The following is a 72,089-nucleotide window of genomic DNA, read 5'->3' as shown; positions in this document are numbered from 1 at the left end:
CTTATCTCTTTTGTGTCATCATCAAAACAAAGTGATTAACTTTTGAATATTATCATTGGATTATCAACCAACATTCTCCTCTTTTTTGATGATGACAAACATATGAGTAAATGTTTACTTATGTAAGCCGACATAAGTGTTAACATCACTTACCATACACTTTCTCCCCCTTTTGTCGAAGCAAAAAGGTTAGCTCCCCTGGAACTAAGCTCGCCCTAGAGTAATGCTCCCCCTTAAATCTTACATAGCGGTAGATGATATAGCTCCCCCTTGAAATGTGCAATATAAGACTCATAGAAAAAAGGATTAGTCCACACATAAGTCATAATATCAAGTAAGGAGTGATATGAACTCAACGAGCTGGATAAACCTTTAATCAAGGGTTAGTGCACACACATAATCATATATAGCAAGCATAAGACTCATTGTGTGTCATTGATAACAAAGATAGTGGAGTGAGGACTTTGACCAATATATGTGATCATTAGAGAGCATGTAAGATCAAAAGCGCGTATGAACCACCACATATCAAGGTTAATTAATAGTATAACATGAATGTGCGATATAACAGGTAGTGAGCAGAAGCCTTAGTGTATCATGCAACATTATCATTAAGTACCAACATTACCTCACTAGTTCTACCAATTTCAGGCATGTATAGAAGCAAGTAGGTTTAAGCAAGCATGTAGAACCATATAGCATAGCATGGTATACATATTGCACATAGCACAATGTGGAAACATACATGAGATCAATTGTCAAACAAAAAAATCATGCATAACAATCATATTCATAAGCTTAGATGCTAGAGCATGTATGAAAGAAGGTAGGTTCAAACAAGCATGTTAAAACACAAGAATAATATAGCATGACAAACAAGTAAGAGTAGCACACGTAATCATATCATGCAACACTATAAATATTATCATATTAGTTTCAAACAAGCATGTAAGGACACAAGCATGTCATACATATGACACATATCATAAGCATAGCATGTTAAGCATATTGCACATAATATAAGCATAACATGTTGAATACATATTGTATGAATACAAGTAAGAGTAGCATGATGAAGCTAATATATGCATAACGATCTAACTTATATATAAGCTCAAATGCATGAGGCACATCTATTTAACATTATGAGCATATTAGTTGAAGCATGTCAAGAAATGGTAATCAATAGGGCCGATATGATAATTCAAAACATTATCCACATGATAAGTCATCATTTAAAAATCATTCACTAAGTGTCAGGTTATTCAACTAAGAGCATATCTCTTTGTATACTTAGTGATGAACATATGTATAACCTAAACATATAGACCATGTTAATATTTCACTTATCATGTAATGATCAAAGCTAAATGATGTTCAAATAATCACTTATTAGGTTGACTAGTCCAATTTTAGCACGAGAATGTACACATATATAAGTTTCGGAAGAAGTGGTACCTTAATCGAGAAAAGTTTGTTTCATCCATAAGCCTTAAGCACATGATCTTTTAAATGCTATATACTCAACTTTGGTAGTAGAGAGAGAGCTACAAAGTGTTTGTTCCTTTGAGAGCCAAGAGGTTATGCATAAACCAACCAATGCACATATAACACTCTTCTAAATAGTAGCTATCCATAATTATCCAAATCTCTAAAGCACATGATATTCATGATGCATAGAACCCTTTAAATTTCCCTAAAGATCCTTTTAATGGCTTGAAAGTGTAACATATTTGGACTTTCCTTTGCTTGGGTGATGAACATAATAGTGCGTTTGAAGTCTCACAAGCATTGTTAGAAATATATGCATAGAACTCAAGAATAATTATAGTAAGAATATATCACATCAAAACAAGCAATCATGCATAATAAGCTCAATTAGAATTCACACTACAAGTAACAATCATGCATAACATGCAAGTAATCATGATAATCAAATAGAGGCATGTCCCATAGCATGAATTTTGATGAGCATATTCATAACCTAAATAACTAGACCGGGAAGGCATTTAACTCGCAATTCATATCAAAATATGATATACGTTAAATCACTACTTATTTAGTTATCTTTTCAAATATAGCTCAAGATTGCACTTAAATGATATAGCGTAACAAGCAATCACATAACTCATGGTAAGCTAGCTAATATCAAAGTATTATTTAGCACTCAACAAATATGATGTAGAGACATGTTAACTTGACTACGTATAATGTTAACTAGTTAAAATTTTCGATGTATCATAGTTAACAATTTAGAGTGTTATATTGGATCGTGAGTATAAAAACATCCATGCATAATTTTTCAACATGTTAATAGATCATAAGCATGTAAGCACATAAGCATGATGAAAAATATAAGGCATGTTAAATGTAGAAAATATTAAGCACAATGCCCTTACAAATAAGATTCAATTAGCAAGTTAATGAGCTTAAAGTGTGTAGTATAAAAACTAACAAGGTGATTACAACCAACATTGGTTATGAAGAGAGAACTCAAGTATGAAGATCATATGAGCATGCGAGAGTATGACAAGTATATTTGCACATACTATCATACAAGTATGACAAGTAGATGTTTCACACATAATCATGCAAGCAATGAAAACATATATGGCATATGTGAGAGATAAAACAAAGTTTACGCAATTTACATAATGAGCGGAAGCCTAGAGTGAATCCTAGAGTGTAAAGCATACAATAAGGCATTTTATCAAGCAACCATTCTAGTTTCAGATCATGTATATTTCAAACTTATCATTCATGAGTTCAAATAACCCATTACAAGGAAAATGGTTAATTATATCAACGACCATTTTATGCTAATAATGTATTGCCAACTTTTGCCATTTATCATGCATGATTAAGAAAGTATGTCCTAATTCTATCAAGACTTTCAAGGCACAAAGATATAGCCTTTTTATGTATGTTCAATTATTCCTTAAGGCTACTCGGACGTCTAATTAAACCTAGTTAGGTTTTGTTTTCTAATTAGTGTCCTAGAGACGTACCTACATCTTAGAGTCACACATTCACCCTTAAGTGATTATTTATCATTAATTTCCATATGTATGTCTAGCACTTATCATACCAAAATATCAAGTGTAATCTTTTAGGTTGATTTAAGAGTACTATCTTAGAGTCACTTTGATTCATGAGTTAAGTAAGATTTTGAGAACACTCGTAATCTCATTACGTGTAAGTATAGGACTCAAGACAAAGAGTTTGAATAAACATTTGTGTGGTTTAAAATTATCTAACTCTTTGACGTATAATGGATTAGTGAAACTTTTCATTTCATTCGTTTGTTCTAGGTGTTCGTTTGATGTAAACCTAATCCTAGTTTAGAAATTAAGAGCATGAATTATTCTTAAAGTTTTCTAACCTCAAAGATTAATAATTGTTTGTTCTAATATGTCCAAGTGTGTTTTAGACATTTCAACAACTTAACAAACGCTTATGCGTTTAACTAGCAATGACCTCTTTTAGTGATAATCTAGTTCTTACACCAACTTGTTAGAGTATCCAAGGCTTTTTCTTTAAGAGTTTACTTTTTACATTCTTTTGAATTAATTTGATATTTAGCATAAATTACGTAAACTTCTAATGACTATTACTCTAGCAATTTTAGACAAAAATAATATCATTTAAGTATAAGCCTGGCATAAGTTCTATCATCACAAATGTATCTTATTAAGCATAGATGATAGGAATCATATACAACCCCTTTAGTAAAACTTACAAAGTAGAACTTTGGAAATCCACACTACACTTAGGAAACGGAGAACTTAGACTACACACTTAAGATCTAATTTATCTCCTATTGATGTCTCCTAAGATTTGTTTGTTATGATTCTTTTTGTGATCTTGTCATTTATCCTCTCTTAATGCTAGCACCGTTTCTTAAGTAATTGCATTGTTGAATCAAATAATGAGATTAATATTGTTAACACTTTTAACTCATTTATGTATTCACTCGGTGACCATCAATTTTATTTTTAGGTGGATTTCTATCAATTAGTTTCATGTTCGTGTGATTTAATCTTTTATGCCATCAACTTGAAACATGTATCGACGCAATGCATATATTGACATGTTTTTATCATTTTACTAATTTCATTTGCAAGCATAAAAGACATTCCACCTAATTGTAAACATAACATGATTTCTACTTTCAAATGAATTTTGACCTAACTTAGCATGTTAATATATTTGCATGTTAAATACTTAGCATGTTAAAACTAATGTAGCATATTTTAAGAGTAATTCATTTGTAAGTAAAGTTACCTCGACCGGTGAATATTCATTAAATATGTCCATCCAATATTACGTCACCATCATCATGTTCTTTGTGCTTCGTGTGACGTATTTATCAAGGACATGAGCTTTTTGCACTTGTGATTATTTCGTCTTCCACCACACTTGTTAGCAAACCTACAACTTATTGATACAAGGCTTGGTACCCAATGTTTGTTGGGTCCGAGATTGTTAACATTGAACACTCTCATCCTAATCCATTTTAGTACCTTTCTCAAACAATAGATTTTATCCTTTAGACATGTTTATATTTTAAGATTTGATAAACCAAGTCCATGTCTTGAGAATAATTGATTTTGTACACTTTTAGTTGTTTGAAAATAATTTACACTTACATGTTAAAAACTTGACATTTAAACAAGTGTCGTTTAATGACAATAACTAGCTTCACATTGGTAAATGTTTAATTATTTCCGATAAACGATGTAAAACGATTGTTTTAACCATTTTTTAAAAAGATTTAACGTCTAAAAGTGTCACACCATGGCCGATCTTAAAATTGCGAAAGCAATTTTGATCAGGGCCTATGCGGTCGATCCAGGGTCAATCGTAGACTCGACCGCCATTCGATTTGGCATTATATTGAGTCTTATAAAGTGTGTTTCTGGAAAATCTCGTGGTAGGTCTACTCAATGTGTATTTTAAAGCCAAGTGTTTAATTTATCATTTGATATCTTTGACTTTTAAAAATACTTCTTTTTCTTGTCCAAAAATAATCACAAGTTAGTGACCTTATTTACAAATTATTATTACCACTAAGTAATCTTTTGTTTGATTTTATAGATTTGTAAGACCTAAATATTTATTGTACATAATGTATTTATCGTGTATGATGCGTGTATGAAGTGTACGAAGCACGTACGTGTTGCTTGCTCGAACGTCGAAGGATACTGGACGTTGTCTGAAGTGATAAGGTGTGTACGTATCTTTTAAACCCCAAATAAATTTGAGTTGATGTTTCAAAGCCTTACCATTGGAAAGAAAATCTTATTACGTTTCCAACGATATTTGATTCATCGAAAACGGAGCTACGGTCAAAAAGTTATGGCCAAAACAAGAAACTAAAAACTGACCTGAAGGTTGGAGCGGTGCTCCACCTTATGGAGAGGCGCTCTGATCCCGTCTGATGCAATTTTTAGCTTTTTTAAAAGGTTTAAATGAGGGGTACTTTGGTCTTTTCATTTAGGGTCGGTTTAGGGTCACCAAAACTGATCTAGAACTCCATTGGAGCTCATTTCTCACCCACACAAACACTCTCATCCATATCTAGAGAGAGAGGAAGAGTTCTAGAGTGAGAGAGCTTGAATTGGAGAAGAAGGAGTTGGATTCTCACCAAAGCTCGGGTTTTAAAGTTGTTCTACTCGTCAACGGCATCATTTTGGTGGTATTGGTAAGTTCAAACTCTGAATTACATTTGTTAGATTTGATATTCAAGTTAGGGTTTGAGTTTGATTTGTTGTGAAACCCTCTTAAATGATGAAATAGGTTTATGGTGACTAGTTATTCTTGTCACTTGGCGGGTTTTGGGTTGGTTGATGATTTGGCCTTGATTAGGCTTTAATCTTGAGTTTAATCACTAGGTTTAGTGATTATGGAAGTATTGGAACCACTTTAGGTGAATTTGGGTTGACTAATTTTGACTAGAGTCAAAATTAGGGTTTGGTGATGATTATGACCCAATTTTCGATCTAATAAGGTTTATAAACTTAAAATGGATTAAGTTGAAGTATAAAACCGAGTTAAAAATGTTTTGGTGTCAAAACTCGCTAACGGCGCGATGTTGACTCCTTTGGGTCAAAATTAGGGTTTAAGTGTCATTATGGGCAAGATAGGTGTTTAACACCTATGATTGGGTTTAATTGGCGTATTAGGACTATTCTCACTTGTGTTAGTGATTATTGGTTAATTTGGGCGCGATTGGTGCTTGGAAGTGCATTTGGGTCGAAATTACACTAGTTGTCAATTTGGGTTGATTTGTATATCCACCCTAATTGTGTTACTTGTTATGTGATAAATGGAATAGGTACATTCCATCGGCGATTGCGGATTATTCGGTGGAATTTTTCAAGGCGACAAGGTAAGTGTTAATATCCTATGTGCATATGTATGTGTAGGATGGGTGCGGGTCGGGTGAAGTGGTTCTCGGTCATAGAGCTCACTTCACATATAGGTGGATTGATGGACTTGTGTATAGGTCCAATTGGCACAGTTGTGCGTTTTGGTTGACCACCTTTGACGAGGTGCACACTTTGTGTGTACATTATCACATGGGCGGGTGATGTGAATTATATAACCCCAATGGCGAAGAGTTAACATTGTGAGTGGAATAATTATGCGTTCATGTTTGTGGATGTTATGGTAGCATTGAGTGTGAACCACGAGCCGGCAGCACTATAAAAATATATGTGAACCACGAGCCGGTAGCATCGAGTGTGAACCACGAGCCGGTAGCACTATAAAAATAGATGTGAACCACGAGCCGGTAGCATCGAGTGTGAACCACGAGCCGGTAGCACTATAAAAATAGATGTGAACCACGAGCCGGTAGCATCGAGTGTGAACCACGGGCCGGTAGCACTACAAAACGAGGTGTGAACCACGAGCTGGTAGTGACGAAGTGTGAACCACGAGCCGGTAGCACTATAAAAGAGTATGACTCAAATACGTATGGTGTGAACCACGAGCCGGTAGCACCATAGCGTTATGGTTAACCATATTGTGTTTGTGATTGTTTAGCATGTTAAATATTGTATACGTATAATGTTGTATTGTAGTGATGTAGCTAACCCTCCGGGTGTAGCTTATTGGCATTTGTTCACATTGTCGTTGGTGAACTTACTCATTATTGATGTTGTTAGCTTGTTGCTTAGTGATCGTAAGGTATGCTTAGATTAGCTTGCCTTTATGCTTGGATGCTTCAGTATGCGGTATTTGTTTATTTATGTGGCGTGTCCATTTTATGCATATATATGTATGTAGTATATTCTCACTCACTAAGCGTTAGCTTACCCTCTCGTTGTTGACATTTTTATAGATTGCATGGACGCGGCGGCTCGGGTAAGTGCGGGGACTAGTGGACTTGCGTAGTTGCTTTAGAGGAATGCTTTTGGATTCGATTAGGATTGGGTAGCGTATCCCCAATCGCCATGCTCGGCTTTATTTTGTATTAAAAATCATGTGGTTGAAAACTTGTATTTTGTACGAAAGTCGTAAAACGGTCGATGTGGGCCCGGTCTCGTAAATCTTATTTTATGAATGGAACGTGTTAGTTTTTCATATATGAATATATTGTGAAAAGCGTTTTGTCTAAATACGTCGGGAAGTGGTCAAACATTTTCATGTTTTTGACTTTTTGGGACAGCAGCCTGTCCAGGCCTTTTTGCGCGCCGCGCAGAAGGTTGGCGCGCCACGCCAATAGCTGTGCAACAAAAATAAATTTTTTTTTGTGATACTTTAAGCGGGTTCGAACGTGGTTTGGTTTGGGTTGTTACAAGAATACTTAATGAGATGCTTAGAGTCTACTCTTAGATATTATGTCTATCATTTAAGGCTCTAAGATGTGTGACAACTTATGTATTCTAGCATGTAAGATCAATTAATCAAGCACACATTAAACAATAACTCATGTCATTTTTCATGCAAGGATTTTCCTAAGTTTCATGTCAAGTTTCAAGGTGCTTCTATTGTGTACACTATAGTTGTGATTTTGACCCAACCCCACATTTTTCTTTACATCCTTTTATTTTTCAAAAATTAACTTTGTTTATTCAAAGAATTTTTCTTTGTTTAAGTTTTTCATTTTAATCAAGGTTTTGTTAATTATCACAACATTTAGAGTACACAAGCTTTATAATATTAAATAAACCTATTAATTTATATATTTTTGCTAGAAGGAAGCAAACTTACCTCACCATGTAAATGGTGGTATTTTTCCTCAATGTAGTGGATGTAAGTTTGAGCATTCGGGTTCGATCCTTGACTTCCACATCCCTTGAGTGTCTTGAAGTTGCTTCTTATATGAAAACTTTCATCGTGATTCAAGACTAACTCTTCCAAACTCTTTTGCGTTCTTCAACCAAGTAGAGCTTAGTTATAAGATCTTTGACTCGGGTTTTTGCACAAAGTAGTTTTAGTCACAAAAACGTTTTTTGGAGCAAAGATTCGAGTAACCGCTCTGAAACCAATTGTAAGTAACTAGAGGGGGTGAATAGTTACTTAGTAGTTTCTTAAAACTTTTTCGGAATCTTTAACAATCAAAACATAAGTTTTAAGTGTAGAAGCGTTTGTGTTTGTTAAAGCAAGTATGTAAAGATTGTAAGTGCACAAACACAAGAATTTATAGTGGTTCGGGAGGATGTTAACTAATCCACCTTAATCCACTCCCCAATTCTAGGAATTGAGACTTTTCTTCACTATGATACCCCAAACCCAGTGGAGTGTCCGGATACGACACTAGCTCCTCGATAAGCCGCTACTCATGAACCCTTACGTCCCTTTGAAGAATTCACAAACACCAAATGCTCTTACCACAAGATCCTAATGCTCTAACCTAGTAAAATCACAACTACCTTCTAGATCCCTTTAAGAAGATAGTTTACAAGTAAACTTATAGCTAAGCTTACAATCACTCATAGTTCTTCAATAGGTTACACCAACTTAATTCCCAATGGAATTGATCAACTTACTAGATCCCTTTAAGGAAGTTGAATCATTAAGCAAGATGGTGTTTCCTATCATAAGAACTATCTAGCTTCCTTGACCCCCTAAGGAAGTGTCTTACAAAGTAAACTTAAAGACACAAATGATAAGTACAAAGTTTACATTTCAATTCTACTTAGTGTAAGTAGAATCTCTCTTTCTCTCTTATAATCTCTCTATTGATATGTGTTTGAGGCTTGGGAGATCAGTAGATATGACTTTGAAAGAATGTTTGAAAGAGGTGGTCTTCTAGTTTGGCAAAGTGGTGTATTTATATTTTAAGAAAATATTGACAGAAAAAACTGCGGTCGAAGTACGGTCATCCGTGTACTCAGCCTTACAACTTCTGTCAGCATTTCAACATATCCGTTGGAGCTCCTTTTTCTTTGAATTTTTGGCTTCTTTACCTAATATAGAGCCTTCAAAATATGCTTAATACACCTAGAAGTTAACTCCATTACCCATTTGATCTTGGACATATGCATGGAGGTTGACATGTGCTAGCTAAAGAGGAAAGTCCAATGCCCTTGACCATTGTCATTGATTTTCTAAAAAGGTAAATGCTGAAATCTTGTCCCTTGACAACCCACAAAGCTCCAAACACAATAACTCAAGAATCTTACACTTTGTCAATACTTGGATGGAAGTATCATACTTCATTGGTTGCTTGCAACAAGTTAATTTTGACTAGTTTGATTATAATGAAGAATCCTTTAACTAGTTGCTTTAATCATCATTTGACAAACCACAAGCCTCCAAAACTACACTAGCCCATTTTAATAGCTTGTCATCTTCTTAATGGAAGAGTCTTGCTCTTTAGAACATACTTACATCTTGATTGAACTAGTATGATTCTAGTTGGAGTTTAAATGAACCTTGTTACAACCTTGACTAGCTTGAATATAATTAAAACTTACATACATACAAATGGTACTTAAAAGTAATGGGAGAGCACCTCTTTAATTGGGACTTTGATGACCATTATTAGTATGTATTTAAATGACATTTTGTAACACTTGAAAAGTAAAACACTTCTGTGTTTAATCTTATTTGAGCTTTAAATGTCATTAAGATGTCGTTAGGTATGATTAGTAAAAATTAACATCTTTTGGTTCAAAAGTATTTTGAAATCAAAGAAGGCAACTATTATAAGTATGTTAAAAAAGGTTTTGTACATTATAGATGTCTCAAAGTGGTTTATCTTAAAGTTGATGAATTTGGTTACAGAGAAAACAGCGGTCGAACTGCGGTCGACCGTGAGGTTAGCCGTAGATTGATAGTTTAGAAAAAGGTGCAACCGTTGGAACATGACATCCACTGTCAGACTCATGGTCGACCGTGGTGCAGCCGCATAGCAATTTTACCAAGTTAATTATTTATGTATTGGTCTTTTGCTAGAGATAGTGTAGGCTTATGAACTCATGTCGTCTTACATATGCTTAAGCACTTATCGCTTTTGTGTCATCATCAAAACAAAGTGATTAACTTTTGAATATTATCATTGGATTATCAACCAACAATCCCGATGTAGTTGGATTGGTATTGAGTTACGGTCGAGTAACCCCGATGATGTGGGTTTTGATGAAGTAGTGAATCTCGGGTAGTGCGGATTCATGATGAATCGGGTTGTTCGGTCATCTCATTGATGAGGTAGTGAATCTCGGGTAGTGCAAATTCACTAAGACACGGGTAGTTCGGCCAACCTCGGTTGTTGGAGTGGTGAAGGAAGTGAACCTCGGGTTGTGCGAATTCACTAAGGCTCGGGTTGTTCGGCCAACCTTCTAGGGTTTAAGGTTAAAGGGTTAACCTTGTTGTATTATCGGATGTATTTTGTATATGCGTATATATACTTATTGTATGTTGTATCTAATCTTACAGATTTGGCTTGGTGGTACGTTATGTATAACATTGCTTAGTTATGCTCGGATTGCGGTATGTGTTTACTGTTTGTGTGTTGGCGATGCGTATTCATCTTATGCATATATATGTATGTAGTATATTCTCACTCACTAAGCGTTAGCTTACCCTCTCGTTGTTTACATTTTTATAGATTTGCATGGATGAGGTAGCTCGGGTAATCGTGGGAACTAGTGGACTCGCGTAGTTGTTTAGAAGACGTGCTTTTGGATTTGATTAGGATTGGGTAGCGTATCCCCAATTACCATGCTTGGTCTTTATTTTTTTGTTTAAACTCACGTGGTCATAAACTTGTATTTTGTACGAAAGTCGTAAAACGGACGATGTGTGCCCGGTGTCGTAAAACTCGTTTTATTAGTGGAACGTGTTAGTTTTACCTAATATTATTTGATGTGAAAAGCATTTCTTCTAAAAGTGTCAGGAAGTGGGAGATCTTTAAACAAAAAAATGGAAATTTCGGACAGAAGCTGACCAGGCTTGTGCGCGCCGCGTACAAGCAGTGGAGCGCGTCGCGCACCCTTCTGTCTTGTAAAAAAAAAATTTGCTGCGTATTCAGTTGGATAATGGGTTGGGTCGTTACAAGTGATATCAGAGCATGGTCTAAGGGATTTAGGTGACTTGAGATAGGTGTCTAGACTTAGAATTTTGTATATGCTTAATTGTTGCGGGACTTGTAGGAGTACGGGTCAGAATGGGAACTTGGTTAGTGCCATAGCGTGTAGGTGAACTATCTAGGATTGTGACTTGTGTTGTGATGTAATTCTTGCGAGTGTTTATATCGCGTTGAATTTTTATTGTGTTGGTTTATATCATCGAGCGAGGCGGTCGTTGTATTAATGAGTTGATACAGTGTGTGTGCGTAATAAGGACTTGCAAACCTTATTACGGGTGCAAACCGTGTCCAACAAGTGATGTACAACGGGTGTTTAGCAAGATGGGGCGGTGTTGTGCGTCTGGTTTTATATGTTCGTGGACTAATCGTTTTGCATTCTTTAGAATGATGACGAGAAACGGGATTGAGGCGAGCGACAATGGGTTTAATGCTAGAGTTGTGGCCGCCGTTGCGGAGCAAATGAGTGCGTTTTGAGAAGAAATGGATATGAAGTATTCCGAAATTCGAAGTAGTGGTGAAATGGAGCGTTGTTATAAGAGCTTCATGAGGACTAAACCTCCGATGTATGACGAGAAACCGGATCCTTTGATAAGCATAACATGGATCTCGAATATCGAAAGGTGTTTTCGCACTATTGAATGCCCTCTCGAGAAGAGGACAAGACTCGCTACTAGCTTGTTGCGGGGCAGGGTGAAAGATTGGTTGGATGATAAAATTGATATTGTTGGTAGTGAAGCGTTTATGGCGTTATCGTGGGACGATTTTAAGAAGGAATTCTTCGAGGAGTTCCGGACTCGAGCCGATTTGTCAGAAATGCGTAATGAGTTGCGAAATTTACAACAAAGATCTATGGACTTGAATACTCTCAAGATGATTTTTATGGTGAAGGCTCGTTTTTGCTCGGAGTATACTGGGAATGATCGTATGTTGATGGAAGATTTCTATCGAACTTTGAATGATGACTTGCAGAGAAAAATTAGCATTGGTCAAGTGAAATTGTTTGCGGAGTTATTCGCCATGGCTAGGGGTTTCGAATCGTATTCGCGATCGAAGGTTAGTGAACCTTCATGTAAGAGAATGGTTGATTCATATGGTGCTCCAAGTAAGAAAACTAAGAGAGCAAGTGCGAGTATGGGTAATGTGGAGAAAGGCACGACGAGTTCTCGTGCACCTAGATGTTTCAATTGTGGTGTCAGGGGCCACAAGTTATGGGAGTGCACAATCCCAAGAAGTGATGACGGAATGTGCTACTATTCTCATAAAGAAGGACATTGTCCCAAGTTGGCGGCGGCGAATGCCGCAACGAGACGTTAAGGTACATTTCGTTTTAATAGATATGTTCTTTGAATATTTATTATGTGTCGATCTGTACGAATTTGTTGAATGCCTTGTGTTGTGCATATTATTGTTGTGGGTGACATCCCTAATAGGATTACCCTACGGTGGCGTTTGGATTGACGGACGAAGGGCGTAAGACTTGGTGCAACCAAGCATTCCTTAGTGTTTGGGAAACGTTTCTACCAAGCCATGGGAATGGGCTTTGGTGTTCGGTTGTGAGCACGTGTTCGCTTTTCTGTTAAAGATGGTGAACCATGAGGTTCGTCGGGTGGATAGAACCCTTGAGATCGAGTCTTTGATCTCGATGTATGTTGGTAATGGAGTCTACGTGACCTGATGTTAGGTGCCTCTTTTATACCTACTAGCGTGGTGTTCGACTCCGATGGTGTTACGGTTACATTGTACTTAGGGTACCCTATAGAAACCCTTAGGTACATGAGTGATTAGGTGGAAATGTGACAAGCTATGGCAATCGGAGGATTGCAAGAATAAAGTTTGTGTAATTTGTGGAGAACGCTTCGTTTGAAGTGATGAAGGATAGGTTAAGATCCTTCGTATGCTCAAGGTTGGAGCAAGATGTGGTGATGGGTCGTGTGAACCTAATTGTTAGAAAAGTCTACCTTTCGGTAGCATTGTATGGTTGTACAAGGTGCGTGGTGTGTTGGTTTTGTGTCGTCGTTTAAATAAAGCCAACGGATGACGGTGAGCGTCAATTTCTAGTGCGCGAAATAAATTTCATGAAAATTCGAGTGTTATGACCGATGGAGAGATTGGCCACGTATATTGAAAAGTTGTAATTATCGCGGATGATGTTACCACGGCGATGCAGCTATGGAACGTAGTCCCAAGTGGGGGAGTTACACTCCCACACTAGGAGATTTTAGTGTGAGATTTCGGATAATGCTTTTCGTAGATATGGAATTTGTGTCGGGACCTAAATTGGTCGATTTGTGGTAGGTACAATTTCGGTTAAATTGTACTTATGGTTTTGGAATAAATTATCACTGAGGTGGTAATGTGGTGAATCTCATTGAGAGATAATGGACGTATTTGACGAGCAAGGTGAATTCCCTAGGTTAAGGGGTGTGCGTGTCGGATTCTCTTCTAGAGAATTATTGTTTTGTGCCTATCTACGATATAGGTGGTTCTTGCTCGATTGTGATGGCGTGGTGTATGCGTACGTGTGATGCGTGTATGTATATGATGTATTTACTTGTGTGGTGTGAAATGTGGATTTAGTTGAGGTGTTAAGACACCACATTTTACACGACGAGTGGGTTAGTCGCAATCTTAAGACACCACTCCGGAGTTAGTGATATGTGGGTTAGTCGCGGTGTTAAGACACCACATTGTCGTGATGGGTGGGTTAGTCACGGTGATAAGACACTACCTGGGAGCTAGTGTTACGCGGTGTTAAGTACACTAATGCATATTTGTGTTGGGAGTAGTGTTATATCGGTATGGTATAACGTTATCGGAATGGGACTACCATTCATGTGTTGTGTTGTGGGACGTGAATATCGGGTTGTTCGTATTCACAATATTTCGGGTAGTACGATTGTCCCTTTTGGTCGGACTCATAGCTTGAGGTAGTGAATGTCGGGTTGTTCGGATTCACTAAGGCTCGGTTTGCATGGCCATCCTCGGTTATACTATGTGGTGGAGGTAGTGAATATCGGTTTGCGCGTATTCACAATGACTCGGGTTGTGCAGTCATTTCGTTGTAGGAATATGGATTGGGTTGGTGAATTTCGGGTTGTTGCGAATTCACTAAGGTTCGGGTTGTTTAGACCATCCTCCATATACGTTTAGGCTCGGGTTGTTCCGGCCATCTTTGGTGTGATTAGTGATGCGATAGCCTTGTTTCACTCACACGTTGTTAAGGGTGTGACATTAGTTGATTTTGTACACCTTGGGTTTTGCGTTTCCCTAGTCATTTTGGGCACTAGCGGTTTTAGCCGTTGGCTTATGATGTTATGATAGTGGCGTATTAGTCATATTTGCGCACTACAAGGGATATTAAGTGGTAAGTGTTATCCGTAAGGATTCGCTTGGATTCGGTCTTCATCGGTTTGGTTGTTGACCTAAATTTTAGTATGCGGTTATTATTAGCATTGTACTTGATATGAGTACGCTAAGGGTTGATATCTCGGTACGAGATTGGCGGAGTTTTCCGATGTGAGGAATTGAGCAAATGTTAGTGCTCGGACTTGTGGATTTTAATGAATCGCGAGTGACGATTTTGTTGTTAAAGGTGACTCTTTGAGAAGAATTGCCTAGAGGAGTTAGAAGAATATGTGGCGATTTCGCTTACTCTAAGTGATCGTTATAGATTTCGGATGTTGTGTGCATTTCATGTCTCGAAATGTGTGCACGTGTAAAAATGGTAAATGGAATAATCTTCGAGTTTATAATAATTATGGTGGAAGTCGGTTTGGAACATATGTTTGAGGACCATAGAGTGTGGTCCGGTTGGTTAAGTGACGAGGATCACGAGGACGTGATCGATTCTAAGTGGGGGAGAGTTGTAAGATCCTAATATCTATGGTACATAGAGTTTAAATGATGTACGTATAGTGGGTGAAGCAGGAAATAAATTTAAAAGCTGACAGACTGTGCAAACCCTAGTGCGCGCCGCACAGGGTTAAGGGTGCGCGCCGCGCACCATGCCTGGCGACAGTTTCCTGTCTTTTTCTGATTTAAGTTAAATGAAGGGCATTTTGGTCATTTCACTTGAGGAAGGATCTCAGACCATATCAGCTGCTTTGGATCCAATTTTGGATCATTTTCACATCCACAAACACTCTCATCTATCTTAGAGAGAGAGAGAGATTTCTAGAGAGAGATTTGGGGTTTTGGAGAAGAAGAAGCTTGATTCGATCAAAAGCTCGAGTGTTAAAGTTGTTCACCTCATTCCTAGCTACGTTTTGGTTGTTGTGGTAAGTTCTAACTCCGAATTTCAATGTTTAATTTGATATTCAAAGTTAGGGTTTGAACTTGAATTGTAGAGAAACCCATTTAAACTCTTGAAGTGAGTTCATTGGTGCTAGTAATCGGGTTTATTGTTGTTGGTTTTGGGTTTTGGATTGGAAACCGACTTAGACATGATTTGGGACTTGTAATTGGGTTTAATCATTAGCCTTGGTGATTATGGAAGTGTTGGAACCCATTTTAGTGTATTTGAAAGACTAATTTTGAAATGAGTCAAAATTAGGGTTTATGGGTGATTTTGAGAATAGTAAGTGTTTAACACCTATGATTGGGTTAAATTGGCATATTAGGACCATTGTCACTAGTGTTGGTGATTATTGGTTAGTTTGGGTGCGGTTTGTGCTTGGGAGTGCAATTGGTCGAAATTTGCACTAAGTGTCGAATTGGGTTGGTTTGTAAATTCACCCTAATTGTGTTGCTTGATTTGTGATAATGGAATAGGTACTTTTCATTGACGTGTTGCGGATTTGTCCAGTTGTATTCATCAAGACGACAAGGTGAGTGTTAATATCCTATGTGCATATGTATGTGTAGGATGGGTGCGGGTCGGGTGAAGTGGTTCTCGGTTATAGAACTCACTTCACATATAGGTGGATTTGATGGGCTTGCGTAAAAATTCCAATTGGCACTGTTGTGCGTTTTGGTTGACCACCCTTGGCGAGGTGCACACTTCATGTGTTATCACATGGACTTGTGATATGGAGTTATATAATCCCGATGTAGTGGGATTGGCATTGTGTTACGGCTGAGTAACCCCGATGATGTGGGTTTTGATGAAGTAGCGAATGTAACACCCTGCTTTTTTTTTAAATCACAGCGGAAGTCTTAATTCACATAAATACCCTTAGTTAATTACGAACATGATTATCACAAATCATTAGCTAGTTACTTATTACAAACAACCGGTGTTACGTTAAACAACTAGTTACATATTTATAAAAGTTAAGACATCAGAGTTCGTCTTGTCAAACATATCGTCAACCCAACTCCCGTCCCTACCAGCACTAAGATCGAAAACCTGCAAGGGAGGAGGTGAGGGGGGTTAGCACGAGGCTAAGTGAATGGAATCATCTAACAGATGTAGCATACAGTACCAACTTGTACAACTACACCAACTACAACAATCCATAACAGGCAACTGACAACTAATAACTAGCAACTATCAACTGGCAACAATCAACTAGCAACTATACTCCAACTAGAGACTCGGCGGCTTGTACGAGCACACGATCACTAGCTGATCAGTCTAGCGTCTACCGAAAGTCCTTACTACTGAATCCCCAGTATAGTAAATCCACACGCAGGTGATGCGTCATTCAGCACTATACTCAACAAACAGTAGCCAACTGGACCCAACCACAACAAGGTTGACCTCTCTGAGCTGAACCTAACAACAATAGGTTCCAACAGGCAACTACAACTTGTGTACACAACTGTTAAGCAACTACCACTACGAACAACTGTTCCTACGACTAGCATGGCAACTCTACGATGATCATTATTACAACATATCTACTAAGAATAGCAACTATAACAGTATAACATAGTAGCACAACTTGCTACTCTATACTACACCCGGAGATAATCCCACTCACCGATTACCAGCTACAGCTCAGTTATCTTACTTCTTAGCTTCTTCCTTGTTCTTATCACCTGAGAACAACACAACGAAGTCAATATACATATCTTAATCAATAGTATAATCAAATCATACTATAAACTTGGTTATAACACCATATATTCATAATTTTATGAGTCTACATCATGACTCCATTCAATAATGGCATACAGGTGCGTGCAAAACACAACATACACACTAAAACTCCTTTTCTGACCCAAAAACAGTTTGATCTAGTTTCTTAAAAGTTCACCATTAGAAAGTATTCTTTATTACGATTCTAACGATAGTTTATTCATCAAAAACGAAGTTACGTTTTGAAAGTTACGCCCGTTTCAATTTCATAAAAGGTACTGTAGCAAATAGTGACACTGTAGCAAATACCGACACTGTAGCAACTCGGTACTGTAGCAACTCGAGTACTGTAGCAACTCGGCACTGTAGCAATACTGGCACTGTAGCAAATAGTGACACTGTAGTAAATAGTGACACTGTAGCAAATAGTGACACTGTAGAAATTCGGTACTGTAGCAACTCGGGGGTACTGTAGCAACTCGGGTACTGTAGCAAACTGGGTTTCGAAGCAATTTCGCTGATTTTGTGATTTCTTCCCCAAAAACTCGATTTCTAATTGTTTTTGACCAAATTTTAAGCACAAGAAAGTTACTAAACATATATACAACCTATTTCTAACATCAATTAAGCATAATAAACATATTTCATGAAGATTCAAGCTCATATTCACACTTTTTATTCAAGAACACAAAAACCCAATTTCTAACAATCAAAGCATGGATTCAACAAGACAAACCTGAGATGATGCTCACAATGATGCTAGAAATCAGTCTCTAAAGTCTCTTAATCCAATTTCAAGTTTAGATCAATTAGGATTTCAAGAGTGAAGGAGTTAGGTACGGGAGTAATATTTCTAATTTGGGGAAAATGATGGAATAATCCAGATTCAAGCTATTTATATTGGGTTATAAAACCATACCCCATAACACACGGGTATTTACCAGTTATCTGATATCTTTCGTACTTAATTTGACTGCCCTAACGGAGTCTAAATTAAACAAACGAACCTATTCTGTTACCCTTGTCACACACTGGTCTCAACTAAACAACCAAATAATTATAAACATATAATTATAAAAATCACTAATTACGCCATTTCCCAGGGTACAATGGTCATTTCATCTAGACCCAAAACACGGGTGTTACAAATCTACCCTCCTTAAAAGAGATTCCGTCCTCGGAATCGGGTCAACTATGGTCAACAAAGCCAAAAATTGTTACTCGCACCGCCAAAACACACGGTTAACTTTATCGATCTTATCCCCGATATCGACAATATCCACCACAATTGCATAGGAAATGAGATTCCTGACATCAATACACTCCCGATACCAAATAACTTGTCACAATCTTCATCGATCAACGTCCGTTAATCCACTTAAGCCCACAAATTACACTATCAAGTCAAATAATCAGAGTCAAATTCGTGTTTCTTCGCCATTCCGTATCATAAATTTCAAGATCTGTCATCCAATTCAACTCTTTATACAGTCCACTTTTCCCAATTATCCAAAGCTTAGGCAATAGAATTAGTCATCATGCTAAAATCTATACCTAGGTCCACGAAATTGTCTCGTAAGTCAACAGAACTTCACAGGTTATTCGTCTCATATCCAGTCACATCACAATCCAATATAGCACAGGCCGCCTAATTTTCCTTCAGCTTCCCAGAAATTCCGTATGATTTATCACAATATACTTCTGTTGGCCAGACACAAGCGTATTATCCTAAATCATACCTTCATTCTGAGTTGCTCGTAACGGAAAAATTCTACTTGTCTCATTCACTAACTTATGTCCAATCAATTTCCTCAGTAAGCATCGGTAATTAATTTAACTACTTTATGACTAATCAATCACAACATCTGTCCAATCATAGTTACTCAAACCTTGTCTATCAATCATCCAAATATAATCTATCAACCAGATCATACATCCAAAAAGCTTAGGAAATACCGTCATAACAATCATACTCATGCCACTATCCAACAACTTCATGTCGTCCAAAAGTCCACTACACAAACATAATCAACGCATCTCTATCCAAGTCACGATTCTCAATCCGAAAAAGTCAACCTAAGGGTTACCCTTACCCCACATGGCACAGAAGGGTCGCAACCAAAACATAAACAACATAATGCAACAAAATAAATCTTACACTACTATCAAGATCTACTAATCTACCACACATATATATACACCCAATCATATACATGTATATAACTAAACAATACGAGGATTTTGAAGCATACCTGTATTCACATCATATTCAACATCTGCATCTGCAACCATCTGATAAGCTCTTGCTGTTTCTGTAGGAGGATTCTTTCTTTTCTGCCCAACTAGAGAACCAGAAGATCCACCTACTGATCCCGACTGCGCTCCTGGCCCCGCCCCAGAACTTGATCCTCTTACATACGGACACTGAGCTGACCTATGCCCCACTTGATGACATCTCCAACATACATCCTCTTGGAACGAACACATCCGAATCTCGTGTCCCACAATACCACATCTCAAACATCTTTTGGTTGAATCCGAACAAGGACCACTATGAGATGATCTGCAACTATAACACCAAGAATTCTGACTTGATGCTGACCCACTCTGTTCTGACCCACTCTTATGTTTCAACTTAACAGACTTCTTTGACCTAGAGTCCGAATGACTCATCACCTGATCTTGTTGTGACATCTCATAACCTACTATTCTATTCCTTGCTGCTCTGACATCATCCTCTACCATCTTAGCCATAACAAATGCTTGCAATAACGTCGTCGCCATCCTAACCATTGTTCTGTACTCTGGTAAAATTATGTTAACAAAGTGCTGAATTCTGGACTGCTCATCTGGAACCCACTGTTGTACAAACCTTAATTTATCCATATACTGCTCAATCACCTCATCTATCGTCATCTGAGGTGTCATTTTCATCGCCAGAAATTCCGTCTTAGTTCGATTGAGGTCATAAGACGAACAATAATGCTCACAAACTTTACTAAAAAATTGTTCCCAAGTAATCATGTTCACTTGCTCTTTTGGTATACTAGAAATAACCGTATCCCACCAAACCATTGCCCTATTCTTCAGCATACGACTAGCATAAATAACCTGCAATTCTGGTTCACACTGACATGCCTCAAAAACCTTTTCTATCTCTCTTAACCAGTTAAGTGTTATCGTTGGGTTAGAACTTCCTGAGTACTCTGGTGGATTACAATTCAGAAACTGTTTGAAGGTACATTTCTTTGGTTGTTGAAACATCGGCGTCTGATACAGACCCCACATCTGATTTGGGAACTGTTGATTAAACTGAGGTGACATCTGATACTGTTGAGGAAACTGATATTGAGGTGGTAACCATTGCTGTTGTTGGAAAGCACTTCCAATTTGCTGATAATTATTTGACTGCACCGGATACCCACTAATCGTCTGATTCGGTACACTACCACTTGGATTCATGGTTACCTAACGTTGTTCTAATTCCCTTATTCGATCACGTGCTTCCTTTAACTTACTTTGCAAATCTAAAATTTGTTCCTGCGGATCCTCTTCTGACACATATCCGTCTTCATCTGGGGCTCTGAATGTTCCGGGGGCTGACGGACCAGTTGCGTTTCCTGTATTATCTGCCATATCTGCACTACCACAACATCTCACACAAACTCTTAGTGGAAAACAGGTTAGTACCTATCAACTAACACATGTAATCCCTACATTCACTTAACCCGTTCCCACATATATGTTTGACACAACACAAGGTTTGGGAACATGACATTCAACACAATGTACATGCGGTCAAACCTATGCTCTGATACCAAGTTGTAACACCCTACTTTTTTTTAAATCACAGCGGAAGTCTTAATTCACATAAATACCCTTAGTTAATTACGAACATGATTATCACAAATCATTAGCTAGTTACTTATTACAAACAACCGGTGTTACGTTAAACAACTAGTTACATATTTATAAAAGTTAAGACATCAGAGTTCGTCTTGTCAAACATATCGTCAACCCAACTCCCGTCCCTACCAGCACTAAGATCGAAAACCTGCAAGGGAGGAGGTGAGGGGGGTTAGCACGAGGCTAAGTGAATGGAATCATCTAACAGATCTAGCATACAGTACCAACTTGTACAACTACAGCAACTACAACAATCCATAACAGGCAACTGACAACTAATAACTAGCAACTATCAACTGGCAACAATCAACTAGCAACTATGCTCTAACTAGAGACTCGGCAGCTTGTACGAGCACACGACCACTAGCTGATCAGTCTAGCATCTACCGAAAGTCCTTACTATTGAATCCCCAGTATAGTAAATCCACACGCAGGTGATGCGTCATTCAGCACTATACTCAACAACAGTAGCCAACTGGACCCAACCACAACAAGGTTGACCTCTCTGAGCTGAACCTAACAACAATAGGTTCCAACAGGCAACTACAACTTGTGCACACAACTGTTAAGCAACTACCACTACGAACAACTGTTCCTACGACTAGCATGGCAACTCTACGATGATCATTATTACAACATATCTACTAAGAATAGCAACTATAATAGTATAACATAGTAGCACAACTTGCTACTCTATACTACACCCGGAGATAATCCCACTCACCGATTACCAGCTACAGCTCAGTTATGTTACTTCTGAGCTTCTTCCTTGTTCTTATCACCTGAGAACAACACAACGAAGTCAATATACATATATCAATCAATAGTATAATCAAATCATACTATAAACTAGGTCATAACACCATATATTCATAATTTTATGAGTCTACATCATGACTCCATTCAATAATGGCATACAGGTGCGTGAAAATACGACATACACACTAAAACTCCTTTTTCGACCCAAAAACAGTTTGATCTAGTTTCTTAAAAGTTCACCATTGAAAAGTATTCTTTATTACGATTCTAACGATAGTTTATTCGTCAAAAACGGAGTTACGTTTTGAAAGTTACGCCCGTTTCAATTTCATAAAAGGCACTGTAGCAAATAGTGACACTGTAGCAAATAGCGACACTGTAGCAACTCGGGTACTGTAGCAACTCGGTACTGTAGCAACTCTGCACTGTAGCAAATAATGGCACTGTAGCAAATAGTGAAACTGTAGCAAATAGTGACACTGTAGCAAATAGTGACACTGTAGCAACTCGGTACTATAGCAACTCGGTGTACTGTAGCAACTCGGGTACTGTAGCAAACTGTGTTTCGAAGCAATTTCGCTGATTTTGTGATTTCTTCCCCAAAAACTCGATTTCTAAGTGTTTTTGACCAAATTTTAAGCACAAGAAAGTTACTAAACATATATACAACCTATTTCTAACATCAATTAAGCATAATAAACATATTTCATGAAGATTCAAGCTCATATTCACACTTTTTATTCAAGAACACAAAAACCCAATTTCTAACAATCAAAGCATGGATTCAACAAGACAAACCTGAGATGATGCTCACAATGATGCTAGAAATCAGTCTCTAAAGTCTCTTAATCCAATTTCAAGTTTAGATCAATTAGGATTTCAAGAGTGAAGGAGTTAGGTACGGGAGTAATATTTCTAATTTGGGGAAAATGATGGAATAATCCAGATTCAAGCTATTTATATTGGGTTATAAAACCATACCCCATAACACACGGGTATTACCAGTTATCTGATATCTTTCGTACTTAATTTGACCGCCCTAACGGAGTCCAAATTAAACAAACGAACCTATTCTGTTACCCTTGTCACAAACTGGTCTCAACTAAACAACAAATAATTATAAGCATATAATTATAAAAATCACTAATTATGCCATTTCCCAGGGTACAATGGTCATTTCATCTAGACCCAAAACGCGGGTGTTACAGCGAATCTCGAGTAGTGCGAATTCATGATGACTCGGGTTGTTCGGTCATCTCATTGATGAGGTAGTGAATCTCGGGTAGTGCGAATTCACTAAGGCACGGGTAGTTCGGCCAACCTCGGTTGTTGAAGTGGTGAAGGAAGTGAACCTCGGGTTGTGCGAATTCACTAAGGCTCGGGTTGTTCGACCAACCTTCAGGGGTTTAAGGTTAAGGGGTTAACCTTGTTGTATTATCAGATGTATTTTGTATATGCGTATATATACTTATTGTATGTTGTATCTAATCTTACGGATTTGTCTTGGTGGTACGTTAGGTATAACATTGCTTAGTTATGCTCGGATTGCGGTATGTGTTTACTATTTGTGTGTTGGAGATGCGTATTCATCTTATGCATATATATGTATGTAGTATATTCTCACTCACTAAGCGTTAGCTTACCCTCTCGTTGTTTACATTTTTATAGATTTGCATGGATGAGGTGGCTCGGGAAAGCGTGGGAACTAGTGGACTCGCGTAGTTGTTTAGAAGACGTGCTTTTGGATTTGATTAGGATTGGGTAGCGTATCCCCAATCACCATGCTCGGTCTTTATTTTTGTGTTTAAACTCACGTGGTCATAAACTTGTATTTTGTACGAAAGTCGTAAAACGGGCGATGTGGGCCCGGTTGTGATGACCCGGGAATTTCCGACCAAATTTAAACTTGAATCTTATTTCGATACGATAAGCAAAGTCTGTATTATTGATTTCTCAAAAACTTTGAACTGCGTTCATGTAATCATTTAACCCTCGACTATTCTCGATGATTCACGAACAATTGTTGTAAATAAATATATGTATATATATATATATATATATATATATATATATATATATATATATATATATATATATATTTAAATATAAATAAAAGCATAAATAATAAGTTGAAATAATAAAATACAAATTAATAATTAGAATTAAATATGTAACATATAAATATGAAATTTGATAGGTATAAATTATTATATTATTATGAATATTATTATTATCATTAATAATATTAATATTAATATTATTATAATTAGCATTATCATAATTAGTATCATTATTATTAATAATATTATTGTTATACATATTATAGTAATTATTATAATCATCATTAATAATAATATTATTATTTTTATGAATTTGTATTATTATTATTATGTGTATTATTATTATATTTATATTTATATTTATATTTATCAATAAAGTTAATTATAATCTATAAATATAAATACTGATATAAGAACAGATATATGTACATATATATATACAGTTTATAAATAAATACTTTTACATATATCCAAATGCCCAATACGGATTTACATGTATAACTAAATATGTATGTATGTAGATATGATTTATACATAAATAAATAATTAGATAAAAGCGTATTCAATTGCCTATCATTGTCCGAGCTGTTCAATCTGTCTGTTAACTTTGAACAACTCGAATCAATTATCACCAACCAAGACAAAATCTGTTAGCAGTCTTTTCTTCTTTTATTTTTTTTTTCTTTTTGTATTCTTCTTCCTGATTAATATTCTGTCGACCATTTTCACTATAAAACAAATGATTATCTCGTTAGACATAAACCATTCAATTCTTTCACTTGCATATGAAATTGTAATTACAGATAGAAGCTACAATCCGATTGAATTAAGCAGGAAAAGTAAGAAACAGCTCAAAACCTCTATTCGTGTAACTTTTTAACTATAACCATCTTCATTCCAGTTTTCTTGTTCTTGGATAAACAACCAACAAGAATCAATCGAACACCATTACCATCTTCAACCTCTAGATCACCACGATATATATATACTCTTATCACCACTACTCTCTTCAACCCAAAACACCAACATGTATAACCACAATAAACGCCACTTGTTTTCTATCTCTAATATTTTAACCACCGTAGAACACCATCGAAAACCACTTTCATCAACCACAAGTCACCACCCTACCACCTCATTCATCAATCACTTTATATTTCTCTCTTTCCTTTCTCTTGCTCGACTCCACCACTTCAAACCAATATCCTCGCCACCCCAAACTACCAATCAACACCATCATCGTGAATTAATAATCGCCACTTTCTAACCCACATTTTCTTTATATTTTCTGTTTCTAGCGAGAACAAACATCACCACCTTCACCCCTCTCAAAAACACAATTATTGTTGTATATATTCCTATCCGTGACCCATGTCGTCACCACCATTAAAACCATCATCACACATCACCAACACCTGCTGCTGCACCTTCTTTTCTATTTCAAATCGATGAAACACCACCTACAACGAACCCAAGTTACTACTGCTACCCGTTATTTTTTTTTACAACCGACATCCACACTTTAGAGATAATGATAGAGAATAATGATAATAATAAACGATGATGCTTTTTGGGTATATACAAAAGCCATACGAGTCAAATATGGAATGTACATCATTTAAATTGCAAGTGGAATATCATTTTATATTTGCAAGTGGCACATCATTTTATATTTGCAAGTGGAACGTATACCATTTTCAAGTGGGACTAAGACTTGGAACTTAGATGGCCGACAAGATTTCAAAAGCTAAACACAATATATATTTTTTTAAGAAAACGCTGGATACCGATCGAATGCACCTTGGGCCACATTTCTGTTTAATATGAAATAAACCCTACCACTACTTGGATAAAGAGATAAAGCACCAAAGGAACATTAGGTGGTGGATTAAACTAATTTGCTTGCATAATGGAGTGGGGCCGAACCCTTAGTTATTGAGCCGGAAGGACGATGATGATTAATGAGTGATGATAACGAGCATGATGAGAAGATCATAGATAGATAGATGATGGTCATACATAAAGTTAGAATATGCTATGATGATAAATACGATGGTGAACCGAGATGTTGGGTTTGCTAATAGCTGCTGCAATATTAAGTGATACACAGGAAACCATCAATTAGATTTCCTGTATTTCTTGTCGTGACCAAAATCATCCCAAACCACAAACCAACAACTCATCTAGCGTGCTATTGAATAATAACTTATTGGACTTCCATAATTTAGAATGTTGGGCCGGATCAATAACAAATCATATGGTTTAATACGAGGTAAAAAAAATTACAAAAGCGAAAATGGAAGAATGGTTAGGATGTTTGCGGGTGAGCGGGAGGTCGCGGGTTCGAGCCCGGGCTGGGGCATTCCTTTAAGCCTTTTTCATTTTAAGGTAGAATTTTTACTTATTATTATTATTATCATTATTACCATTATTAAAATAGATTATTACTAATATTATTATGAATATAAATATAAAGATTATAAATAAGGATATTAATATGAAAATGATAAAAATTACATTTAAGTTACAATTTAAATGAATTATTAATATTATTATTATTATGGTTAGTTTATCATTTTTATTATTAATATCATTATTAGTATTATTTTTAACCTTATAATTATTATCATTAATATTATTTTATCAAATAACTATTAAGTTATATTAAAACTATATTTAATACATATAACATAAATATATTAATATGTTTATAATAAATAATAATTATTTATTTAAAGTATAAATAAAATAAATGTACCTAATTAATTAATAAAACCTATAAGTTATTAAATATAACAACTATATCACTAGTAATATATAAAATTGTTCGATTTCAAGTTTATGCTTTAATAAATATATGAATAATATAGGTTCGCGAATCCAAGGCCAACCCTATACTTGTTCAATATCGTTCTATGTATTTTTACTATAAAATACATTAGGTGAGTTTCATTTGCTCCCTTTTACTCTTTACGTTTTTGGGCTGAGAATACATGCAAATGCTTTATTAACTGTTTTACAATATTTATATGCGTGAGTTTCATTAATCCCTTTTTAAATGCTTTTGCCATATATATTTTTGGGACTGAGAATACATGCGCTGTTTTTATAACTGTTTTACGAAATAGACACAAGTAATTGAAACTACATTATATGGTTGAATGATCGAAATCGAGTATGCCCCTTTTTATATAGTCTGGTAATCTAAGAATTAGGGAACAGAAACCCTAATTGACGCGAACTCTAAAGATAGATCTATCGGGCCCAACAAGCCCCATCCAAAGTACCGGATGCTTTAGTACTTCGAAATTTACATCATGTCCGAAGGAGGATCCCGGAATAATGGGGATATTCTTATATGCATATTGTGAATGTCGGTTACCAGGTGTTCAATCCATATGAATGATATTTTTTGTCTCTATGCATGGGATGTATGATTATGAGAAATGGAAGTATGAAATCTTGTGGTCTATTAAAATTATGAAATGATTTTTTATGATAAACTAATGAACTCACCAACCTTTTAGTTGACACTTTAAAGCATGTTTATTCTCAGGTACGAAAGAAATCTTCCGCTGTGCATTTGCTCATATTAGAGATATTACTTGGAGTCATTCATGACATATTTCAAAAGATGTTGCATTCGAGTCGTTGAGTTCATCAAGATTATTATTAAGTCAATTATATTTGGATATATTATGAAATGCTTTACATGCCTGTCAACTGTCGATGTAACGAAAGTTTGTCTTTTAAAAACGAATGCAATGTTTGTAAAATTTATCATATAGAGGTCAATTACCTCGCGATGTAATCAACTGTTGTGAATCGTTTGTAATCGATATGGACTTCGTCCGGATGGATTAGGACGGGTCTCTACAGTTGGTATCAAAGCGGTGGTCTTAGCGAACCAGGTCTGCATTAGTGTGTCTAACTGATAAGTCGTTAGGATTCATTAGTGAGTCTGGACTCCGACCGTGTCTGCATGTCAAAAGTTTTGCTTATCATTTAGTGTCAAAAATTTCCTGCTTATCTTTCTTAGGGAATCACTTGCTTATCATTCTTAGTCTAGAAAGGGTTTTACTGCATTGATTGCATGAATAGTGTATAGACAAAATTCATATCTTAGCGTATCTGCTACTTTATATCTTAGCGTATCTGTTACTGTAACTTTGCCTGACAACCTCCGTAGATTCCTCCGTAACTTATGGGATTTTAGTATTATATATGCATATGTAAATTATGTATTGCAGGGTACTAATCTACATCCTATAATCTATTTCTTATCGAAAATCCTTCATCTGATCGTACGAGATGAATCCTGCAACCAGTTCGAGTCCCTCAGATTTCGATAGTTATTCCGATAGTTATTCCGACATGGATATTCACCTAAGCTCCGAAAGCAGTGTCACCAGAATGAATCAATCAACCAGCCATCCCCAATTCATCTAATGGGTTCGTAGTCGACTTAATCAATGGAGACGTGAAGACGGCAATCCTTTCCACCAACCAAATTGCCATCTGGGCGAATAACCTGAAGCACTTATCGGCGAACCAATTAGAAACACATTTTCACTCTCATTTCCTGAATATCTCGCCACGAACATATCATATCTCATATTCTAAACTTTATTCATTCGCTTGTTCCAACCGCCAATCACCCCGGCGTAATAGAAAAAGTCAACGAACTTCGTGCTCGAGTAATCAATGTGAAAAAATGGTGCAAAACTTACCAGCTACAGCAACATCCGCATCCCAAGCCTCAATTTCACAATCTGTCCCACGAACATCAACATAATAACGCACCATGGATACCAAGGAGTACCAACAGCAATTAACAATGAAGTATTGACCCATAACTTCATTAATATTCTGCGAAGAATATGTGGATCCTAATAGCTTTAGAGATTACTTATTCTAGCTCAAATCGAAAATAAAATGAGTCTAATATTATATTGACTCATTAAATCCATGATTACATCTGAAGAAAATATATATGTATATATATATTTTCATAAAGATTGTGATTAAAAATTCTTTCATACAAACTGTTAATGATGAAAATATTTTAACGGGTAGGTAATACCCGAGGAATATTTAAGATTTCACATTAATAATTTACACTGTACATTCTTTGAATCTGATTCAACGGTCATTTACTATCCTACTTACATCCACCGATATACGAATCCATTCACCACATAACAATCGATCTCATCCACAATCGATTACATATTCTGATTTTAATAGATCAGAATTCAAGTCAAGAAATAACCGATACCAACATATTTAAATTCCTACATCTTTCAAAGTTATACTTTGACTTCAAAACTGTGCTAGAACATCACTTCTATTCACAAAACTCAGAAAAGATATTCATGTCGATTACAATCTGCGTTCAAACCTTTCATGATTCTTGGCAACATCTCAATCGAAAGGATGAACCAACCGCACTTCATCTACGGAAGAAAAGATTGATGCATATAGTTATGCACCTAAAAACGCTCGGAACCTTAGTAAACGTTTAACACGTATATGTAGTAACTCCTTTGGCGTTGTTATTAAAAAAAAAATAACTTTGCAATTCCTTTCCAAATTAGCTAATTTTGTCACAGCTCCAGTAAATCAACATCGACCTTTCGTTCGAATAAACTCTATTATAACATTGATATATAAGTTTGCCTTTCATCAACGTTACCGGAGAACCGTTTATATTCCACCACATTAGCATTAAACTTACCAGCAACTTCACTACTCATTGACTTAAGTCTCTCCGAAGAATCATTATATTTTCTCATTAAAAACCCTGTCATATACTTCCAGCATCTTATAACGAGAGTTGTCATATCAACTACCGAGAATTAGCAATCAGTATTTTGAAAACTCACAGCATATCTACATCAACAATTATATGTATAACATTTATCTCTTAGAATTATGATCTCTCATTCTGAAATTCTAAAAAGTACTCAGCCACAAATCAATACTCTGAATGTTGAAAAAGGTGAATGAAGCAGCAGAAACCATAGACAACAGTAAGCGACCTTAATCATCGGAAGTTTGATGATAAGGAATAGTATGTTGGAAAAGCTCAGAAAGGTTGGAACTAGAAAACGGATTAAACCAACCACGAAGGAGACCATGGACAAATACAAGGACCATACCATATATTCAAAGAATCCAGGTAATTCTGGATCCGATGAAACCTTCAACGAATATCTTGCTCCGAAGTCATGTTAAAATCTTGCGGAAAGTCTTTCTCCATCAACCATCGAACTTAGAAATTCCAAAATATCATCATCAATATCTTCGATATTTCTGAGGATATTTTCATAAATATTCTCGTCCGAAAATTATATACCTCCTCGTATTTCCTGTGTATCATTATATTGGAAACATTCAATAGAAAATTTAGTACCGAAAAGCGGATTATGCGAAACTATGAAGGAAGCCGTGGATAAATCACAAAGAATAAGTTTGACTTCAAAGAATCCAAATGATTCAATGCCTGCTGAAATTTTTAGCAAATACCTTGCTTCTGACTCCAAACTCTTACGGACAAATTTTCTTCACCATCCTTCGATATTAGAAATTCCAAGATATCATCGTATCTTTCATTATAAATATCCTCCATATTTCTGAAGATATTTCATAACTATTCTTATCTGAAATCATTAAACTCATTGTGCCATCAGTGTTACATCATATAGAAACTGTTAGTTTCTATATTCTGTAAACTTTCGAGCTTAAAATATGAATGTTATTGAAGTAATGTTGGGAACTGATGCATAAGTTAGTATAATATAATGACACTTGATCAACGTGATTATATTACAGTAAGTCATGTTGAGTTTCTAAATGGGACATGATGATTCACAGATTATAACGTCATTATGTGCCATGTTACACGACTCTTACATTTTATCTGATATATAAACATATCAAGAACATATTTTCTTGATAGTTCTATCTTTCCCGGATATTCTGGTAATTTGACGAATCAAGATCGTGCTATTACCATTTCTTTCTTAGAACATTAACTATGTCCATTTCGAAATTCATATCTATGAATTCTGGACCGTTGCTCGCTTTACTAGAGGTCGAGAGGATAATAAAAAGGCAAAGAGGTCCAAAATATAAGAGAGAATATAAAACCCAATGACAACACCGAAATTACAAACCGTGGATATCAGTACGTATGGCAATATAAAGACACGAGAGGATTATACATACAATAATCCCTAGAACATAATAGAAATAAACTGATTCTTTAGGTGGGGAGTTGGAAAAGAAGAACGATCATTACGATAGTTAGAATAAGAACAAGGGATAGAACCGGATTAAGTATTATTATAATCTTTTGGATATATGAACTGAGAAAGATGGTATAGAAGTGGTGGAAACTAATGGAACGAAAAAGGTAAATTTATAATGGAAATATCAGACAAAGTAATCGAGGCCGATCATCGTATTTAATTATAAAGATCTTAATTCGCCGAAGAATCAAATCTTTTAAATTTCGAAGATTTTCTTTATATCCCTTGAATTCCGGAATTCAATCAAGACGACGACAAAAGTTAAGACGAACCTTATTTTCTAAATTCAACCAAGACAACGTCAAAATTTAAAACAAAACTTCATTTATTCATTTCACTCTTTTGTGATAGCTTCCCTCCTACGCTTCGAATAAACGAATTATTTTTTTTATTATTCATATTACTCAATGATGATAAAAGTCAATTTATCAACTCATATTTGTCAGGAAAACATATTTATTGTTAGCCATGACGACCTCACTCAAATTTCGGGACGAAATTTCTTTAACGGGTAGGTACTGTGATGACCCAGGAATTTCCGACCAAATTTAAACTTGAATCTTATTTCGATACGATAAGCAAAGTCTGTATTATTGATGTCTCAAAAACTTTGAACTGCGTTCATGTAATCATTTAACCCTCGACTATTCTCGACGATTCACGAACAATTGTTGTAAATAAATATATGTATATATATATATATATATATATATATATATATATATATATATATATATATATATTTAAATATAAATAAAAGCATAAATAATAAGTTGAAATAATAAAATATAAATTAATAATTAGAATTAAATATGTAACATATAAATATGAAATTTGATAGGTATAAATTCTTATATTATTATGAATATTATTATTATCATTAATAATATTAATATTAATATTATTATAATTAGCATTATCATAATTAGTATCATTATTATTAATAATATTATTGTTATACATATTATAGTAATTATTATAATCATCATTAATAATAATATTATTATTTTTATGAATTTGTATTATTATTATTATGTGTATTATTATTATATTTATATTTATATTTATATTTATCAATAAAGTTAATTATAATCTATAAATATAAATACTGATATAAGAACAGATATATGTACATATATATATACAGTTTATAAATAAATACTTTTACATATATCCAAATGCAGAATACGGATTTACATGTATAACTAAATATGTATGTATGTATGTAGATACGATTTATACATAAATAAATAATTAGATAAAAGCGTATTCAATTGCCTATCATTGTCCGAGCTGTTCAATCTGTCTGTTAACTTTGAACAACTCAAATCAATTATCACCAACCAAGACAAAATCTGTTAGCAGTCTTTTCTTCTTTTATTTTTTTTTCTTTTTGTATTCTTCTTCCTGATTAATATTCTGTCGACCATTTTCACTATAAAACAAATGATTATCTCGTTAGACATAAACCATTCAATTCTTTCACTTGCATATGAAATTGTAATTACAGATAGAAGCTACAATCCGATTGAATTAAGCAAGAAAAGTAAGAAACAGCTCAAAACCTCTATTCGTGTAACTTTTTAACTATAACCATCTTCATTCCAGTTTTCTTGTTCTTGGATAAACAACCAACAAGAATCAATCGAACACCATTACCATCTTCAACCTCTAGATTACCACGATATATATATACTCTTATCACCACTACTCTCTTCAACCCAAAACACCAACATGTATAACCACAATAAACGCCACTTCTTTTCTATCTCTAATATTTTAACCACCGTAGAACACCATCGAAAACCACTTTCATCAACCACAAGTCACCACCCTACCACCTCATTCATCAATCACTTTATATTTCTCTCTTTCCTTTGTCTTGCTCGACTCCACCACTTCAAACCAATATCCTCGCCACCCCAAACTACCAATCTACACCACCATCGTGAATTAATAATCGCCACTTTCTAACCCACATTTTCTTTATATTTTCTGTTTCTAGCGAGAACAAACATCACCACCTTCACCCCTCTCAAAAACACAATTGTTGTTGTATATATTCCTATCCGTGACCCATGTCGTCACCACCATTAAAACCATCATCACACATCACCAACACCTGCTGCTGCACCTTCTTTTCTGTTTCAAATCGATGAAACACCACCTACAACGAACCCAAGTTACTACTGCTACCCGTTATTTTTTTTACAACCGACATCCACACTTTAATGATAATGATAGAGAATAATGATAATAATAAACGATGATGCTTTTTGGGTATATACAAAAGCCATACGAGTCAAATATGGAATGTACATCATTTAAATTGCAAGTGGAATATCATTTTATATTTGCAAGTGGCACATCATTTTATATTTGCAAGTGGAACGTATACCATTTTCAAGTGGGACTAAGACTTGGAACTTAGATGGCCGAAAAGATTGCAAAAGCTAAACACAATATATATTTTTTTAAGAAAATGCTGGATACCGATCGAATGCACCTTGGGCCACGTTTCTGTTTAATATGAAATAAACCCTACCACTACTTGGATAAAGAGATAAAGCACCAAAGGAACATTAGGTGGTGGATTAAACTAATTTGCTTGCATAATGGAGTGGGGCCGAACCCTTAGTTATTGAGCCGGAAGGACGATGATGATTAATGAGTGATGATAACGAGCATGATGAGAAGATCATAGATAGATAGATGATGGTCATACATAAAGTTAGAAGATGCTATGATGATAAATACGATGGTGAACCGAGATGTCGGGTTTGCTAATAGCTGCTGCAATATTAAGTGATACGCAGGAAACCATCAATTAGATTTCCTGTATTTCCTGTCGTGACCAAAATCATCCCAAACCACAAACCAACAACTCATCTAGCGGGCTATTGAATAATAACTTATTGGACTTCCATAATTTAGAATGTTGGGTCGGATCAATAACAAATCATATGGTTTAATACGGGGTAAAAAAAATTACAAAAGCGAAAATGGAAGAATGGTTAGGATGTTTGCGGGTGAGCGGGAGGTCGCGGGTTCGAGCCCGGGCTGGGGCATTCCTTTAAGCCTTTTTCATTTTAAGGTAAAATTTTTACTTATTATTATTATTATTATCATTATTACCATTATTAAAATAGATTATTACTAATATTATTATGAATATAAATATAAAGATTATAAATAAGGATATTAATATGAAAATGATAAAAATTACATTTAAGTTACAATTTAAATGAATTATTAATATTATTATTATGGTTAGTTTATCATTTTTATTATTAATATCATTATTAGTATTATTTTTAACCTTATAATTATTATCATTAATATTATTTTATCAAATAACTATTAAGTTATATTAAAACTATATTTAATATATATAACATAAATATATTAATATGTTTATAATAAATAATAATTATTTATTTAAAGTATAAATAAAATAAATGTACCTAATTAATTAATAAAACCTATAAGTTATTAAATATAACAACTATATCACTAGTAATATATAAAATTGTTCGATTTCAAGTTTATGCTTTAATAAATATATGAATAATATAGGTTCGCGAATCCGAGGCCAACCCTATACTTGTTCAATATCGTTCTATGTATTTTTACTACAAAATACATTAGGTGAGTTTCATTTGCTCCCTTTTACTCTTTACGTTTTTGGGCTGAGAATACATGCAAATGCTTTATTAACTGTTTTACAATATTTATATGCGTGAGTTTCATTAATCCCTTTTTAAATGCTTTTGCAATATATATTTTTGGGACTGAGAATACATGCGCTGTTTTTATAACTGTTTTACGAAATAGACACAAGTAATTGAAACTACATTATATGGTTGAATGATCGAAATCGAGTATGCCCCTTTTTATATAGTCTGGTAATCTAAGAATTAGGGAACAGAAACCCTAATTGACGCGAACTCTAAAGATAGATCTATCGGGCCCAACAAGCCCCATCCAAAGTACCGGATGCTTTAGTACTTCGAAATTTACATCATGTCCGAAGGAGGATCCCGGAATAATGGGGATATTCTTATATGCATATTGTGAATGTCGGTTACCAGGTGTTCAATCCATATGAATGATATTTTTTGTCTCTATGCATGGGACGTATGATTATGAGAAATGGAAGTATGAAATCTTGTGGTCTATTAAAATTATGAAATGATTCTTTATGATAAACTAATGAACTCACCAACCTTTTGGTTGACACTTTAAAACATGTTTATTCTCAGGTACGAAAGAAATCTTCCGCTGTGCATTTGCTCATATTAGAGATATTACTTGGAGTCATTCATGACATATTTCAAAAGATGTTGCATTCGAGTCGTTGAGTTCATCAAGATTATTATTAAGTCAATTATATTTGGATATATTATGAAATGCTTTACATGCCTGTCAACTGTCGATGTAACGAAAGTTTGTCTTTTAAAAACGAATGCAATGTTTGTAAAATTTATCATATAGAAGTCAATTACCTCGCGATGTAATCAACTGTTGTGAATCATTTGTAATCGATATGGACTTCGTCCGGATGGATTAGGACGGGTCTCTACACCGGTGTCATAAAACTCTTTTTATTATTGGAACGTGTTAGTTTTACCTAATATTATATGATGTGAAAAGCGTTTCGTCTAAAAGTGTCGGGAAGTGGGAGATCTTTAAACGAAAAAATGGAAATTCCGGACAGAAGCTGACCAGGCTTGTGCGCGCCGCGCACAAGCAGTGGAGCGCGCCGCGCACCCTTCTGTTTTGTAAAAAAAAAAATTGCTGCGTATTCAGTTGGATAATGGGTTGGGTCGTTACATGGCGTTCACCACTGAGGTATATATGTATTTGATGATGCTCTAGCTGTTATTTTTGCTTATATAAAGGTAATTGGATTGAATGTATATATTCTTTTGATCTGATTTAATTAATTAGTTTGTATTGAACTGAATATATTAATGAATTTTTGTGTTAGGAATAGTATGAATTACAAGCGCATATACGGCTGATGAGATTTGATGATTATTTTGTTCGAGTATTTGCTAATGTCATTGCATCTCAATTTCCATGGATGAAAACACTCTAAGGAAGCTTCTGTTGAAAAGATGATTGAACATGTATATATGTAATTTGTTTATCATTTACTAATTTATGAGCCATTTTTAAAATGGGTCAAACGGAATCCGCAAGCTGTTGACAGTTTTTAAAACAGTCAAGTAAGAAAAGCTCACTTCCTAGCATGAAATAGCATGCAAGTCTTCATCTTTTTACTATTAGTTTTAGGGATTTCAACTTACGGGATTTCAACTACTAGCATTGATTTACATTGATTATTACTTATTTTATATGAGTCAATATTAAGTATGTGCTATAAGCGTATAACAGGAAAATGTATTGCACCAGAGTTGTCTAGAAATGAAGACTAACATCAAACTGGGTGGGATGTATTTTCACTTGCCTTAATTTTGAGACAAGTATCGCTTTAGAGTTTTTTTTTCTGTATATAAAATGCTTGTTGTATGCTTAGAAATAAGTTTAAGTATAACTACTTCATCACCCTCTGTTGTCATTATATTGTGTCAGGTTAAGTATGTTTACTCTGTTTAATTGTTAGATAAATATAGCATGTTTCTTATATTTGGCTATTAATTGCATGTAATCTCATTTTTTCACCTGCTTATGTTAAATGTGATTATCTTATCTAATTGTTTTGCATATAAATTAATTTTTCTACCTGCTCATGTAATAAGTTTGTAGGTATAAATGTTATTGTATCAAAATGATTATAAGTTTGTAGGTATAGATGTTATTGTATCAAAATGATTATTATGCAATTAAAGTGATCACATACTTACATTAGATTTCCTATATTAAACTACTTACCATTTTGTATTTAAATAACTTTTTTATAACCATAGCTCCACATTCATTTTTAAAATATAATGTCCATTTTGTTGATCCATTAATTGTGTTTGAGCAGGTTGGGAATGCTTGGTGACAGCAAGTGAGGCTATCCACCTTTTAGTTTTAATAAAAATAGGTCTACGAAGAAGATTTAGCATTTTGTGCAGGTGGTAATATTTGACTAAGTTACTTCCACTGTGTAGATGTTTTTTGAGTTTGTCGACTCTATTGTGGTGATAATTCTATAGTGGGTCAAAGTATAAAGAAAGAAAAATATCATCATTGTTGATTAGAACAATTAAACAAAACAAGATGAAAGAAACCGATTTAATACCGAATGCAGTTGCAAATGATATTGATCATTCCATTAACAATCTCATTCCAATAATATTAATTAAGAGAAAATCGATGAAGAGGAAGAGGTAAATGAACTACAACTTTTATTTGATTCTTTCAACATTCATTTTATATAATGTATAGTTTTTAACTTTCGTTGATTCAAGACTATCAATACAACTTGAACTATTTAGTAATCTTCAAATAATATTGTTGAGATGTGCATTAACGATCAACACAGTTTCATCCATTGATTCTTATCTAAAAGTTTATGGTTTTTGTTTTATCGTAATCAACCAAAAAAATACTATATAAAAATACACTATTAAAGGAACAATAAAAAATTGATTTGACCCATAAAAAACCCTGCAAGTTCTAAGATGAAAGTGTAGCTTTAATGATATTATGTGCTTCAATTTTTTATATGATTTTTTTGCAACATTAATATACAATTTCAATTTGACCCATAAAAAAAACTCGCGAATTCGCGGACCTTAAGCTAGTAAAACAAATAAAATAATAAAAAAAACGAAAATAATAACCTCTCCCGTCCGTCCACATATATGATAAGAATGCACGAAGAGAGAGACACGAGGTGGTGGACGGCTGCATGTGCGGGACCCTGGGCGGTCCACTGCCATCAGCGCCCATCTCGACGGATGGCTGAACGGTCCCAAGGGTGAAACCGTTGGGAGCACTTTAATAATAATAATAACATAATAACAAACGGATAAGTTTCGTAGCTAGTCTACAAATATCCCATTTAAATGTTCTTTAATGGAATAAAAATGTAATATAAACTTCTTCATAAAGATTGGATGATTTTACTCTATTAAGCATGATTGTCAATTTATTACTCTAGTTTTAACAATTAGCATATTTACATACTATTTATTATGTTTGTTTGTCATTCATTTATTATTACTTTCCTAATGTTCATCGACACTCCATGTATAAGATGGACCTGCATATATACTTTTATCTGTTATTCCAAGTTATGTCACCTTTTCCTACATTATTTTATTAAAAAGTTAAAGTGACAAATTTAACAAATAAAATCAAAGCCTTTTCTTTTTACCTTTATCTAAACATTCTAGAGAGAAATTCACACCCTTTTTTACGAGGAGGTAACGTACTTGTTCATATATAGAGGGTTTCCTTCCTAATAAAATGTATGTAGAGTTTTCGACTCAGTCCGTCGAATAAAAGTATCGTACATAGTGATTAATTATTAATTTTAGAGTACAGATATTGCATTTTATAAAGTTTTTCTACGTATTAAAGACAACATAAGAAGTTTAAGAAATATCTACAATAATATACCGTCCTTTTCTCCATTACCTTGAACCCTAATCACATAGCAACTTTACAACCCCACAAAACTCTGTCACAAACATCCTATAACAAGAAAAGAACCAAAATATACATTGTTAAATAACACAAATCATCTATAAGAACACACCAATTAACCTTAACCAAAATCATTAAGACCAACATTCAACAACCTCGGTATTTAATCGCTCGAAGCCTAATACAAACATAACCCAAAGATGGCGGTTAACGGGCAAATGAGATCAGTAGCCTCACTCATTATGGTCCTAAACTTTTGTATGTACGCTATTCTTCTAGGCATCGGTGGTTGGGCTATGAACCGAGCCATCGACCATGGTTTCATCATAGGTGTGTATTCTTAGTACTCCCTCCGTCCTAAATCTATAGTCCATTATTCCATTTTGGGAAGTTCCAAATTAATTGTCCACGTTCATAAATGAAAAAGAATATTGTGATAAAAGTCTTTTGTGCCCCTACTTTATGCATGTATGACAAAAAGATAGGTAAAAAGTAAGGGGTAAAACTGAAAAATAACATAAAAAGTACATGTCACAGGTACTTTTTCTTAAACTGTGTGTTTTTTGTCTAGAAACAAAAGATTTGGGGCGGAGGTAGTAACTTGCTTCACTATAGAAGATACCTTGTATGTATAAATATAGATTACTTACTACTTAATTGATGTCATGTAATGTGTGTGTACGTGGTATGAACAGGCCCAGGAGTTCATTTACCTACACTTTTTTCGCCAATTCAGTTCCCAATGGGAAATGCAGCCACAGGATTCCTTGTTACTTTCACCATACTTGCGGCTGTTGTTGGGGTTGCATCAATTTTAGCTGGATTTGATCATTACCATGCTTGGGATTCGACAAGCAGGCCCTGCAGCAGTATCAACAGCTCTTATTGCATGGGCCCTAATGTTGGAAGCTTCGACGAGCCCAACACACCCACTACAGATGACCTATATTATACTACACTCACTACACCAACACTTGACGTTGGTTAGCCTCTAATTTTATGAATTTTCTTTTATATTCTAATATCTAGATATTTTCTTATACATATTAATATCTAGATATTTTACATATATACATCTACTAATTCCATATTATTTTATAATATCAAATTTGCATTGCATTTTAACACTCCCCTCAATGCAAATTTTCTTCCAACGATGTCTTGCAGACCATTCCAAGTGCTTCTCTGAATTTTGTAAACTTCGGTTTACTTAGGCTCTTGGTGAATATATCTGCAACCTGTTCATCTGTCTTTGTTGGCACCATCTTGATCTCCCATTCAAGAACCTTTTCGCGAACATAGTGATGGTGCACTTCTATATGTTTTGTTCTCGTATGAAAGACTGGATTTTCTGCTAGACGTATAGCTGATAGGTTATCGCAGAAAAGCTTTACTTGATAATCTGCTGATTGATGTAGATCCTCCATTAGTTGCTTCAACCAAGTAATTTCTTGCGTTGCTGATGCTGCCGACCGATATTCTGCTTCAGTGCTTGATAAGGATACTGTTGGTTGTCTCTTGCTGCACCATGATATTACTCCTGATCCAAAACTAAACATGTATCTCGTTGTTGACCGTCGTGTATCATAGTCTCCAGCATAATCAGCGTCACAATATCCAGTCACCCGACATTCTTTTGTTCTCTTATATAAAATGCCAAAGTTAATAGTGCATTTAACATACCTTAAGATGCGTCGTACAACATCAAGGTGAGGCTTCTTCGGATTGCTCATGTATCGACTAACCACTCCAACTGCATAAAATATGTCTGGCCGGCTTAGTGTGAGATAAATAAGACTTCCGACCATCTTTCGATACATGGTAACATCTTGAAGACTTTTTCCTTCATCTGCTCGTAGTTTTGTATTCGGATCCATCGGAGTTGAGATAGGTTTGCAATTAAGCATTCCGTACTTTTGTAAAAGATCTCGCGCATATTTCTGTTGTCCCAGAAATAATCCTTCTCTTTTCTGCTCTATTTCGAGTCCAAGAAAATGTTTGAGTTCTCCAAGCTCCTTCATATGAAATCTGATAGACAGATTCTCTCTTGTCCTTTAGATCTCCTCATAGTAATCTCCCGTGATGATTAAGTCATCCACATATACTAGCACTATGGCTAGTTTTCCTTGATCTTGTTTCACAAATAAACTAGAATCTGAAGGAGCAACTGTGAAACCACTTTGTACTAAGAACTCGCCAATCTTCCCGTACCAAGCTCTTAGAGCCTGCTTCAAGCCGTAAAGTGCTTTCTTTAATTTGCAGACATGGTCAGGATGAGACTTGTTCTCAAAGCCTCTTGGTTGCTCCATATAAATTTCTTTGTCAAGTTCTCCATGTAAGAAAGCGTTCTTGACATCCATCTGCCACAGCTTTCAAGATTTGCTAGCGGCTAAAGCTAGTAGAGCTCGAATTGTTGTGATCTTCGCCACTGGACTAAACGTTTCTTCATAATCCAGCCCATATTGTTGAGAAAAACCTCTAGCAACAAGTCGAGCTTTATACCTTTCAATGGAGCCATCTGATCGAGTCTTCACCTTGTAAACCCATTTACAAGATATTGGTTTTACATCTTTTGGCTTTGGAACTAAACTCCATGTCTGGTTTTCTTTTAGTGCATTGATTTCTTCTTCCATCGCTTTCTGCCATTCTCGACTTTATGCTGCTTCTTCATAAGTGGAAGGCTCAATAGGTATTGATTCATCCACATGAGCAGCATTGGCATACCTCGGATTAGGTTGCCTCGGCCTTGTTGATCTCCGTAATTCTTGCACATGCTCCTCGACATCCATTTGGCTTGGACGAACCTCTTCGGATGTAGATTGATGTACCCCAGTTTTCCATGGACTCGTTTCCTTAGAGTACGATCCATCTCCTTCTTTAATTGGATCCGTTATGTGCTCTTTATGTTTTTATTTCTCTTTTGGAACTTCTTCTGATCCATGAGATTCTGGAAGCTCTATCTTTTGAGGTGACCACCATGAAGAAGCTTCATCAAATACCACATTTCTTGAAGTATGACACTTTCCAGTATTTGGATCACAACATCTCCATCCTTTTCTTGATTCATCATAACCGACAAAAATGCACCGAATTTCCTTCTTATCAAATTTGCTTCGTAGATGATCTGGTACGAAGACGTAACATACACATCCAAAAACCTTGAGATGGTTGACGGTTGGCTTGATCTTCCATAATCTTTCATATGGTGAAATATATCCCAACTTTGTTTGTGGGAGTCTATTAATCACGTACGACGCCGTCTGTAGTGACCCGAACTTTTTCATGTTTATATATATTAATTGAGATTGATATTTACATGATTAAATATTTCCAACATGTTAAGCAATCAAACTTGTTAAGACTTGATTAATTGAAATATATTTCATATAGACAATTGACCACCCAAGTTGACCGGTGATTCACGAACGTTAAAACTTGTAAAAACTATATGATGACATATATATGGATATATATATATATAGTTAACATGATACTATGATAAGTAAACATATCATTAAGTATATTAACAATGAACTACATATGTATAAGCAAGACTACGAACTTAATGATTTTGAAACGAGACATATATGCAACGATTATCGTTGTAACGACATTTAATGTATATATATCATATTAAGAGATATTCATACATCATATTATCATGATAATATAATAATTTAAAATCTCATTTGATATTATAAACATTGGGTTAACAACATTTAACAAGATCGTTAACCTAAAGGTTTCAAAACAACACTTACATGTAACGACTAACGATGACTTAACGACTCAGTTAAAATGTATATACATGTAGTGTTTTAATATGTATTTATACACTTTTGAAAGACTTCAATACACTTATCAAAATACTTCTACTTAACAAAAATGCTTACAATTACATTCTCGTTCAGTTTCATCAACAATTCTACTCGTATGCACCCGTATTCGTACTCGTACAATACACAGCTTTTAGATGTATGTACTATTGGTGTATACACTCCAATGATCAGCTCTTAGCAGCCCATGTGAGTCACCTAACACATGTGGGAACCATCATTTGGCAACTAGCATGAAATATCTCATAAAATTACAAAAATATGAGTAATCATTCATGACTTATTTACATGAAAACAAAATTATATATCCTTTATATCTAATCCATACACCAACGACCAAAAACACCTACAAACACTTTCATTCTTCAATTTTCTTCATCTAATTGATCTCTCTCAAGTTCTATCTTCAAGTACTAAGTGTTCTTCATAAATTCTACAAGTTCTAGTTACATAAAATCAAGTATACTTTCAAGTTTGCTAGCTCACTTCCAATTTTGTAAGGTGATCATCCAACCTCAAGAAATCTTTGTTTCTTACAGTAGGTTATCATTCTAATACAAGGTAATAATCATATTCAAACTTTGGTTCAATTTCTATAACTATAACAATCTTATTTCAAGTGATGATCTTACTTGAACTTGTTTTCGTGTCATGATTCTGCTTCAAGAACTTCGAGCCATCCAAGGATCCGTTGAAGCTAGATCCATTTTTCTCTTTTCCAGTAGGTTTATCCAAGGAACTTAAGGTAGTAATGATGTTCATAACATCATTCGATTCATACATATAAAGCTATCTTATTCGAAGGTTTAAACTTATAATCACTAGAACATAGTTTAGTTAATTCTAAACTTGTTCGCAAACAAAAGTTAATCCTTCTAACTTGACTTTTAAAATCAACTAAACACATGTTCTATATCTATATGATATGCTAACTTAATGATTTAAAACCTGGAAACACGAAAAACACCGTAAAATCGGATTTACGCCGTCGTAGTAACACCGCGGGCTGTTTTGGGTTAGTTAATTAAAAACTATGATAAACTTTGATTTAAAAGTTGTTATTCTGAGAAAATTATTTTTATTATGAACATGAAACTATATCCAAAAATTATTGTTAAACTCAAAGTGGAAGTATGTTTTCTAAAATGGTCATCTAGACGTCGTTCTTTCGACTGGAATGAATACCTTTACAAAAACGACTTGTAACTTATTTTTCTGACTATAAACCTATACTTTTTCTGTTTAGATTCATAAAATAGAGTTCAATATGAAACCATAGCAATTTGATTCACTCAAAACGGATTTAAAATGAAGAAGTTATGGGTAAAACAAGATTGGATAATTTTTCTCATTTTAGCTACGTGAAAATTGGTAACAAATCTATTCCAACCATAACTTAATCAACTTGTATTGTATATTATGTAATTTTGAGATACCATAGACACGTATACAATGTTTCGACCTATCATGTCGACACATCTATATATATTTCGGAACAACCATAGACACTCTATATGTGAATGTTGGAGTTAGCTATACAGGGTTGAGGTTGATTCCAAAATATATATAGTTTGAGTTGTGATCAATACTGAGATACATATACACTGGGTCGTGGATTGATTCAAGATAATATTTATCGATTTATTTCTGTACATCTAACTGTGGACAACTAGTTGTAGGTTACTAACGAGGACAGCTGACTTAATAAACTTAAAACATCAAAATATATTAAAAGTGTTGTAAATATATTTTGAACATACTTTGATATATATGTATATATTGTTATAGGTTCGTGAATCAACCAGTGGCCAAGTCTTACTTCCCGACGAAGTAAAAATATGTGAAAGTGAGTTATAGTCCCACTTTTAAAATCTAATATTTTTGGGATGAGAATACATGCAGGTTTTATAAATGATTTACAAAATAGACACAAGTACGTGAAACTACATTCTATGGTTGAATTATCAAAATCGAATATGCCCCTTTTTATTAAGTCTGGTAATCTAAGAATTAGGGAACAGACACCCTAATTGACGCGAATCTTAAAGATAGATCTATTGGGCCTAACAAACCCCATCCAAAGTACCGAATGCTTTAGTACTTCGAAATTTATATCATATCCGAAGGGTGTCCCGGAATGATGGGGATATTCTTATATATGCATCTTGTTAATGTCGGTTACCAGGTGTTCACCATATGAATGATTTTTATCTCTATGTATGGGATGTGTATTGAAATATGAAATCTTGTGGTCTATTATTATGATTTGATATATATAGGTTAAACCTATAACTCACCAACATTTTTGTTGACGTTTTAAGCATGTTTATTCTTAGGTGATTATTAAGAGCTTCCGCTGTCGCATACTTAAATAAAGACGAGATTTGGAGTCCATGCTTGTATGATATTGTGTAAAAACTGCATTCAAGAAACTTATTTTGTTGTAACTTATTTGTATTGTAAACCATTATGTAATGGTCGTGTGTAAACAGGATATTTTAGATTATCATTATTTGATAATCTACGTAAAGCTTTTTAAACCTTTATCGATGAAATAAAGGTTATGGTTTGTTTTAAAATGAATGCAGTCTTTGAAAAACGTCTCATATAGAGGTCAAAACCTCGCAACGAAATCAATTAATATGGAACGTTTTTAATCAATAAGAACGGGACATTTCAGTTGGTATCTGAGCGTTGGTCTTAGAGAACCAGAATTTTGCATTAGTATGTCTTATCTAGTTTGTTAGGATGCATTAGTGAGTCTGGACTTCGACCGTGTTTACTTGAAAAATGATTGCTTAACAAATTTTGTTGGAAACTATATATTTTTAACATGTGAATATTATGTGATATATTAATCTCTTAACGCGTTTGATATTATGTAATAGATGTCTACCTCTAGAACAAGTCCCATTGACTCACCTAATAATAATGAAGAGTCAAATGTAAATTGGAATGATTCGTGGAATGATTCGTGGACTGATTTACAAGTTCCCGAAGAGGAACCGGAAGAAGAGTCGGAACCGGAAGAAGAATCGGAACCGGGTGAAGAAATAGAACCGGTGGGGGAAATAATAAAACGGTTAAGTAAAAGAAAATCTTCAACTAACTGACCAAGGTTAATTATGGTCAATGGTGTTTCCGCCAAGGAAGCAAAATATTGGGAGGATTACCAATTCTCCGATGAATCGGATTCCGACGAGAATTCCGATGATGTTATAGAAATTACCCCAACTGAATTTAAAAAGGCAAAAGAAAATAATAAGGGAAAGGGCATAAAAATAGAGAAATCTAATTCCAACCCCGATGAACTTTATATGTATCGTCAAGCCCCGAAGTCCTTAAGTTGTAACAATGACCCGGAAACCTCTAAACCACCAGGTTTTTCTAAACCAATGTGGATAACGACGGCTCGTATTAGGGGAACATCATATATCCTTAGAAACTTGGAAAAACGAACCAAAACCGAAGAAGAAGAAACAAGCGAGTCGGAATAAGATAGTTGTATTCGTGTGGTGTAATATAAGTAATATAGTGTGCTTATGCTTTATGATATATGTAAAAATTGCTTGTATTAATAAGTATTTTTTTTATGAATCTAACTCTTGTCTATTTTACAGTATAAAAACACAAAATGGATAGACAACTCAATATTTTAAGAGACCTACCCGGAGACATGATTGATGAAATCTTGTCTAGAGTCGGTCAGAATTCTTCAGCACAACTATTTAAGGCGAGATCAGTTTGTAAGACATTCGAAGAACGTTCCAAGAATGCCTTGGTTTATAAAAGGCTTTCGTTCGAAAGATGGGGGATATCACATTGGGAAATCCATAAGTTACGATGTGTTTACTTTGACGCATATATTGCGGGGAACCCAAATGCTATTTTACGCAATGGGTTAAGAAATTATTTTGACTCAATATATCCGAATATTGGACTTCGTGATTTAGAAAAAGCGGCTAACATGCAACATAAAGAAGCATGTTATGCTTACGGATTAGTAATGTTCGCTTCTCACCAAAGTGAGAACAAGAACATCGGGCTACAACTATTAAACAAAACGTTCCCACAAGTGACGGAGTCGGTAATTGGGGTAAGAAATGAGGTTTTTAGATTGTTACGGGACTGTTGGACATTATGTAACCCTCGTCCCTTTGACGACGTTACAACACGCTGTCTTATCAACGGCCATAACGGTTATGTTCCACAAGACCAAGGATGGGAAGTAATCCTAGTAAAACCAGAATGCATGACTTGTTTCTGGACGTATGAATTACGTGTCTTTATTGCCTTTGCTGAACGACTTGTGTACTAGCTAGAATTATCTTCACAACCATCTTGTATCAAATTTATTGTGTGCTATATTTCATGCTATATGTAAAATAAGCGGTATTGTAAGTTTGTAAAATATTGTGTAAAAGTTTGAACGCGAAATATTATTATAATCAGTTTTTCATATAGAATTGTAGTAGTTGAATTGTATATTAGCTACTAAGTATGAACTTAACGGGTAGGTACTACCCGAATTTAAACTTATAAAACGCTAATATGAAGAAAAGGCTTTTATAAATGAGTTCATATTATGCTACAAAATACTATTAACTACTCTTAATATTCTGTATGATTAACTTGTTCCATTTGACTATTTTGAAGGAAATGGCACCGACTACTCGACACACCGTGAATATGAATGAAGAGGAATTCCGTACTTTTCTAGCTTCAAACATAGCCGCAGTACAGGCTGCGCTACATACCAACAATAACCTTGGATCTAGCAGTACAGGAAATCGTGTAGGATGCACCTACAAAGAATTCACTGCCTGCAAACCTTTGGAATTTGATGGAACCGAAGGACCGATCGGATTGAAACGGTGGACCGAGAAGGTCGAATCGGTGTTTGCCATAAGTAAGTATACTGAAGAGGACAAAGTGAAGTACGCTACGCATACCTTCACAGGTTCTGCGTTAACATGGTGGAATACCTATCTAGAGCAAGTGGGACAAGACGATGCGTACGCACTACCGTGGTCAGCATTCAAGCACTTGATGAACGAGAAGTACCGTCCCAGAACCGAGGTCAATAAGCTCAAGACAGAACTTAGAGGGTTACGGACCCAAGGATTTGATATTACCACGTACGAAAGATGATTCACAGAATTGTGCCTATTGTGTCCGGGAGCATTCGAAGATGAGGAAGAGAAGATCGACGCGTTTGTGAAAGGATTACCGGAAAGAATCCAAGAAGATATAAGTTCACACAAGCCCGCCTCCATACAACAGGCATGTAGAATGGCTCACAAACTAGTGAACCAGATTGAAGAAAGAATTAAATAACAGACTGCTGAAGAGGTCAATGTGAAGCAAGTCAAAAGAAAGTGGGAGGAAAACGGTGATAAGAATCACCAATACAACAACAACAGCAATTACAACAATAATCGCAACAATTATCCCAACAATCGCAACATCAATCGCAACTACAACAAACGGCCCAACAACAACAACAACAACAACCACAACAACAACAGCAACTACAACAATCATCCCAACAACAATAATAACCGCAATAATAACAACAACAATCAGAAGCAGCTATGCCAAAGGTGTGAAAAGTATCACTCGGGGTTCTGCACCAAATTTTGCAACAAGTGTAAAAGAAATGGTCATAGCGCGGCGAAGTGTGAGGTCTACGGACCAGGGGTTAATAGAACGAAAGGAACAAATGGTGTCGGAACGAGTAATGGCGTAGCAAGTAGTGTCGGAGCAAGTTATGCCAATGTAGTTTGTTATAAATGTGGAAAACCGGGCCACATTATTAGAAATTGCCCGAACCAGGAGAACACGAATGGACAAGGCCGCGGAAGAGTTTTCAATATTAATGCGGCAGAGGCACAGGAAGACCCGAAGCTTGTTACGGGTATGTTTCTTATTGACAATAAATCTGCTTACGTTTTATTTGATTCGGGTGAGGATATAAGCTATATGAGTAGAGATTTTTGTGCTAAATTAAGTTGTCCATTGACGCCTTTGGATAGTAAATTTTTACTCGAATTAGCAAATGGTAAATTAATTTCAGCAGATAATATATGTCGGAATCGAGAAATTAAACTGGTTAGCGAAACATTTAAGATTGATTTGATACCAGTAGAGTTAGGGAGTTTTGATGTGATAATCGGTATGGACTGGTTGAAAGAAGTGAAAGCAGAGATCGTTTGTTACAAAAATGCAATTCGCATTATACGAGAAAAAGGAAAAGCCTTAATGGTGTACGGAGAAAAGGGCAACACGAAGCTACATCTTATTAGTAATTTAAAGGCACAAAAACTAATAAGAAAAGGTTGCTATGTTGTTTTAGCACACGTCGAGAAAGTACAAACTGAAGAAAAGAGCATCAATGATGTTCCCATTGCAAAAGAATTTCCCGATGTATTTCCGAAAGAATTACCGGGATTACTCCCACATCGATCCGTTGAATTTCAAATAGATCTTGTACCAGGAGCTGCACCAATAGCTCGTGCTCCTTACAGACTCGCACCCAGCAAGATGAAAGAACTGCAAAGCCAATTACAAGAACTTTTAGAGCGTGGTTTCATTCGACCAAGCACATCACCGTGGGGAGCTCCTGTTTTGTTTGTCAAGAAGAAAGATGGTACATTCAGGTTGTGTATCGACTACCGAGAGTTGAACAAACTTAACATCAAGAACCGCTACCCACTACCGAGAATCGACGACTTATTTGATCAACTACAAGGCTCGTCTGTTTATTCAAAGATTGACTTACGTTCCTGGTATCATCAAATGCTGGTGAAAGAAGATGATATTCCAAAGACTGCTTTCAGAACACGTTACGGTCATTACGAGTTTATGGTCATGCCGTTTGGTTTAACTAATGCACCAGCTGTGTTCATGGACCTTATGAACCGAGTGTGTGGACCATACCTTGACAAGTTTGTCATTGTTTTCATTGATGACATACTTATTTACTCAAAGAATGACCAAGAACACGGTGAACATTTGAGAAAGGTGTTAGAAGTATTGAGGAAGGAAGAATTGTACGCTAAGTTTTCAAAGTCTGTATTTTAGTTGGAAGAAGTTCAATTCCTCGGTCACATAGTGAACAAAGAAGGTATTAAGGTGGATTCGGCAAAGATAGAAACTGTTGAAAAGTGGGAAACCCCGAAAACTCCGAAACACATACGCCAGTTTTTAGGACTAGCTGGTTACTACAGAAGGTTCATCCAAGACTTTTCCAGAATAGCAAAACCCTTGACTGCATTAACGCATAAAGGGAAGAAATTTGAATGGAATGATGAACAAGAGAAAGCGTTTCAGTTATTGAAGAAAAAGCTAACTACGGCACCTATATTGTCATTGCCTGGAGGGAATGATGATTTTGTGATTTATTGTGACGCATCAAAGCAAGGTCTCGGTTGTGTATTAATGCAACGAACGAAGGTGATTGCTTATGCGTCTAGACAATTGAAGATTCACGAACAAAATTATACGACGCATGATTTGGAATTAGGCGCATTTTTTTTTGCATTAAAGACTTGGAGGCACTACTTATATGGGGTCAAAAGTATTATATATACCGACCACAAAAGTCTTCAACACATATTTAATCAGAAACAACTGAACATGAGGCAGCGTAGGTGGATTGAATTGTTGAATGATTATGACTTTGAGATTCGTTACCACCCAGGGAAGGCAAATGTGGTAGCCGATGCCTTGAGCAGGAAGGACAGAGAACCCATTCGAGTAAAATCTATGAATATAATGATTCATAATAACTTTACTACTCAAATAAAGGAGGCGCAACAAGGAGTTTTAAAAGAGGAAAATTTAAAGGATAAAATACCCAAAGGATCGGAGAAGTATCTTAATATTTGGGAAGACGGAACCCGGTATAGGGCTGAAAGGATTTGGGTACCAAAATTTGGAGATATGAGAGAAATGGTACTTAGAGAAGCTCATAAAACCAGATACTCAATACATCCTGGAAAGGGGAAGATGTACAAGGATCTCAAGAAACATTTTTGGTGGCCAGGTATGAAAGCCGATGTTGCTAAATACGTAGGAGAATGTTTGACTTGTTCTAAGGTCAAAACTGAGCATCAGAAACCATCAGGTCTACTTCAACAACCCGAAATCCCAGAATGGAAATGGGAAAACATTACCATGGATTTCATCACTAAATTGCCAAGGACTGCAAGTGGTTTTGATACTATTTGGGTAATAGTTGATCGTCTCACCAAATCAGCACACTTCCTGCCAATAAGAGAAGATGACAAGATGGAGAAGTTAGCACGACTGTATTTGAAGGAAGTCGTCTCCAGACATGGAATACCAATCTCTATTATCTCTGATAGGGATGGCAGATTTATTTCAAGATTCTGGCAGACATTACAGCAAGCATTTGGAACTCGTCTAGACATGAGTACTGCCTATCATCCACAAACTGATGGGCAGAGCGAAAGGACGATACAAACGCTTGAATACATGCTACGAGCATGTGTTATTGATTTCGGAAACAGTTGGGATCGACATCTACCGTTAGCAGAATTTTCCTACAACAACAGCTACCATTCAAGCATTGAGATGGCGCCGTTTGAAGCACTTTATGGTAGAAAGTGCAGGTCTCCGATTTGTTGGATTGAAGTGTGGGATAGACAGATTACGGGTCCGGAGATTATACAAGAAGCTACCGAGAAGATCATCCAAATTCAACAACGGTTGAAAACCGCCCAAAGTCGACAAAAGAGCTACGCTGACATTAAAAGAAAAGATATAGAATTTGAAATTGGAGAGATGGTCATGCTTAAAGTTGCACCTTGGAAAGGCGTTGTTCGATTTGGTAAACGAGGTAAATTAAATCCAAGGTATATTGGACCATTCAAGATTATTGATCGTGTCGGACCAGTAGCTTACCTACTTGAGTTACCTCAACAACTCGCGGCTGTACATAACACTTTCCACGTCTCGAATTTGAAGAAATGTTTTGCTAAAGAAGATCTCACTATTCCGTTAGATGAAATCCAAATCAACGAAAAACTCCAATTCATCGAAGAACCCGTCAAAATAATGGATCGTGAGGTTAAAAGACTTAAGCAAAACAAGATACCAATTGTTAAGGTTCGATGGAATGCTCGTAGAGGACCCGAGTTCACCTGGGAGCGTGAAGATCAGATGAAGAAGAAATACCCGCATCTATTTCCAGAAGATTCGTCAACACCTTCAACAGCTTAAAATTTCAGGACGAAATTTATTTAACGGGTAGGTACTGTAGTGACCCGAATTTTTCCATGTTTATATATATTAATTGAGATTGATATTTACATGATTAAAAGTTTCCAACATGTTAAGCAATCAAACTTGTTAAGACTTGATTAATTGAAATAGGTTTCATATAGACAATTGACCACCCAAGTTGACCGGTGATTCACGAACGTTAAAACTTGTAAAAACTATATGATGACATATATATGGATATATATATAGTTAACATGATACTATGATAAGTAAACATATCATTAAGTATATTAACAATGAACTACATATGTATAAGCAAGACTACTAACTTAATGATTTTGAAACGAGACATATATGTAACGATTATCGTTGTAACGACATTTAATGTATATATATCATATTAAGAGATATTCATACATCATATTATCATGATAATATAATAATTTAAAATCTCATTTGATATTATAAACATTGGGTTAACAACATTTAACAAGATCGTTAACCTAAAGGTTTCAAAACAACACTTACATGTAACGACTAACGATGACTTAACGACTCAGTTAAAATGTATATACATGTAGTGTTTTAATATGTATTTATACACTTTTGAAAGACTTCAATACACTTATCAAAATACTTCTATTTAACAAAAATGCTTACAATTACATCCTCGTTCAGTTTCATCAACAATTCTACTCGTATGCACCCGTATTCGTACTCGTACAATACACAGCTTTTAGATGTATGTACTATTGGTATATACACTCCAATTATCAGCTCTTAGCAGCCCATGTGAGTCACCTAACACATGTGGGAACCATCATTTGGCAACTAGCATGAAATATCTCATAAAATTACAAAAATATGAGTAATCATTCATGACTTATTTACATGAAAACAAAATTACATATCCTTTATATCTAATCCATTCACCAACGACCAAAAACACCTACAAACACTTTCATTCTTCAATTTTCTTCATCTAATTGATCTCTCTCAAGTTCTATCTTCAAGTTCTAAGTGTCCTTCATAAATTGTACAAGTTCTAGTTACATAAAATCAAGAATACTTTCAAGTTTGCTAGCTCACTTCCAATCTTGTAAGGTGATCATCCAACCTTAAGAAATCTTTGTTTCTTACAGTAGGTTATCATTCTAATACAAGGTAATAATCATATTCAAACTTTGGTTCAATTTCTATAACTATAACAATCTTATTTCAAGTGATGATCTTACTTGAACTTGTTTTCGTGTCATGATTCTGCTTCAAGAACTTCGAGCCATCCAAGGATCCGTTGAAGCTAGATCCATTTTTCTTTTTTCCAGTAGGCTTATCCAAGGAACTTAAGGTAGTAATGATGTTCATAACATCATTCGATTCATACATATAAAGCTATCTTATTCGAAGGTTTAAACTTGTAATCACTAGAACATAGTTTAGTTAATTCTAAACTTGTTCGCAAACAAAAGTTAATCCTTCTAACTTGACTTTTAAAATCAACTAAACACATGTTCTATATCTATATGATATGCTAACTTAATGATTTAAAACCTGGAAACACGAAAAACACCGTAAAACTTGATTTACGCCGTCGTAGTAACACCGCGGGCTGTTTTGGGTTAGTTAATTAAAAACTATGATAAACTTTGATTTAAAAGTTGTTATTCTGAGAAAATGATTTTTATTATGAACATGAAACTATATCCAAAAATTATGGTTAAACTCAAAGTGGAAGTATGTTTTCTAAAATGGTCATCTAGACGTCGTTCTTTCGACTGAAATGACTACCTTTACAAAAATGACTTGTAACTTATTTTTCGGACTATAAACCTATACTTTTTCTATTTAGATTCATAAAATAGATTTCAATATGAAACCATATCAATTTGAGTCACTCAAAACGGATTTAAAATGAAGAAGTTATGGGTAAAACAAGATTGGATAATTTTTCTCATTTTAGCTACGTGAAAATTGGTAACAAATCTATTCCAACCATAACTTAATCAACTTGTATTGTATATTATGTAATCTTGAGATACCATAGACACGTATACAATGTTTCGACCTATCATGTCGACACATCTATATATATTTCGGAACAACCATAGACACTCTATATGTGAATGTTGGAGTTAGCTATACAGGGTTGAGGTTGATTCCAAAATATATATAGTTTGAGTTGTGATCAATACTGAGATACGTATACACTGGGTCGTGGATTGATTCAAGATAATATTTATCGATTTATTTCTGTACATCTAACTGTGGACAACTAGTTGTAGGTTACTAACGAGGACATCTGACTTAATAAACTTAAAACATCAAAATATATTAAAAGTGTTGTAAATATATTTTAAACATACTTTGATATATATGTATATATTGTTATAGGTTCGTGAATCAACCAGTGGCCAAGTCTTACTTTCCGACGAAGTAAAAATCTGTGAAAGTGAGTTATAGTCCCACTTTTAAAATCTAATATTTTTGGGATGAGAATACATGCAGGTTTTATAAATGATTTACAAAATAGACACAAGTACGTGAAACTACATTCTATGGTTGAATTATCAAAATCGAATATGCCCCTTTTTATTAAGTCTGGTAATCTAAGAATTAGGGAACAGACACCCTAATTGACGCGAATCCTAAAGATAGATCTATTGGGCCTAACAAACCCCATCCAAAGTACCGGATACTTTAGTACTTCGAAATTTATATCATATCCGAAGGGTGTCCCGGAATGATGGGGATATTCTTATATATGCATCTTGTTAATGTCGATTACCAGGTGTTCACCTTATGAATGATTTTTATCTCTATGTATGGGATGTGTATTGAAATATGAAATCTTGTGGTCTATTATTATGATTTGATATATATAGGTTAAACCTATAACTCACCAACATTTTTGTTGACGTTTTAAGCATGTTTATTCTCAGGTGATTATTAAGAGCTTCTGCTGTCGCATACTTAAATAAGGACGAGATTTGGAGTCCATGCTTGTATGATATTGTGTAAAAACTGCATTCAAGAAACTTATTTTATTGTAACATATTTGTATTGTAAACCATTATGTAATGGTCGTGTGTAAACAGGATATTTTAGATTATCATTATTTGATAATCTACGTAAAGCTTTTTAAACCTTTATTGATGAAATAAAGGTTATGGTTTGTTTTAAAATGAATGCAGTCTTTGAAAAACGTCTCATATAGAGGTCAAAACCTCGCAACGAAATCAATTAATATGGAACGTTTTTAATCAATAAGAACGGGACATTTCACCGTCCTCATACATTCGGCCCAAAATCTACCTGGTACATTCTTACCATGAAGCATACTTCGACATGTTTCGGCAAGGTGGCGATTCTTGCGTTCCGCCACTCCATTCTGCTGTGGAGTATTGGGGCAAGTTAATTGCCTCCTGATCTTGTGCTTCTCAAGATACATATTGAACTCAGTCGATAAATATTCTCTTCCATTATCTGTGCGTAAGCACCGGATCTTAGTATTGAGCTCACTTTCTACCTTGTTCTTGAACTCTTTGAACTTCAGAAAAGTCTCCGACTTCTCCTTCATGAAGTAAACCCACACATATCTTGAGAAGTCATCAATGAATGTCACCATATACTTCATGCCTCCAAGTGATGTTTGTTTCACTGGGCCGAAGACATCTGAGTGTATGAGCTCTAGTGGTGTCTTGGACTGATGCGCTGACTCCTTGAATGGCAATTGGTGAGCTTTGCCAAATTGACATCCAGCACATATTGTATCTGTTTGGATATTAATTTGAGGAAGCCCATTTACTATGTGTTTTACCATCATCTCCTTTAACTTGTTGTAGCCCACATGCCCAAGACGTTCATGCCAAAGATCAGCCGTCTCATTTTTTCGAGTCTTATCCACATATGCTGTTTTAGCAGATAGTACATAGACCAACTCTATTCTTCTTCCTTGCATAATTAGATATCCAACTACCTTCACTCTCTTGAATACGGACACATCTTCTGGTCCAAAGAGCACATAATTCCCTTCTGCTGTCAATTGTGGTACTGACACTAAATTCTTCTTTAGGCCAGGGACAAGATACACCTTCTCGAGTTGGAGATTATGAGAGCCGCCTTCATTTGGAATTATTGTCTTTCCAATGTGAGAAATAGATAACCTTGAATTGTCGGCTGTCAACACGACTCTCTTTCCTTTGTAATCCTCCATTTCTTGCAGCTTTGTCCCATCGTTGGTCATATGATTTGAGCACCCAGAATCAATGATCCAATCATCTTTGTAGTTTATGTTTGACTTTAAAGTTGTTGTAAGAGCTTGATCATCTATGTCAGCTTCAACAGAGAGTCCAGCTTCTGCATCCCATGTTTCCTCATTAATGGATGCTTCGAATGTGACCTCTTTCTTCTCATCTCTTGCGGCGGCCACATTTCCTTTCAAAAGTTCGCCTTCTGGGGAATCTAAAATCTCGAACAAAATGACCCTTCTTACCACAATTGAAGCATTTACCATTCTTTCTCTTATCATTTTCCCCGTATTGTTGGCGATGATCTCTTCTTCCTTGTTGATCTCCCCCTGAAGCGTTGCCTTTTGATTTTGGGTGACCCTTCCACCCATATGTCTTACTTTCTTTCATCGCCTCTTGTCTTCGAGATGTTGCTTTCTTCTTATTGGTGAAGAGTGCATCTTCTTCGTCTTTTATGGTTACTTCATTCATCTGCTTAGCTAATGCCTCTTGATTAGCCAATAAATTCTCCAACTCTATTAATGATGGTTGAGTAGACCATCCTCTCACAGCGGCTATAAATCCATTATACTCGAATCTTAAGCCGTGGATGATAATTCTCTTCATCCTTGCATCACTCACTTTCTCTTCAGGAGCAAGTTGAGATATCTCACGACAAATAGATTTCACCTTGGTGAAATATTGAGAAATAGATAGACTTCCTTGTGTGATACCCACAAGCTCATTTTCCAAGAGCTGGAGGCGTGCTTCATTCTTCTTTGAAAATAATTTTTCAAAAGTTTCCCAAGCTGCCTTTGGTGTTTTCTCGTCACGGATGTGCTCCAATAGATCCTCCTCGATTGTAGTCTTCAATATATATAAAGCCTTACCGGCCTTGATGTTCCATTTTCTTAAGGCTTCGGCATTTTCTTTCGGTGGAGGCGTTGTGCCACTGCCAGCAACTATTTCCCATAAATCATGTCCTTGTAGGTAGGATTCTATGCAAGTCCGCCAATAACCATAGTTGTGGTTATTGAGACTCTTGATTCCACTGCTCGTACTTGTAAGATCTTCCATCATGACGTCCAACGTCCAATAAGCTTGGTCCCAGACAAATGAGCTTTCACAGTTCCTAACTGTGCTCCGACAGAATCTCCCTTAGGGCCTTGGTGTTAACAAGACGATGTAAACGTCCAACGTTTACCGATGAGTACCTCCGCTGGAAATGGTCCCGAACGACCCGCTCTGATACCAATTTTTGGAAGCTTCGACGAGCCCAACACACCCACTACAGAGGACCTATATTATACTACACTCACTACACCAACACTTGACGTTGGTTAGCCTCTAATTTTATGAATTTTCTTTTATATTCTAATATCTAGATATTTTCTTATATATATTAATATCTAGATATTTTACATATATACATCTACTAATTCCATATTATTTTATAATATCAAATTTGCATTGCATTTTAACACCTAACTGTTCTTGCTATGGGGTAAGTATGATTAAACACGTACATGTGTTCTCTTTATATAATCAAATGTATGTAAATATATGATTATTTTATACCAGGTTTGCATGGAAGGAAATCGAGCTAGATTACTGCAGAAATGCCCGCTTGGTGAGTTATATAACTTAATCTTATCTTAGTAGTAAATATACTCCGTAACTAATAAATAATGAAGATAAATGGATACTGTTGGAGTCAATTGATTAATTGGTTAAATTGCTATAATAATGTCAATGGTCACAGTAGTGTTTGGTCTAAGTTATTTTGTTACTACTTGGTATTTTATTCATGTTACTCTTTATTAATTAGTTAGCTACTCCGTCATTTGATTTGGTAAAAATTATGACCGAGTATTAGGGAGTAGTCCGTTGGTGTTTGGAGTTGAAAGAATAGTGGGGAGCTACTTTACAGCCACGTGCATGCAGTCCTCTAGCTATATATTTAGCTTTCAATTGATGAATAAAAATGCAGTTCCATTTTTCATTACTTCTATTATTGTTTATCACTTTCAGTTGGAAATCACATATACAAACATCATAGTTCAACCTGTAAATAATTTATATATGATTTAATAAGGGACTTGATCCTACACTTGGTATCAAGAGCTTGGTAGCATCTTCAACTTAGATCATGTTGTTGCTCGTGATAAGAAACTAAACCGAGGATGAGAAAGCTGTAGAACCTGTGGCCAGGGTTGTTTTCTTGGATGGTAGAAGAGTTTTTTCGAGCAATTTGATCACAAAGTTGAAGCTGTGAAAGGGGTTGAGAGGTGCCATTGAAGGTGTCAAAGATTGTACTTTTGTAGCTGTCAAGGGTGTTGTTGGGAGCTGTCAAGAAGGTGCTGATTGAGGTGTTAAGGTGTTGTTTTTTAAGCTCTCGAAAGGCTGAAAAAATATGGCGTTAGTTCCGGCTAGAGATGAAAGTTCTTTGACATATCAAGTACCAATTTTAACAGCTACAAACTACCCTGTGTGGGCTGTCAAGGTGAAGGCAATCATGGACGCTTATGGTATATTGGAAACGGTGGAACCAAGGATGCTAGGAGCAGAAATTGATTCAGAAAAGTCAAAGCGAGCACTTGCCTTCTTCTTTCAAGCGATTCCTGAGGAAATGGTGTTGCAAATGGTGAGTTATACCGATCCAAAACAAGTATGGGACGGTCTAAAGACGCGTTACTTGGGGGTGGATCGAGTGAGATCGGCTCGACTTGCAACCTTGAAAAAGGGAGTTTGAAGGTTTGAAGATGAAAGAGGGAGAATCGGTTGATGATTTTGCTACAAAATTAACCGGTTTGGCTTCAAAAGCAAGGAGCCTAGGTTATGAGCTTGAAGAGGTACTCTTGGTGAAAAGGTTACTTGATTCTATGCCTATGTCATTTCTTCAAATTGTGGCTTCAATTGAGAAATGTTTCGTGTTGGATGAGATGTTATTTGATGAAGCGGTTGGAAGGTTGAAGGCGTATGAAGAACGAATCAAAGGAACTGATAAAATGGAGGGCATTCAAGGTGGTTTGTTGTTGGCTAGTCATGAGAAGACACACGGGTGTAATCATTGTAGCGGCGGGAGTTCTAACCAAGATGACCATGGACGTTACTGGGAAAAAGGTCGGGGGTTCGGGAAGATTCGAGAAGGTGGTGAACGGATCCGGGATAAAAGTCGCGTGAAATGTTACGGGTGTGGAGAACTTGGTCACTATCGTCACGAATGTCCTAAACGTGAGAAGAAAACTAATTTGGATGAGGAGGAACATGCATTACTATGATTAATCAATTAGGGTGGTGATTGTTGGAGTGAATTGATTAATTGGTTAAATTGCTATAATAATGTCCATGGTCACAGTAGTGTTTGATCTAAGTTATTTTGTTAGTACTTGGTATTTTATTCATGTTACGCTTTATTAATTAGTTAGCTACTCCTTCATTTGATTTGGTAAAAATTATGACCGAGTATTAGGGAGTAGTTTGTTGGTGTTTGGAGTTGAAAGAATAGTGGGGAGCTACTTTACAGCCACGTGCATGTAGTCCTCTAACTATATATTTAGCTTTCAATTGATGAATAAAAATGCAGTTCCATTTTTCATAACTTCTATTATTGTTTATCACTTTCTGTTGCAAATCACATATACAAACATCATAGTTCAACCTGTAAATAATTTATATTTGATTTAATAAGGGACTTGATCCTACAGATACGTACAATTAAATTTAATTTGTTGTTGTTTATTATGTTTATCAGAAAACGATGGAGGCATTTACGATTATACTTTCTGCGACTCAACTTATATACGTTGCTGTCCTTTACGGGTGATCAAACTGGAGACTTTGAGTTATTCTAGCAACCTAATGTGTGTATTGTTGGAGTGTTGTTGTGTAAAGGCGTGTGCTTAAAATTACAAATTTTTTTCTGAATTTCTATCCATTTTAGTTTGTACTTTTCAGATTTATAATTGTTGGATTGTTTAAATGAATTTAATTAAACAATCGTTGATTGCTATATAGAGTGTGGAATCCTCGATATATATAGTGTTTTTAGTCGAAAACACTTGATTAATTAATCGATTTACCTTAAGAAACTGACTTGGAATGATTGGAATCGATTAGGGTTTGATAATTGACGTTTAGGAATGACTGGATACGGCTTAGAAGTGTTAGGGTTCGTCACCTCAACAATATACCCAAAAACACCTATTTATAGAGTCTGCAAATGTATCCGAATGGATTTGTCCTTCATCCGTACGGATATAGCATATCCGTGCTACAGAGCTCCTATCCATACAGATGTAACATCAGTGGAAAACTTTATGTTCTCGTACGTAGTCCAAATGAACGAGGGTCTTACATTCATGCACCAACAAACTCCCCCTAAGACCTTGTCCATTCAAAATAGCCTTCACAGTCTTAATTCACACATACAATATAACATGACAATACTGTAACATTAAATAAAGATTAACACTAAAAGTTCAAAGTTAAAACACCAACACGATAAGAGTTTAACATCACAGTTCATCAACACAGATTCAAAGTCCACAGTTCATAATTAACTTACAAATACAACCAAATTGAATGATAAAAAATTTAAGCACACAAATCATAAGCATAAGAAGTACGAACAGCTTGATTAGACTACAACTCCTGTTCCATGTTGTAGATCTCATGAAAAATTGATTGTTTCTTCACGACTTTGATATCAGCTTTACACATATTATAATTCATCTCGGATCAAATATCCTGATTTAATTGAGATTCCCTTGGCCCTCCAATAAAATCACTGCCTCTTCAGTCCTCTCGCCATAATACCACCATATGAACTCCTTTGCAAAGATTTGACGCATCTTCCTCACTGGAGCAAACTTCATTGTACGAGCCGGTGTGTACTTTGTAACTTTAATTCTCTTTTGTCTCCTTATCGGTTCGATACTTGATTTAAGGGAACTGCAACTTTAACAATGTCCAATCAAATTCAAATTCTTTCTTGATTTGATCCTGCATCCACTCAGCCCAACCTTCTGTGTCACTATACAAAATATTTAATCGTGCAAGCAGCATCATTATGAAGGACGGCAATGTCTTGAAATCAACAACATGCTTGAAATAATCTACACCATATTCCCTGCGAACTCCAAAATAATTTAAATCTTTGAAATATCCCCATATTCCTATTTAAATCTTTTAAATCTTCTGTGTCACCATATTCCCATTGTTGCGGTAGCTGCCATCAATGGTGGACTACGCTTTGATCACCCTTTTGAAGATCATCATCTCAATGAGGGTTATTCACGGTAAACTAGACCGGAGATCAAAGCTATGAACATCCTTAAACACTCCATCTTTGTGACGCCCCGTACAAAACCATCGTGTAAGATTCATCAACAACAGGATCATTACAAGGTCAAACACTATATGCTGTTTCAAAATAAGTTTGCATTCATGAGAAAAGGTGATGTCATAACCAACATCAAATGTTTAACACATAATAACGTGCCTCTACGAATAGAAGGCGATAATAATAGTACGTGACCCATAGGTCGTTACAAATACATTGTTCAAAATTAATAAAGTTTTGAATGTAAAATAAACGTTTCATGCGAAGACATCTCTAATAAGCGCAGCGGGAGTCTACAAAGCATGGCAACTACAGCGGAAGCAATCAAACCTTAAGCACCTGAGAAAAACATGCTTAAAAACGTCAACACAAAGGTTGGTGATAGTTTAAGTATAACAGTAATGTAAGGTAGGCCACGAGATTTCAGTGCTTCAAACAGCGTTTCAAAACAGTATGAAAAGTATATGTTTAACCGTGGGCACTTGGTAACTAACTTAACGTAAATAACACCTCCTAAAAGTACACTTGGAGAGTGCGTAAGTTTACAAAGTATTAAACACCCGTTAAATGCTAGCGCTACTAGCCCGAGTGGGGATGTCAAACCCTATGGATCCATATATAAGATTCGCGTTCACCGGTTCAATGACCAATGACTAAACGTTACCGAGCTAAGGGGAAAGTCTATGCCGTTGTATAACCCATACATATATAAAGTTTAAGTACTCATGCCTAGTATGTAAAATGTAAAATGTGCATGTATTCTCAGTTCCCAAAATAGTTAAAGTAAAAAGGGATGCTATAACTCACAGTGAAAAGTAGTAAAAGTCGATACGCGGGAATGGTAAGCAAGTAGTTTGGTCTGGAAGGTCCTCAACCTAAGTCAAAAGTTACTAAGTCAGTAAATCGTTCCCAAAGGCTTAAAAGTATGTAAATTAGGTCTTAAGTACCATCATCATTCATCAATAAACAAAAAGTGTAAAGTAAGTTTTAAGTCAAGACTAGGGTTTGAAACAAGGGCTGAATTCGTTCAGTCGCCACGACCTCTATACAAACTGAAATGAGGTGAGACCAGTGCCCATGGCTCCGTATATGAGTCCCCTGGAGGCTGACCAATTTCCAAAAACAAAATCTTCTTCGTTTGACTGTGCCGATGGTTTAAGTGCGAGTAGGTCAGAAATTTAGCACAACGTTAATAGGGTGTAATGACTTTCGGGAGGCCATAGATCCTAAACTGTAACTCGGATTAAGACGAGGTCTAAATGGAAAATCATCTACTCAAACCGAACTAGCTGGAAATAAACTTTTCCAGTAGCCCAAGTTACTGATCAGTTCCAAAAACAGTAAGTAAAGTTGTTCCAGTGGTTTCTTGGTGCTTGATGCTCATCACGGTTCTCATCCTTGATGCGTATAGCTTCAAGTGTACAACTTGTTGATGGGTTTGCATCATCTTAACCAAGGTTTGACCATCATAACACTAGTGTAAGTCTAAGATATGTAGCACAACTCACCTAAGAGTTGTATGTAGTTTGATGAACTAAAGTTACATCAAGATCTTAGATCCGACACATACATGAGTTCTACTAGTAATATTAAGCTACAAATTTGAAAGTAAACAAAATAATCAAGATCTTAAGTTGTAGAACTTAGATCTTAGCTAGATCTTAAAGATCCTAGACTAGAAAGTCTAGATCTAGTGTTCTTAAGTTAGATCTTAAGTTACAAAACTTGGATCTACACTTTAATGAAACCATAAGTTATGAAACTTAGATTTTCAACTAGTAAAATGTATGTAAGCTTATAAGCTCTTGTTTATAAAAAAATTAGAAGACCATAAGCTATAGAAACTTAGATCCAACACAATTGTATGAAGTTATAACTAGAAAGTTATACTTCCATATTCTTGAACTTATAAAGTTAACTTTAGTTTCAAGAAATATGAGATCAAGATTAACTAGTAATACTTGACCAAATTAACCACATCACAACTTTAAAGTACTTACTAAAGAAAGAAATAAACTAAATTTACAAGTAAAAGTTCATGGTTATTCATACTTAGAAATATTCAAGCCAAGGCTTTGATCTTCAAGAAAGTAAACCTTAAGTTTACAAACATGAACACAAGTACGATTATAAAACTTATGAACTTTAAATCTTGAAAACATTTAAATGTAGAACCATAAACTAGTAAGTTTAGATTCTTGTTCTTGGTTCTTCATCAAACAAAAGATGGAAGTAACTAAGATTACATGAAGATACAAGTTAGAAAACTTGATCTTTAACATAAACAAGAAACAACAACAAGTAACAACAAACTACAACTAGTAATTGATGATGATGGATGGCGGTTTTGGAACAAGAAAAAGAAGAAGAAAAAGTTTTGTTACTTACAATATTTGAGAGAAAAATGAGAGAAAATGAAATGGTGTTTGAATGTGTGTGTAAAAGTGAAGTAATACTTGCAAATATAAGTATCAAAAAAGAAAGAAAAGAACTACCTCCCCACCCTTGGAAGCTCACGGTTTTGGTAGCAAAAGAGGAAGGGTCAAATCCCAACTTTCATTCATGGGGAGATGGTGTGAGCTAGAAGTAGTAATAAAGTTAAATGGTATGGGAAAGAGGTGTAAGTATACATGTAACTAGTCTTTACATATCACTAATTAATCTAGTTTTATCTTAATGTAATACTTGCATAATAATGGGCTAACTAGTCCATTAAGAGAGTAGGGTGGGCTTCCAAGTCCATTTCTAATAATAAAGGCCCAAGTCCAAGTATGTATGAAACAAATAAAATAAAAGCCCAAGTAATTAACTACTATCATTAGTTAATTAAAAATGATTAATAATAATTAATCATGAACGTAAATAATATTCAAAATATTATTTGTGTAAAGTACGTATGTCACAAAGACAAGTCGGGCCATGAAAAGTTAAATACGGTAACAAGTAACACGTATAAGAACACGTTTATTTAAACACAAACATTAATAATAAATTATTAATAATTAAATGTTAGAAAATCCAGGGTCGTTACATTACCCACCTGTTAAAGAAAATTTCGTCCCGAAATTTTAAGCTGAGGTAGATGGAGGAGTTGGGAAAAGGTGAGGATACTTCTGCATCATTTGATCCTCTCATTCTCATGTAAACTCAGGTCCTCGTTTGGCATTCCATCGCACTCGAACGATCGGAATCTTGTTGCGTTTCAAAGTTTTGACTTCACGGCCCATAATTTTGACAGGTTCTTCCACGAAGTGGAGTTTGTCATCAATTGTAAGTTCCTCCAATGATATGACATGTTCCGATTCAGCAATACACTTCTTCAAATTCGATACATGAAAGGTAGGATGAACTGAGCTCAATTGAGTTGGAAGATCCAAACGGTAAGCAACAGGCCCAACACGCTCCAAGATTTCAAAAGGACCAATGTATCGCGGGTTGAGCTTCCCACGTTTTCCAAAACGGATTACACCTTTCCAAGGTACGACATTCAATATTACACAGTCACCCACGTTGAATTCTAAGTCTTTACGTTTAAGGTCGGCATAACTCTTTTGGCGATCACGGGCCGTCTTGAGTCTCGCTTGAATTTGGACAATCTTCTCAGTTGTTTCATGGACTATCTCGGGTCCGGTGATTTGCGTTTCGCCTACTTCGGCCCAAAAAATAGGAGATCGGCACTTGCGGCCATACAATACTTCAAAAGGTGCGGCATTAATACTAGAATGATAACTGTTTTTGTAAGAGAATTCGGCTAGCGGCAAATGCCTTTCCCAAATCAATGACACATGCACGCAACATGTCCTCCAAAGTCTGAATCATGCGTTCGCTTTGTCCGTCAGTCTGTGGGTGATACGCAATACTCATGTCGAGATGAGTTCCCAAGGCTTCTTGCAAAGAACACCAAAATCTAGAAGCAAAACGGGGATCGCGATCTGAGATGATCGATAAGGGCACACCATGACGAGATACAACCTCTTTTATGTATAGTTGAGCGAGTCTCTCCATCATATCAGTTTCCTTCATGGCTAAAAAGTGTGCAGATTTAGTAAGACGGTCAACAATAACCCAGATGGTATCGTATCCGCCCACCGTCTTTGGTAACTTCGTAATGAAATCCATTGTTATCCTTTCCCACTTCCATTGTGGGATTTTCGGTTGTTGAAGTAACCCAGAAGGCCTTTGATGTTCGGCCTTGACCTTCGAGCAAGTCAGACACTTCCCAACATAAGTTGCAACGTCCTTCTTAAGATTATGCCACCAATACTGTTCCTTGAGATCGTGGTACATTTTACCGGCTCCTGGATGAATCGAATATCTCGACTTGTGGGCTTCTGATAATGCTAAAAACGAACATATATTTCATAGCATTATTCCTCAAGAAAGACAAGCTTTTAGTTGCAATTGTTCTATTTACAAGTGATATTCGTTTAAATAATAAAAGGTGAAGACAAAAGACAGATTCGATGAATTGAAGACACAAAGGTCCAAAAAGCTCAAAAGTACAAAGTACAATCAAAGAGGTTCCAAATATTGATGAGAAACGTCTCGAAATTACAAGAGTACAAGATTCAAAAACGCAAAGTACAATATATAAAATTGTACTCAAGGACGTTCGAAAATCCGGAACCGGGACATGAGTCAACTCTCAACGCTCGACGCAATGGACTAAAATTACGAGTCAACTATGCAAATAAATATAATATAATATATAATTAATTCTTAAAATTAATATATATATTATAATATATTTATAAATCGTCGGCAAGAAAGAAGCCAAAGGAGGGTGAGCTGTATTTTCAAACTCCGCGACTCGCGGAGTTTGAAGGCAAAAATTGCCGCGAGTCGCGGAGTACCCCTGAACTCAATTCCCTATAAAGCCAAACGAATTCTGATCATTTTTATCATCCAAATTCAATCTCTCTCTATATATGTATACGTAAATATATTTATATTTATATTTTAATTTTAATTTTAATTATAATTCTAATTCTAATAATAAGGGTATGTTAGCGAATGTTGTAAGGGTGTAAGTCGAAATTCTGTCCGTGTAACGCTACGCTATTTTTAATCATTGTAAGTTATGTTCAACCTTTTTACATTAATGTCTCGTAGCTAAGTTATTATTATGCTTATTTAATCCGAAGTAATCATGATGTTAGGCTAATTACTAAAATTGGGTAATTGGGTTTGTACCATAATTGGAGTTTGGATAAAAGAACGACACTTGTGGAAATTAGACTATGGGCTATTAATGGGCTTTATATTTGTTTAACTAAATGTTAGTTTGTTAATGTTAATATAAAGATTTACAATTGGGCGTCCTTATAAATTACCATATACACTCGATCGGACACGATGGGCGGGGTATTTATATGTACGAATAATCGTTCATTTAAGCGGACACGGGAATGGATTAATAGCCACTAGAATAATTAAAACAGGGGTGAAATTATGTACAAGGACACTTGGTATAATTGATAACAAAATATTAAAACCTTGGGTTACACTCAGTCGACATCCTGGTGTAATTATTAAACAAAGTATTAAAATCTTGTTATAGTTTAAGTCCCCAATTAGTTGGAATATTTAACTTCAGGTATAAGAATAATTTGACGAGGACACTCGCACTTTATATTTATGACTGATGGACTGTTATGGACAAAAACCAGACGGACATATTAAATAATCCAGGACAAAGGACAATTAACCCATGGGCATAAAACTAAAATCAACACGTCAAACATCATGATTATGGAAGTTTAAATAAGCATAATTCTTTTATTTCATATTTAATTTCCTTTATTTTATATTTAATTGCACTTCTAATTATAGCACTTTTATTTATTGTTATTGTATTTAATTGCACTTTTAATTATCGTACTTTTTAATTATCGCAAGTTTATTTTATCGCACTTTTATTATCCGTAATTTCATTATCGTTATTTACTTTACGCTTTAAATTAAGTCTTTTATTTAATATTTTACATTTGGTTTTAACTGCGACTAAAGTTTTAAAATCGACAAACCGGTCATTAAACGGTAAAAACCCCCCTTTATAATAATAATATTACTTATATATATATATTTGTATTTTTATAAATTTAAACTAATATAGCGTTAAGCTTTGTGAAAAAGATTCCCTGTGAAACGAAACGGACTTACTAAAAACTACACTACTCTACGATTAGGTACACTGCCTATAAGTGTTGTAGCAAGGTTTAAGTATATCCATTCAATAAATAAATAAATATCTTGTATAAAATTGTATCGTATTTAATAGTATTTCCTGCTAAAATTTAATAGTATTTTATACCCCTTAGCTTTGACATCAAGTTATTTTTGGCGCCGCTGCCGGGGACTCTTAAACACCGAAAGCGCAACGCTAAATATAATAAAAAAAGATTTTTATTTTTAGTTTACTTTTATTAAAATTCACTTTTTTAAAAATACGTTTTTTATTATTCGAAAATATAAAAAGAAAACAAAAATTTATATATTTTTTAAAGATTTTGTCAAATATTTAAGTTTTATAAAGTTTCTTTATTTTTATTTTAAAAAAAATTAATATATATATAAATCTATTTTTAAGATATTTTTAAAATTATAAAGTAGTTCTATTTTTTTTTTAGTTTTTAAATATAAGTTTTTATTATATAAATATTTTAGATTTTAAAACAGAAAACAGAAAAAAATATAAAATAAAATAAAAAAAACGCGTCGAATTTTAAACTGTACCTGAGTTGAAAATTGGAACCCCGCGACTCGCGGAGTTTGCAGCCTCGAATACCGCGACTCGCGGAGCAGCCCTGACACCCGTGACTGAAACCCTAATTCGCATTAAATACGGAGTAATTATTAATTATTATTATTATTAACCCTAATTACTTATTATTATTATAATTAGTTTTACTTTTTATTTAATTTATATTTTAGTTAAATTAGTTTAATTAAATTGTAAAATTAATAGTTTTAATAAATAATTAATATAAAAATAATATTTTTATAAAATTTATACTTTTTACAACTTTTTGTATATTTTTATATTTTTTTCCCCTTTTAATCGTTTTAGCGTAATATTTGTATTTTTAGCTCATATTTAGTTTTAAACTTAGTTTTTGCCATAGTTATTTTTACTTCTAGATTTTTAGGCTTTGCCGTAGAATTCCTTAAGTGCTTTTTCTTTAGACTAAGATTTAAGTGCTTTAGAATTTTGCGACGCCTTTTTAAGTTTTAGTTTCTTTTTAAGTTATTGCCATTTGGGATATAGTTTTTCTTATAAGCTTTAATATTTTTAGACACCTTTTACCTATGTATCAATTATCAATCCAATTAGTAATCTCAATTTGCGATTATAATTTTAAGTTAGTGATAGTAATAAGATTGGGTTAGTCGAGTGTTTTTAAGTTCTATAAGTCATTTCTTTTTTATTTCTTATTTTTCGACGCCTTTTATTTTTTCGATCTTTTCTTTTTCGACCTTTTTCCGACACGCTCTTTTTCTTTCTTTTTTCTCGTCATTCTAGTTTTTAGGACATAGATTTTTATTCTACTTCTTATCTAAATTTCTTAAAATTACGAAAATTTATTTTAAGTGGTTAAATTGATAGCCATCAAAATTTTCTGGTTCGTAGTAATAGTTGGATTTGTACGTGGACCGGGTTATTGGAGCCAAACAGTCCTCAATTATATTGAGACCAAACGAATCCTGCCCCTCTGCTGCATCTTTTGGCTATTCGAAACGTGGGTAAAATCAGAAAAGTCTATTGATTGGATAACTTATATAATTTTTCTTTCCTTTTAAAAACTAATAGGATATTCAGTGAATGCACCGAGCAAGACGTTCACCACCTTTTGTACGTTCACCACCTGTAACTAGATCAAGACATTTAGCAAATATTACCGCCGTTGATTTTTCTTTAGAATCGTCATCCAGTCGACCAAGTACTCCAGTTCAAATTTCCGATAATCCATTTTTTGAACCCGACCTCACAATTGAGAATCCGGAGAATATTCAGGGACGATTCATAGATCCTGAACCATTAAATTTTCCTCCGGAACCACCAATCATTCAAACAGAGATTGTTGAGGAACGAACCATTAAATCAGAATCCTCTAGTGATTCGGATTCAACAAATTCAATTATGGAGAATCTGGAACCTTTAAGTATGGAAGACCGAATGAGAGCTAAACGCACTGGCCAAGGTCACGCAATTACTCATCCAGACATTAATGCGCCAGATTATGAAATCAAAGGACAAATTCTACACATGGTGACTAATCAATGCCAATTTAGTGGTGCACCGAAGGAAGATCCAAATGAACATCTACGTACCTTTAATAGGATCTGCACACTATTTAAAATCCGAGAAGTAGAGGATGAACAGATATATCTCATGTTATTTCCCTGGACTTTAAAGGGAGAAGCCAAAGATTGGTTGGAATCGTTACCTGAAGGGGCGATCGATACATGGGACGTTTTTGTTGAAAAATTTCATAAACAATTTTTTCCTGCATCTAAAGCCGTAAGACTTCAAGCAGAAATTGTTACGTTCACACAGAAACCGAATGAAACTCTATATGAGGCGTGGACAAGATTTGGAAAGTTATTAAGAGGATGTCCGCAACATGGTTTAGACACATGTCAAATAGTACAAATATTCTACCAAGGATGCGACATCACTACAAGGAAAGACATCGATATAGCAGCTAGTGGTTCCATTATGAAGAAAACTGAAACTGATGCTTACAAAATTATTGATAACACTGCTTCCCACTCACATGAGTGGCACCAAGAAAAAGATATCGTTAGATCATCTAAAGCAGCTAGAGCCGATTCTAGCCATGACTTAGATTCCATTTCCGCAAAGATAGATGCTGTCGAGAGACGAATGGAAAAGATGACTAAAGATATACACTCAATACGAATTAGTTGTGAGCAGTGTGGAGGACCACATTTGACAAAAGATTGTCTCAGTATTGAATTAACAATGGAACAAAGAGAGAATATTTCATACATAAACCAAAGGCCTGGAAATAATTATCAGAATAATTATCAACCGCCAAGACCGATTTACAATCAAAACCAGAATTATAACCGAAATATTCCATACAACAACCAACAAGGTCCTAGCAATCAACAAGTATCCAATAATACTTACAACCAGCAAAGACCTAATTTTCAAAACAAACCACCACAACAAACCGATGATAAAAAGCCGAATTTAGAAGATATGATGACGAAGCTAGTTGAAACTTAAACGCAGTTTTTCACATCTCAAAAACAGACCAGTGAACAAAATGCTCAAGCATTTAGAAATCAACAAGCTTCTATTCAAAATCTGGAACAAGAAGTAAGTAACCTAGCAAGGTTAATAGGTGAAAGAAAACCGGGAAGTTTACCTAGTGATACAAATGCAAACCTCCGGAATGAAACAGCTAAAGCCATTACCACAAGAAGTGGTACAACACTTAAACCACCTAAAATACCTGTAACTTCTGATGAAGCTATTCCTACTCCATAAGAACTACAACCTGATCAAGATAAGGAAAAAGAACCGGTAGTTGAAAAGGTTAATGAAGATAACACAGTTAAGGATAAACCTTATGTTAAACCATACCAACCACCACTTCCTTACCCGAGTAAAATGAAGAAAGAGAAACTTGAAGCCGAGCAATCCAAATTCTTGGATATATTTAAACAAATAAATGTAAATCTTCCTTTCATTGATGTGATTTCAGGAATGCCTAGATATGCTAAATTCTTGAAAGATCTGATCACGAATAGAAAGAAAATGGAAGAAATCTCGGCTGTTACTATGAATGCTAATTGTTCAGCAGCGCTGTTGAATAAGATACCAGAAAAACTATCTGATCCAGGAAGTTTCACAATTCCATGTTTTCTAGGTAGTCTTAGTTCAATAGAAGCATTGGCAGACTTAGGTGCTAGTATAAATTTAATGACGTATACGCTAAACTAGACCTTGGAGAATTGAAACCAACTAGAATAAGCATACAACTAGCCGATAGATCAATAAAATATCCTAGAGGGATAATGGAGAACATGCTAGTTAAAGTTGGTACTTTAGTATTTCCAGTAGATTTTGTTGTTCTGGACATGGAAGAAGATTCTCAAGTTCCTCTCATATTAGGAAGACCATTCTTAAATACGGCTAAAGCAATGATAGACGTGTTTGGTAAGAAATTGACCCTAAGTATAGAGGATGAGAGT

The 72,089-nt window shown here is 35.2% G+C and overlaps 1 pseudogene; it reads left to right on the top strand.

Moving 5' to 3' along the window:
• The first annotated feature begins 39,407 nt into the window (after positions 1 to 39,407).
• LOC139901161 (membrane protein PM19L-like) lies at positions 39,408 to 60,344 on the top strand (annotated as a pseudogene).
• Positions 60,345 to 72,089: the final 11,745 nt, after the last annotated feature.

Source organism: Rutidosis leptorrhynchoides, chromosome 1 (assembly GCF_046630445.1).
Source record: "Rutidosis leptorrhynchoides isolate AG116_Rl617_1_P2 chromosome 1, CSIRO_AGI_Rlap_v1, whole genome shotgun sequence".
NCBI classification, from domain to species: Eukaryota; Viridiplantae; Streptophyta; class Magnoliopsida; order Asterales; family Asteraceae; genus Rutidosis; species Rutidosis leptorrhynchoides.
Note: the sequence above shows the minus strand (reverse complement) of the source record. Positions and strands in the feature narration are given on the sequence as shown.